The sequence below is a fragment of the Hemibagrus wyckioides genome, linkage group LG11, assembly GCF_019097595.1.
Source record: "Hemibagrus wyckioides isolate EC202008001 linkage group LG11, SWU_Hwy_1.0, whole genome shotgun sequence".
In the NCBI taxonomy this organism is placed as follows: domain Eukaryota; kingdom Metazoa; phylum Chordata; class Actinopteri; order Siluriformes; family Bagridae; genus Hemibagrus; species Hemibagrus wyckioides.
Window position 1 is genome coordinate 28,267,791 of NC_080720.1, and position 72,089 is coordinate 28,339,879.

General features: G+C 39.8%; 4 protein-coding genes across 4 annotated transcripts in view; 3 read left to right on the plus strand and 1 right to left on the minus strand.

The window, feature by feature from the left end:
- Window positions 1-564: 564 nt before the first annotated feature.
- LOC131361798 (inactive rhomboid protein 2-like) lies at window positions 565-28,788 on the plus strand. The gene is made up of 19 exons (XM_058403371.1): window positions 565-619; window positions 9,015-9,108; window positions 14,018-14,173; window positions 15,243-15,370; window positions 15,459-15,642; window positions 15,722-15,937; window positions 16,390-16,518; window positions 16,737-16,852; window positions 16,995-17,201; window positions 17,526-17,637; window positions 17,998-18,072; window positions 18,811-18,972; window positions 20,400-20,485; window positions 21,184-21,247; window positions 21,661-21,755; window positions 22,022-22,097; window positions 22,994-23,094; window positions 23,360-23,513; window positions 26,751-28,788. The coding sequence occupies exons 3-19, from the start codon at window positions 14,036-14,038 to the stop codon at window positions 27,168-27,170; spliced, it is 2,463 nt and encodes an 820-aa protein (XP_058259354.1). The 5' UTR covers window positions 565-619; window positions 9,015-9,108; window positions 14,018-14,035; the 3' UTR covers window positions 27,171-28,788.
- Window positions 28,789-30,540: 1,752 nt separating this feature from the next.
- Window positions 30,541-36,065, minus strand: aanat1 (arylalkylamine N-acetyltransferase 1). Its single transcript, XM_058403372.1, has 3 exons — window positions 34,781-36,065; window positions 33,487-33,641; window positions 30,541-32,091 (listed from the first exon to the last, which is right to left on the minus strand). The coding sequence occupies exons 1-3, from the start codon at window positions 34,926-34,928 to the stop codon at window positions 31,786-31,788; spliced, it is 609 nt and encodes a 202-aa protein (XP_058259355.1). The 5' UTR covers window positions 34,929-36,065; the 3' UTR covers window positions 30,541-31,785.
- A 2,675-nt stretch (window positions 36,066-38,740) lies between these two features.
- On the plus strand, window positions 38,741-46,427 carry LOC131361257 (ADP/ATP translocase 3-like). Its single transcript, XM_058402247.1, has 4 exons — window positions 38,741-39,006; window positions 41,874-42,360; window positions 42,592-42,732; window positions 44,868-46,427. The coding sequence occupies exons 1-4, from the start codon at window positions 38,896-38,898 to the stop codon at window positions 45,023-45,025; spliced, it is 897 nt and encodes a 298-aa protein (XP_058258230.1). The 5' UTR covers window positions 38,741-38,895; the 3' UTR covers window positions 45,026-46,427.
- A 2,807-nt stretch (window positions 46,428-49,234) lies between these two features.
- ube2o (ubiquitin-conjugating enzyme E2O) overlaps window positions 49,235-72,089 on the plus strand; it is a 38,998-nt gene continuing 16,143 nt past the window's right edge. The window contains exons 1-7 of the mRNA XM_058404102.1: window positions 49,235-49,865; window positions 64,845-64,904; window positions 65,152-65,262; window positions 66,557-66,654; window positions 66,918-66,981; window positions 68,081-68,224; window positions 68,582-68,691. Of these exons, the coding sequence (XP_058260085.1) occupies window positions 49,380-49,865; window positions 64,845-64,904; window positions 65,152-65,262; window positions 66,557-66,654; window positions 66,918-66,981; window positions 68,081-68,224; window positions 68,582-68,691 (1,073 nt within the window). The 5' untranslated portion in view covers window positions 49,235-49,379. The remainder of the gene's footprint in view (window positions 49,866-64,844; window positions 64,905-65,151; window positions 65,263-66,556; window positions 66,655-66,917; window positions 66,982-68,080; window positions 68,225-68,581; window positions 68,692-72,089) is intronic.

A 72,089-nucleotide genomic window follows, 5' to 3' on the forward strand; every position in this document is an offset into this window, starting at 1 on the left:
ATTTTTCCTGCTTCTAACACATCAACTTTGAGGACAAAATGTTCACTTGATGTATCCCACCCACTAACAGGTGCCCTGATGAAGAGATCATCACTTCACCTGTAAGTGGTCATAATGTTATGGCAGATCGGTGTATTTCATGTGTCTTTTAAGTATTTTCATTTATTTAGTTTGTTTATTAAAATATTCCTTTATAACTTGTTAGCTACGTGCGCTAACATTCAGTAGTCACCAGTGAGGCTCTGTGTGGAGTCGAAGAAGTCATTTTAGACGTTTGTGACATTTATGGCCTTCCATACTTGTTGGTCGCTCCCTTTTGGGTATATTACAGCCGAAACCCAGTTCGGGGGGGAATTCACACGCCTCCTCCTGGTTTACCGCGCTTACTTGGTGGTTTTTGAAACTGGGGCAGTTCTTGAAGGTAGTCCGACATGTTGAATCCCTCCCTGTTTGTTTTTCTTTAGGCGAACTTCCAGTTAAGGGAAGTGTGTGGTAGCGTGGACAGCATGTCCCAGGTTTAACGCCGCGAACCGAAAGCGCTTCATTCTCTACCAAGGTTTATGGATTAAACTTCACACTTGGAGGGGTTTATTTTGGAGGATTTCGACAATTACAGAAGGTGAGAAAAGTGTAAATAGTTCGCTTTCAGGTGAATGAAATTGTGAATGTTACGAGAGAAGTGGCGAGGAAACAAATAACAGGTCTCTTATTAGCCGCTGTAACGTTACGATTAGCTCCGGATGATGCGGTATGTAAATAACGCTAATGAGTCAATGCAGATAATAGTTTTCTCTTCACACTCTTTAAATGATTTATTTTTCTTCTTCTTCTTCTTCTTCTTTTTTTTTTTTTTTTTTTTAGAATGTAAGGTGATTTTGTGAAAGTGTGTTGGGAAATTTCGAGTTGTCTGAACTCGCTTTGTGTTACATGGAACACTTCGGTTCGTTAGCAATTGCCATAAGCGTCACGAGTCACATCGAGTCGATTCTTTTGGACCCGTTTAATCTTAGTGATCCTGGCGAGAGTCGAGTCTTTTGATTCGATACAGGGTCTGGGAGTGTATCAGCTGTAGTTTTTCCCCCTCTTATTCATAGTTTCATGTGGTCACTTGGTCTATATCGATGTTACAGTTCATAGAACCTGTTTGTGTTGCTAAGTAAAAACTTTAATAGGTGATTATTGTCTTGGATAATTCGCTATAAGTTTAATTGGCAATTGTATATGTGTTCAATTTACTGGAAAACATTCTGAAATGGGGGGGGGGGTTGTTTTGCTTTGGGGTTAACCTGACTATCAGTTTAGATGATTTTGACTTCCCTTTTTTGTCAAGGAAGGAAGTATTTGTTTGTATCCTTGTGTTCATCACTGCAGAGTTTCTATAATCGTCCATCTTTAGTCCCTCTGTTTGTTTTTGTTTTTTGCCTGTTTATGAAGAGCTCTTTAACTGAGGTCACTGTGTTAGACTTTAAGCATTTGGGTGTCACTGTGGCAGCTGAACTGCAAACGGTTGTGTGTATGTGTGTGTATATATATGTGTGTATATATATATATATATATATATATATATATATATATATAATGTATGTATATGTATGTATACGGATGGGGTTTTTTTCCAGCCCACTGAAGATGCTCAAGTATCGTGAGCAATTCACAGCACCAGGGAAGGTTTTCTGAGCTGCATGTAAACCACAGCTGCACCATATACCACAGAGACACCTGCATCACTCGCTGTGTGTGGGTTCATTTTGGCAGTAAAGTGTTTCCATTGCTAATTTATTATACAGCTATTTAAACAGAATCCTGAGCTGGTTTTATGAGTGAGTTTGGTGTAGAGGAACTTGACTGGCCTGCACCTCAAGTCCTGACCTCAACCTGATAGAACACCTTTGGGATGAATTAGAGCGGAGACTGTGAACCAGACCAAAACTGGGACGTCCGCATTTACATGCACATAAATGTAATATGGAGTTGTCCTGCCCTTTGCAGCTATAACAGCGTCAACTCTTCTGGGAAGGCTTTCCACAAGGTTTAGGAGTGTGTTTATGGGAATTTTTGACCATTCCTCGAGAAGCGCATTTGTGAGGTCAGGCACTGATGTTGGACGAGAAGGTCTGGCTTGCAGTCTGCACTCTATTTCATCTCAAAGGTGTTCTATCAGGTTGAGGTCAGGCCGGTCAAGTTCACACCCAACTCACTTATCCATGTCTTTATGGACCTTGCTTTGTGCACTGGTGCACAGTCATGTTGGAACAGGAAGGGGTCATCCCCAAACTGTTCCCACAAAGTTGAGAGCATGAAATTGTCCAAAATGTCTTGGTATGCTGAAGCATTAAGATTTCCTTTCACAGGAACTAAGGGGCCAAGCCCAACCCCTGGATTCAGTGATACTTTTGGCAATAAAGTTTGTGTCTTTGTATTTGGACGTGATGTCATTGAAATTTTTTTGAAAGTAGTACTAGTATGCTCAATTAGTTATGAAAATAGTCTGGAAAATGCTTCCACATGTTTAAGAGGGAAACCCAAATCTTATGGAAATGTTTTTTTTTGTTTGTCTTTTTACTTGAGGAACTTAACTTAAGTTAGCGCAACAAAAAAAGCAGAAGAGTTTTCTGGAAACATTTAATGCACTTCAAAAAGTTTGTTGTAATTATTACCATCCAAGCTTTGTTTTCTGTTCCCTCTAATACTTTAACATTACTGTGTAAATCAGAAGGACCATTTTAGATATTTTTTTTTTGTTTTACAGTCTTTGAATTAAACTATAGCAATATCATTGCATATGACGTTGATTTAAACTGAAATAATCGAATGAAATCCGGTAAAAAAATAATACAGATTCACTTATACTAGGTGTGAAATGGGAATCCACCCTGGACGGGATGCCTGTACATCTCGGGACTCCATATACACACATTCACACCTAGGGGTAATTTAGCATAGTCTGGTAACCTTTTGGCAGGTGAGAGGAAACCAGAGAATGTTCTGGAACTACAGAAAGATTTTTCCATCCACCATGTGTTTTTTAAACCGTGCATTATTGACGCATAGCCAGCAAACTGGCAGCTCAGTGTATACGATCTACAGTAGACTCTCATTTCCCATGTATCCATGCCTGAAACAAAGGGTTAAGTAACGGCTTGCTTTCTATAAGCGTTCGTACTGTAAAGAGTCTCTGGTTTCTCCTCAGGCAGGTCCGGACTCGCACAGACTCCCAGCAAAAACGCCGTCACTAAGAGAAATGCGGTAACCAGAGAAGCTTTATTTTTTTCCCCTGAAGAGATCTGTATAGGGATGATGGGATCTGATGCAAGAGTTGTTTAATTCTTATGAGTAACTCTGTATGAGTGTGTCATATTTGCAATGAAATTGGCTTTTGTTTTTTAGACACAGGGGCACATCTAAACAATGGATCTTTTATTTCTATAACAAATAAAAATATATTAGAGTCTCTAAATTGCCCGTAGTGTTTGATTGTGTGAGTGTGTGTGTGCCCTGCGATGGGTTGGCACTCCGTCCAGGGTGTATCCTGCCTCGATGTCCGATGACGCCTGAAATAGGCACAGGCTTCCCGTGACCCGAGGATAGATCGGATAAGCGGTACAAACAATGAAAAATATATATATTGAAATCTAACACAGAGTGAAACTGTGGGTACATAGAAATTGGGACTTCTCAGTAACTCAGAGTGCATTCACAAACATCATATTAATGAAATTGAAACCATTTTGCAGAACCGAATGTCTCTTGGGCTTTGGATGAGATTGACCTTTGACCTGTAATCTGACCTCATAGGGTGTGACATACTGGCATTTGAAAATTCTCGTATATTTCGATCGTTCTCGCTGGTGGGCGGGGCCACTGTTCAGCATTGAGAAACAGCAGTAGCTATATATATATATATATATATATATATATATATATATATATATATATATATATATATATATATATATATATTAGTACAAACTTCATAGAAAGATTGCATATCTTTCATCAGAGGGACCAGTAAATTTTCCTCCTTTCTTTCCATGGTCTATTGTCCTTCATAATGTCTCTGTACACAATCAATGATGAGTCATATATGACCGTACAAGATGACACCATGGTTATGTTCTTTTGTTTGACGTGTCTCAGAAGAGGGATGGCAGAGCGATGTCATGTTTGAGCTTGCATTGAGGTTATAAAGTAAAAACCATGTTCATTTTTTTCAGAAACAAGCTAGCTAGCTGACCCCGATTGTGTAATTGTTGTGTATTTACCTGCTGATCTAGAATTAACAAGAGAATATTTCTGTATGGTGATTTACTGTATAGAAGGGAAGAAGTGCTATTAGGTTACTTCTGATGCTGTGTTTTAAAGTCTCTCGCTGAACTCGTAATGGAGAAGACTACCTCGTGTCCTTGAGTAGGAATTTCAAGCCCAGGGAGGTGTTGGGGGAGGTGTTACAGAGGAAGTGGCCATCTCTAAACTGTTCCCACAAAGTTGAGAGCATGAAATTGTCTTGGTATTCTGAAGCATTAAGAGTTCCTTTCTCTGGAACTAAGCGATCAAGCCCAACTCCTGAAAAACAACACCTGAATACAGATGATTTAGAGGGGTGTCCCAGAACTTTTGGCAATGTAGTCGTCGTCGTCTTTCGGCTTTTCCCTTCAGGGGTCACCACAGCGAATCATCTCTCTCCACCTATCCCTATCTTCTGCATCCTCAACACTTGCACCCACTAGCTTCATATCCTCATTTATTCCATCCATATACCTCCTCTTTGGTCTTCCTCTTTGCCTCCTGCCTGGCAGCTCCGTGTCCAACATTCTCCTACCAATATACTCACTCTCCCTCCTCTGGACATGTCCAAACCATCTTAATCTGGCCTCCCTAACTTTGTCCCCCAAACGTCCAACATGAGCTGTCCCTCTGATGTACTCGTTCCTAATCCTGTCCAACCGTGTCACTCCCAAAGAGAACCTCAACATCTTCAGCTCTGCTACCTCCAGCTCTGACTCCTGTCTCTTCCTCCGTGACGCGGTCTCTAAACCATACAGCATGGCCGGTCTCACCACTGTCTTGTACACCTTCCCCTTGATTCTCGCCGATATTTTTCTATCACATTTGTCAATGTAGTGTATCTTGTGTTTTTGGCTCACTCCTCTACTGTTTGATTCATTTTAGCTAGATCTCTACATTCACCTGAAAACATGACGCAAGATCAGGAAGTTAGAAAAGCGTCAGATGTGCGGGAGATTTATTTGTTTAAGAAAAACAAATGATAGAATAATATCCAGTTACATTTTATTTTAGATCTACAAAATTTGCATCCAGCAGCCTGGAAATGAGTACAAGTGAATCAGAGAGAGAGAGCGCTAGCTAATTCACTATGCTCTAACAGTATAGTGACCCTGCCGGACATGAGGGTATAAGTGCTTCATGAAACACAAACAGGTCTTGAAGAGCAACAATACGATGCTGCTCATTTTTTTATGGTCTGTTTAGAACAATCACTCAGCGGCAATCACAAGGTTTAAAATGTCCGGAGCTTATAATTACTGTAATTTAGATGGAAATTTTAGAATCAACTTCCACAGTGTGACGGAAAGAAAACATTGTGAAAGGCTGCTTTAATTCTTCTTGTTATTTTCGCTCCAGAAAAGGTGCTGACTGGAAAATAATTTATGTTGATCATGATATACTGTAACCATAAGACTCTTACTGCTCCTAGCTAGCACACTATATTGCCAAAAGTTTTGGGACGCCTGCCTTTACATGCACTTGGATTTAGTTGGTCCGCCCTTTGCAGCTTCAACTCTTCCAGGAAGGCTTTCCACAAGGTTTAGTAATGTGTTTATGGGACTTTTTTGTCCATTCCTCTAGAAGCACATTTGTGAGGTCAGGCACTGATGTTGGACGAGAAGGTCTGGCTCGCAGTCTCCGCTCTAATTCATCCCAAAGGTGTCCTGTCAGGTTGAGGTCAGGACTCCACATCAATCTCGCTTTATGGACCTTGCTTTGTGCAGTGGTGTGCCATCATGTAGGAAAGGAAGGGGTCATCCCCAAACTTTTCCCACAAAGTTGGGAGCATGAAATTAGTCCAAAATGTCTTGGTATGCTGAAGCATTAAGAGTTGCTTTCACTGGAACTAAGGGGCCGAGCCCAACCCCTGAAAGACAACACCTGAATTCAGTGATTTTTGAGGGTTGTCCCAAAACTTTTGGCAATATCTTCAAGCGAATCTGCGTGTCTGTCCGATGCACAGTGTACAGGTGTATCATGGGCTGGAGCAACATGCGTCATCACGCTTCGGACAGACAGGCAGATCCACTCGCAGATACAAGCTAGGACCAGTAACCAGTCTGTGATCTCACTGAGGCAACGATACATTTTCATATCAGACATAAATCTCATATTTGGTCACTATTGTTTGTCTCCCCCCCCCCCCAGTTCCCTGAGCTGTGGCCTGATCTGTCAGGAGATAAAAGGAAAAAAAACAAAACACATGACCTCATTCAGTGTGAGAGAGTTTCAAAGCTCATCCGTGAGTAAACAGCACTGGAAGTTGCTTTCTGCCCTCTTTTAATACAATCTGAGAGAATCTGTGCCTAGTGTGAACCCATACAAAGAGTTCAGTTCATCCTGATGTCCACTCGGTGTTAGTTTGTATGGTACAGTAGGGAAATGGTTCAAGCTCTGCGTGTATGTGTGTGGCTTTGTCTTCCCTTGTTAATGTCCAGTTATAGTGGGGGGGGGGTTTGAAAACTCAAGCTCCTGATCTGTCATGATGTCATGCGTCAGTGTCAGATGGACACACACACACACACACACTTCTGTATTTGATGCACAGTAACACTTGTTGTTGTCTCTGATCGACAAAGAAATGCAGTTTATTTCCCTTCTTTTTTGTATCACATAATTTTTCTTTTATAAGCCTGGGAGATAATATAATGATAACCTGATGAATACAAAAGCAGGAATGGAAAAACGGGTTTGCTCTGAAATGTTTGGTATGATGATAATGTTTGTATTTCACCATTGATCGGTTTAAACTTGTTAGTTATTTCATGTTTCTTGCTGCCTCATGTCTGGTCATGTGATCACGCCGGCCTCGGCTGGTTAGGTGTCCATTCGCAAACTGCAGTCGTCACTGCACAGAATTCAAGGGTTTGTTTAGGGAAGTGGAAAAAAAATCAGTCCATCGTGTCACGCAGGTCTTTAGACAAATAAGCAACTTGTTTTGTTTTTCCAAGTAATTACACAGTGGTTATATGATTCAGGATATTTCTTCATGTAAAAAGCAGACTCTTTTCTATCCAGACTCCTTTAACCTTGGAGTACCTTGCTACGCCAAAAGAAAGGCTTTTCTCTGTCCAGCAAAGAAATGTTTGGAAAATGCTGATATTAAATGATGTTCCCTGGAAGCCCCGCCCCCTTCCTTCCCCTACTCTGACATTTGTAGTGTTTTTGCTGGAGCTCTCGTCTCGACTCAATTCACCTGCTTGAAAGATGTGGTGCTGTCAGTTCCTTATAAGATAAAGAGATTTTTCTTTCACATGAATAAGGTCAAAGACGTTTTTGTGCTTCACCACGTTGTCACTGTTCTTTAGCTGCTCCCTGTTCCGGGTCGCCACTGTGGATCATCCATTCTGCATGTTTGATTATGGCTTTACGCCGGATGACCTTCCTGACGTTTTATCTAGGCTTGGGATCTGAGTTAACTCCTCAATGGCTGGGTTGGTATCCTGGAACCCAGGCGGAGGTGTTGAGAGAGCGGGATCCTGGATCACCAAAGACCATTTTAGACTTGAACATTAGGCATGAATAAAGTTAAGTATTTAATAGGGCAGTCACTGATAATTTGTGAGAAATTGGTTAAACAGAAAGGAAGAAAGACAGCCTACAAAGACAGACAGACAGACAAGGACATACAGACAGACAGCCTACAGAGACAGACGGACACGGACAGACAGCCTACAAAGACAGACGGACATGGACAGACAGCCTACAAAGACAGACGGACACGGACAGACAGCCTACAAAGACGGACGGACACAGATGGACGGACAGACTACACAGACGGACGGACAGACTACACAGACGGACACGGACGGACGGACTACACAGACGGACACGGACGGACAGCGCACAAAAACGGACACAGACGGACAGCCTACAAAGACAGACAGAGAGACACAGACAGACAGCCTCGCCATGAATATAGCCATAGAAGCTGGCATGGCGTTAAAAAAGAAAGAAAGACAGACAGACAGACAGACAGACAGACAGACAGACAGACAGACAGCCTACAAAGACAGAAAGACACAGACAGACACAGACAGACAGACAGCCTACAAAGACAGAAAGACACAGACAGACACAGACAGACAGACAGCCTACAAAGACAGAAAGACACAGACAGATAGACAGCCTACAAAGACAGAAAGACACAGACAAACAAAGACAGACAGAGAAAGAAAGCATGTAAAAATGTCTTGTGGTGTGAACAGATGAGTAGCAGCCTGGTGGTTATCAGAAAATCCAGTACAGACAGGGTGACTTCTGAAAACGATAATGAAAGTGTTTTATTTCGGTTTATTTCAAAACATATATGCACTATTTTACTTTTTTTTTTTTTCTTTCTTAGCTACACATTATTCATCTTCAGGCTTACCCGGTCTGAGTATTGTTCTCAGGCAGGAAATTACACAAGGTTCATATCATTTTGAAGCCTTTTATGACTAAAGCTTACTGACCAGTCATTATGCCAGTGTTTCGTAACAATCTTTTCAATATTGGTTGAGCTTAAACACTCGTTAAGTGTTATTCAGTGCTCATGCCCAGCTTCTGAAATGCTCATGTAGACATGTTTCAGGCAGGTCTGAAGATAAAATGTTCTCCGGTGTTAGCTAGTCCTGTAAATGAGCACTGTCTCTCGTCACGACTATGTATGAAATTCCATTAGACTAATTCTTCTTCTGGTGTGTGTGTGTGTGTGTGTGTGTGTGTTTTCTCTATTTCTGTATCAGCGCTTGTAGCCGATTGGCAGCGTTAAGGAGTCACGAGCCACAGGAAGGGATGAAGAACTAACAGACGCGACAGCAGTCCCTCGGTGAAGACAAAGTAAGTGTGAAACAAATCTCACAGCTCTGAACGTGTTGCTGTGTAAAAAAGAGAGAACAAGAGAAATGATGGGCTGTGTGTGTGTGTGTGTGTGTGTGTGTGTGTTACCCAATCAGGAAATTCTGCACTTTTTTTCAGTTTGCATTCACGTTAAGCCCAAGTACGAAGCATTATACTACACAACTCGGGCAAAGTGATGCATGTGAATTTCTGCTCCAAAGACAATGACCTGAAAAGAAACTTTTGTTTTGTCTTTGAAAGTGTTTTTTTTATTTTATTTTATTTTAAGTGTTGCCATGGATACTGCTGTCTGCCTTTGTATGGCAGAATAAATGAGAAAATGCAAAATAAATGTTTTTAATCACAGGTTTATCAGAGAATGTGCAGAACTAGAAGGTGCCAGTAGTTGGTTCTGCAGTACATAAGGCAGATAGATATACTTTATTGATCCCATGAGGGAAATTCTTGGACATGTGACTATCGGTGTGACTGCACAATACAGCACGTAAAATCCCTTTTGCATACGCTTCGTTTGAAAAGGCTTTTCACACAGAATTTCCAAAGAAAACCCCTCCTTGACTTCCTGCTTGGGAAATTGTGAAGATCTCTTTCAGCATATGACATCATGTCAACACGGCTCTTCACACCATTAAAGTTGAAATACAATTTGACTTCAGTGTTCTTGAAGGGTTTATAGTAGTGTTTTGCTTTTGATCAATCATAGACACTTTAGTTGGTTAAATCTAGAACACTGACATGCACTATACTGTGAAATGTTTTGGGACACCCCTCCAAATCATCGAATTCAGGGGTTGGGCTTGGTCTCTTAGTTCCTGTGAAAGGAACTCTTAATGCTTCAGCATACCAAGACATTTTGGACAACTTTGTGGGAACAGTTTGGGGATGGCTCCTTCCTGTTCCACCATGACTGCACACCAGTACACAAATTAAGGTCCATAAAGACATGGATGAGTGAGTTTGGTGTGGAGGAACTTGACTGGCCTGCACAGAGTCCTGACCTCAACACCTTTGGGAGACTGCAAGTCAGGCCAAAACTGGACGTCTGCCTTTACATGCACCTAAATTTAATGTGGAGTTGGCCCGTCCTTTGCAGCTATAACAGCTTTGACTCTTCTGGAAAGAATTTCCACAATTTTTGACCATTCCTCTAAAAGTGCATTTGTGAGGTCAGGCACTGATGTTGGACGAGAAGGCCTGGCTCACAGTCTCCACTCTAGTTCATCCCAAAGGTGTTCTGTCAGGTTGAGGTCAGGCCAGTCAGGTTCCTTTACACCAATCTCGCTCATCCATGTCTTTATGGACCTTGCTTTGTGCACTGGTGTGCAGTCATGTTGGAACAGGAAGGGGTCATCCCCAAACTGTTCCCACAAAGTTGGGAGCATGAAATTGTCCAAAATATCTTGGTATGCTGAAACATTAAGAGTTCCTTTCACTGGAACTAACACCTGAATTCGATGATTCAGAGGGGTGTCCCAAAACTTTTGGAAATATAGTGTAGTTCACTGTTTTATGTAAATGTATGATGTGCATCAGTGTTTTTAACTAAACACAAACGTTCATGAAGGTGCCCATGTTTTTTTTTTTTTTTTTTTATAGCTTAGGTGTGCCAAGACCAAAACTGTCGCAGTTTCCAGTTCATCCATCCAACTTTTGAGATTAACGAATCCGCCATTAGTGGTGTTTTTTTGTAGCATTTCGTCATCTCCATCTAACGTTTATTTTAATCATTCAAATGGTGTTTCCTCAGGTTACAGCCCTTCTTTAAGAAAAATACTTTTCACCTGATTACTTAAAGTAATGCTTTTCTGATTTAGGTTTGATCACATGCTATGAATTAGGGATGCGGAGCAATAGCATAATACATCTAAAACATCTGATTCATTCCTATTTCAGGGAAATATTTGTTCAGTATCGATAAAATTGGTAAGATTTCATTCTTATGTAGTTAATATGAAGTGAGACTGAATTCTAAACCCTAATCCTATAATACACTGCAGTGTCTTGAGTGTTTAGGATTAAAAGGATACTGGATTAATTTTCATAGATTTGTGATTTAAGATCTCTAAGCACATCATGGAGTGGTATGGGGAACAATAGGCATCTCATTTAAAGGTTTTTAAACTGCTGTATGAGAAGTGAATCCTCAAAGCCAAACTGTACTGAGCATCCAACACCCTCACGCCAACGCATCCCCATATGTCCAAACCCTCGCCATGCTAGTGCTTTCTCTCTGATTCACACATACCGACTGTTCTTTTGTCCAGATATCCCGAACTGTATTCCTGCAGCACTTCAGCTGTCTTTTGTTTTTCCCACTAGTCATAATATACACCGTATTTGGTTCACTCTCTGCAGCTGGGTTGATTCAGGGGCAAATCAACACCACCTTAACTGGATACAGTGAACTGTGCACCTCCTAATGAATAACCTCATGCTCCTCACTTTTAGCCTTTTCTTTATATGGCCATAAATATCAAAGGTTCTTCCTCATTTCTAGATATATCCATGTGATAATTCTGGGACGGTATAGGATTGGATGGGATGGAATAAGATTGGATTGGAGTAAATGATGGGTTTTAATTTTTAAGATTTTGGGGGTGGATTGGATAGCATTGGATGGGATTAAGCAGGACTGTGGGAATGGGATAGAACTCGCCTTTATTTGTCTCACATGCATTACAGCACAGTGAACTTCTTTGCATATCCCATCCTTGGAGGCTGGGGTCAGTGCGCAGGGTCAGCCATGATACAGTGCCCCTGGAGCAGAGAGGGTTAAGGGCCTTGCTCAAGGGCCCAACAGTGACAACTTGGCAACCACCGCCGCCCCATCCCATGGGATGGGATCGAGACGGATTTCTGCTTCGAATGCCATTAGTCATCATTAGAATTTCATCGATTAAATCTTCATTGTTTTCTGGTGTTCTTGCTTAGAGCCAAGCTCTGTGGAGCATCTCTAGAGTTAACAGCTTGCTGCATTTGGAGCCAGCAGGAGACAGACAGCCTTTATGAGGAACCCGTTGTTTGTGGGAACTCCTGCTGTACTGCTTTGACACTTATTTCTTAATTTGTTCCTAATAAACTGTGATGCTTTTGAAGAAGAAAAAACGTGCCATTATCAGTTACACGACTCGCTGTAGAACTGAAGTGTGTTTATTCAGCATTTTTCTTATGTCTCATATATTGAGGATTTGGTTGATGATGACAGCATCTGGTGTAATGCCATTAATGAAAGCACATACACTGATGCCAGCTTTTTTTTAAAAAAAGTATTTTATCCAACTGTTGATTTGAGCTTTACAGATCTTAACAGCATGACTTAAGGTAAACAGTGCAAATGTTTGGCTGGAACTACATCATCCAGATCTCACAACTGCTCTTCTCTGTGCTGTTTGCTGCTTGCCTGTGAAAAACCATGCAAATGATTTCCCACCTAGAGCTTCCGCGTTTGATTACAGATTCAACTGTAGCACTGTAAAGACAGTGACCTTTCAGATAGCCGTCGCATACTTGCATACTCTGCAGTCAACCACCATACACTCGCACATTCTATCACACTTTCTCACACACTCTCGCTCTCCCACACACTCTCCCAGACTGCCATGCCCTCTCACACACTCTTGCACACTGGCTTTGTCTTCCTTCCCCACATCATCATTCTCTCTGTCTCAGTGAGAAACATTCACTCTCACACTCGTGCAAAACCACACATACTCTCATACGCATCATACAATGTCATATTCTGTCAGTTGTCCTCTCTGTGACATTATCATACTCTCTCACCCTCAATATTATACATTCATGCTCCCACACAGTCTGTCATGCTTTCTCACGCTCGGTCATGCTCTCATGGACTCTGATTTTTGATAACGCGCTTTGATATGAGATATCAAGTTTGAATTACAGCCTTAATGGCCTCATAGAAAAGATCAGCTTCATTCTAAGAGGATGTTCCCACATGCACACTACATGCACCGTAACCAGACATGACTGGCGCGTTAATGCAGCTAACACAATGAAGCGATGTATCTGTATACATCATCTACTCTGATGCAACTTTTGGTGTGGAAAATACAGTGCAGACAGTCTCTCATTACTGACCCTGGCCATGCTGTAATACTGTCCATGCTGTAATGGCGAACAGTTTGACATTGAGCGCCCTCGTGTCAGGTTACAGCAAAGCTGCCAGTGTTGATGTGTCTCTGAGGGGCGGCGCTGAGGGCTTGCTATCGATCTCTTGGCTTTTGGTTTTCACGAGCGCCGCCGATACAGCGTACACGATATGGAGACGGGAAGAGATAGCTCTTACAGTGATGTAATGCTTGGAGAATCAGCTTTGAAGGCGCCTTATGAGTTGTAAGGGAAGTGGTTATTGAATCATCTCTCAGAAGGAAATGTGGTTTGGGTAAGTGCTTCTGGCGGTTTTTGCAATTAGACAAACGCCTGCTAAAGCTTTTATACAGCGTGCTGCTTTAATTAATCTAATTGATAGTTGTTTTTTTTTAACATACAGTATATAATAAAACTGAATATGGTTGGCAGGTTCGTTAGCAAGGACGATAAACTCGTATGTATGAAATTTTGTTCACACATGACTTGCAGGAAGTTTCTGTTTTATAAAACTTTTCCTTCTTTTTCTCATGCAAATTTCACACAGGTACTTAAACTGTGACTACTGTGGTATTGGCAGAATATAAAAGCTTTTAACTCACATTATCATCATTATGTCTCAGTCTGGTTCCTCTCAAAGTTTCTCCCACTTGTAACGTGCTTAATAGGAATCATTGTCTGGGTGTCTGTGAAGCTGCTCTGTGACGAAGCCAGTTGTCTTTGTTAATAGCCTTTTCGCACTGAATAATGCCCTTCTTTTTTTTATCTCTTGCTTTTAAAGGAGGAAAAAGAAACCAAGATGGCGTCACAGAAAGGGAAGCACCCAGACGGCAACAGTGGCCAATCGGACAGTAGATTGAAGAACAAGAAGCCACCCAGCCTGGTGATTGCAATCCCACCTAACGAGGATCAAGAAAGAACCATCTCAGAGGCAAAGGTATAAACTGGCAAAGCGCACACTTTGGAGTCGAACGCACTCTCTCTTTCGGATTTCGGTTTTCTGAAGAGTTTAAATTCTGCGGGTTTTATCAATGTGGTGATGAGTAAGCAGATGCACATGCAGTGAGAACTGGAACAGAAACTAGAAACCACAAGGCTCAGAAATGCATCAATGTGATTTTCAGGACAAAACACAAAAACGGTATAAATAGACAGACCAAAAAAGGGTGACCTTTTGCGGGGTAGCAAAAGAGAAACCAAAATCGAGGCATATGGCAAATCGAAACTAAAAGCAGCTCTTTTGTGTTTGCAGCTGTAGTTCATGAAGTGTAATTTCTGTGTGGTGTGTATAATCTGTGAACATTGCGACACCAGTGATCAGGCTTGTCCAAGATGTGACGCGTTAACGAAACAAATGTAATGTAAATAATCCTCGTGCATCCCAGATCACCTTCACCCGAGACGGCTGTTAACACCACAGATATGTACAGACACATGCTGACAGTCAGTCACAAAAACAAGCTGTAACATAGTCCAGCATGATGGATGCACCAGTGTTGAGTTTATTTTCCATCTGTGGTCAGCCACGCTGTCATGCACACCCTTTAATTCTAACGAAAGAAACAGCTGACATTTTGTTACATAATGCAGGCATCTAGATCACTATAAGGGTAAAATGACAGAAAAGGCAGATTTAGGAAACAACCCTTGTATACTATAATATGGTCTGTTATAGTGAGTTTTGTTTTACTCGACATTAGTCATGAGTTCCCCTCAGATATAACCACCGTCCTTAAGCCAGTGCTGTTCAAGAATGACCAGTGTCGATGAGGTCAATACTGTGTTTATTTAAAGGGGCAGTTTGTAATTTTAGAGCCCTCTGCTGCCCGAGTGATGACGCACTACTTCACACAGACTGTTGGCCATTAAACATTGTATTATTGATCTGATTTTAAACCATTAAAGGTTTGTGTATAGTTCCAGATTCTTGTGTTTTGCTCCCTTTGTTGTACGATCAAATTATCCGATATGAAAAGTTGTTGTCTGTGTGTGTATCTGCTGTCCAGCCATTAAGACCATCAGTAAAGAAAAGTGTCAGTGTGCAGCAGTCACATGAGGAATTGTCAGACAGCGGGGCGACCGAGAGGAGAGCGGCGTTCCACAGACAGACATCTCTCTCTCAGAGCATTCGCAGGTAACCACACACACCCCCACACACACACTTTGCACACACGTTCGCTCTCTCTCTCTCATGTGTGTGTTCGCATGTGTGTCGCCAAAAGGAACACGGCACAGTGGTTCGGCGTCGGTACGGACTGTGAAAGTCAGCAGCAGGTGTGGCAGAGGAAGAGTCTGCGCCACTGTAGCCTGCGTTATGGCCGTCTGAAACCTCAGTACAGAGACCAACCGGAGGGAGCGAGCATCGACCACAGCCTCGACTCGCCTGTCACTCACAAGATGCCAAAGGTACTAAAGTGTCATGTGCTTGGGAGTGTTTACACAGGTAAGCAAGCCTTTTTTAATCAAGTCTCCTTTTCTGTTTTAGATTGTGGACCCTCTGGCCCGTGGACGTCAATTCCGTTACGATGAAGTGGACCGGCCAAGGACACCACATGTTGCTCATGCTCCTCCCCCTCAGACCCCAGGTGTCTCCTCCCTGTGCTCCTTCACCAGTCAGCGTTCCACTCACTCCCGGTTTCCACGTAGGAAGAGAGAGTCTGTGGCCCGCATGAGCATCCGTGCAGCCTCCAACCTTCTCAGGGTGCGTGTGTGTATATAAACCTGCATATGTTCCAAGAATTTCAGTGCTGGTAAATTTACAGTGGTAATATATTGAACCAAGTTCCACTTGGACACGTGTTCTGAACAAGTCCACTGCTGTATTTTTGTGGACAAGAGAAAAAAACTGACTGACACAAATTAGCTTAAAACTCACAGCTGGCACTGCGGCACCCCCCTGTGGAAAGGGTGGCCATTAGGTCAAGGCCCATCCTACACAACAGCCTGATACCTACTTTAAAAATTGTGTAAAAAAATGGCGCCAGTAGTGTCCTATTTTTATCCTTGCTTTTGTGCAGGTATTCCTGTATTTTATACTATTATATTGCATGCAGTTTTTTTTGTGGATTTGTTGGCTGTATGCATAGATGAAATAAATGTGTGTGTGTGTGTCTGTGTGTGTGTCTGTGTTTGAATGGGGTTGTGTGTGTACAGGGTCGGCCTGGCCTGCATAGCACTCAGATGCCTCGGAGTTTCCCCCGGAGGAGTTTTGTTCGGCCCAGCTGGATGGAGGAGGACACGGTGGACACAGCAGACACCTCGGACTCGGTCTTCTTTAGCAAGGCAAGAGTCTGCCATCCATGTACTACTGTTTTATTTATTCTGTTAATGGAAATGAAATAATGGTAAAAATAAACAGCCAAAAAATGAAGGCCGAGTACATATCCAACCAGCTTCATAGTAGGAAAAAACAGGTTGGAATCAATACAACATACATTGAATCAATGTGTGTGTGTGTGTGTGTGTGTGTGTGTGTGTGTGTGTGTGTGTGTGTGTGGCAGATGGATGTGCATGAGGACTTTTACTCTATGGCAGATGACGTGTTTGAGTCCCCGCCCTTATCCGCTTCGTTGGCTGTGGATGGTTTGGTAGATGAAGCAGGACGCTACCCTAGCTTGTGAGTTCCCAAAGTCTTAAACTTTAAATTTAGACATGAATTTATCACTCTTTTTCTTGCTAATCTCTTCCTCTCTGTATATATCTATCTCTCTCTTTTTTTTTTTCTTTTTTTTTCCCCCCCACTGTACGTGTGTGCTTAGTAAGGATATCAGCCGTGCTCCAGCTGCGATTGTAAGCCCCGCCCTTCGGCGCGGAGGCCGAATTGCGTCCCGAGTAAAGCACTTTGCCTTTGATAAGCACAAGCGTCAGTACGGCCTGGGCGTAGTGGGGAACTGGCTGGACCGTCACTATCGGCGGAGCCTGAGCAGCCAAGTGCAAAAACAGCTGAATGACTTTCACAGCCACAGGTAGGTCAAAATTTCACTTTTAATCTTTTAGGACATCGTAGATCACATTTGAAGAAAAACTTAGCAGCGTAGTACATGAAACACTTTGGGTACATGAGACTTAAAGTAAACTTGCAGTGATTTTTAAACCAGTTTTCCTGCCAGAAACGAAAATGAAGTCTTGCCTTAAAAAAGTTTCACATCATGCTGTTGTATGAGGAACTACATTAGAGGATGTGATGTTATTGGAAAAGTTTTAGGGTGTTAACAGCATTACACCAAAACCACACCAGCATCTCTAATTATTTTCTTGTCACTACATGTTCCGTCTTGTTTTATTTTCAGACCGTATTTTACCTACTGGATCACCTTTGTGCACATCGTCATCACTCTGCTGGCCTGCTGTACGTACGGCTTCGCTCCGATTGGCTTCGCCCAGCACACCATCACTCAGCTAGTAAGACGCGCTTATTTATGGTCTTTAAAACATAGCTTTTGTATTATAGCCATGATTCACACACACACACTTTGTGCTGGTTGAACAAGTCAGAGTGTATCACTTTATATCACTTCAAGGCCACTCTGAATTATTTATTTATTATTATTGAATAATTCTGTTGCTTTAGTTTTTGGATCTTTGAATAGTTCTTGAACCAGACTAAACCATTTGCTGCTGTAATTAAAATGTTTCACGTGTCGGTGTCATGCGGATGGAGACATGCAAACTGCGAGTCTGTGCTGTTGTGCTGTTTTGTTTCTTACCCATCATCTTCCTTACCTCTGAGTCTCTGTTCTTTTTCTCCCACGTTTTTTTTAGGTGCTAAAGAACAAAGGGGTGTATGAGAGTGTGAAGTATGTTCAGCAGCAGAATTTCTGGATCGGCCCAGGATCCGTGAGTATCTCCAGTGTTTGGTCCTAGTTCCAAAACCCTCTCTAGCAAACCTTGCCTTAATTGCAAGGTATTATATGTCAGAAAACATAGGCTACCAGTAAAAATGCCATTCTGATAAGATGTTAGTTGAAATAAAATGCTTAGTAGAAATAAATGCTTAAGACATCTTGGGGGACAATATAATTGGCATTTGAAAAATAAACATAATTAGCTGTATTTTCTGAACTGTCTAGAAACCAACAAACCCAGAAACTATCCCCTAGCTATGCCTCCGACTCACTGCAAAATAAAAACCAATGCAAGTTACACTTTACAAGTGTTCCTTCATTAGCACAAAAATGGACAAATCGTATATATAATTTTTTTTTTATTGTGAAACAATCGTTTATATTTCTGATGTGATGTAAACATGGCCTTTTATTCTACTTGCCTCGAAGGACCTTTTCAGGTAGGGTTTTTTAATCCCTAAATACTTTAATAGCGTTTTTGTACTCTTTTTTTTTTTTTTCCCCTCTCCCTTCAAACCTTCATCAAAAATCAAAAAATCAGTATTGTCTGTTTTGTTCACTGGATTCACTTTGTCCTTGAGAGCTGGAGGCTTATATAGAATAACAGAGTAATGTATTTATTTTAAATCATTAGCATATCTAATGATTGAGCATTGAGCATATCAGTGTCAGCTTTTTAATGATAACTGTTGCTGCAATATTTGTGTGTGTGTGTGTGTGTGTGTTTCAGGTAGACCTGATCCACCTGGGAGCAAAGTTTTCACCCTGTATTCGACGAGACATAAAGATAGCCGAGCGCATGCAGCATGACAAATATGAGGAAAAAGAGTCTGGCTGCTGTGTGCAAAATGATAATTCCGGATGTGTACAGACGCACCGGAAAGACTGCTCGGTACGCACATCCTCACAGTGTGGTATTAAATATATTGTAGCTTAATGTGCACTTCAGCTGGGTGGCTGTGGACATTGAGGATTGATGCAAACTAATGTACATGTCTTGTGATCGGGTGGGGGCTTGTTCTGGAGTTTATAATAGAGGAGCCTGTTTCGAACATCCATCCATTTTCGAACCCTAGTTAGGAATAAAGCGGGTATAGCCTACCCCAGCGCACATTGTCTTATCCCAGCGCACATCGGGTGAAACACCCTCGACAGGTCACCAGTCCATCACAGGGCCACATATAGACAGGCAACCACACACACACACTCCTATGGGCAATTTAGAATTACCTATCAACCTAATGTACATGCTTTTGGCCTGGGGGAGACCCGGAAGCCACGCAAAAGCCCACGCAAGCACAGGTAGAACATGCAGAAAGGCCTGTGTGGAGTTCTGGGTTCGACCCCAGGACCTTCTTGCTAACCATTAAGCCACCGTGCTGCCGCTGTTTCAAACATAGATCTCAAAATCCTTTGTCTTAATTCTGTGCATTTATACTGTCCATGCTGGATATTTGCTGCCACCATGAGGATGCAATGAAACATCAATGATGGAATAAGATTTATTACAATGTTATGAATGAATTATGATAACGTGTGTATATGACCGTATGAGAAGAGCATGTGTTAGTACAGATAAAACAAGATTTGTGTCCTGAAACAAGTAATTATTCTGCCAAAATAGAAATTACGGATTCTTGACAAGTTCTTCAGTATTTACTCTGACTTGCAGATAAGGTTTAGGCCACAGTGTGAATTAGTGTAATCACGTCACAAGAAGTTTCTCTCTCTCTCTCCACTGTTTACACTGTGAGCATAATTATCCCAGATATTAAATAAAATCAGAAACTCATGTCTTAGCCGATTTAACAACTTTTAAAGTAAGGGAAGAATTGTGTTCATGATTTTTCTCCTACAAGCTTTTCCTTTAAAATTTTGTGTAATGATAGTTAAGAAGTTTGGTCATTGTCCTGATATCTCATCTGTAATGCTAGCTTTCAGTTTCCAAAGCCTTAATATGAAATAGAAATAGCCTTTATTTTGTCACATATACATTACTGCACAGTGAAATTCTTTCTTCGCATATCCCAGCCTTGGAGGTTGGGGTCAGAGTGCAGGGTCAGCCATGATACAGCACCCCTGGAGCAGAGAGGGTTAAGGGCCTTGCTCAAGGGCCCAACAGTGGCAACTTGGCGGGGCTAGGGCTTGAACCCCCGATCTTCTGGTCAACGACCCAGAGTCTTAACCACTTGAGCCACCGCCGCTTTGAATATTTCCACATTCCAATTGTATATAAAACACTTCCATTTCTTCACTTTGACTGAATAATTGAGTAACTAAATTCCTGAATAACCCCTTTTGTAATCTCCTTTATTGCAGGAAACATTGGCCACCTTCATTAAATGGAACAAGGAGGATGTTGATATCATTCGCACCTCAGGGGCGGTGTGCCATCAGGACCCCAGGTAGAGTGTGGAACAGGATTTGTGTGCAAACATATTAGGATTCATTCATTTTTATATATATGTATGTATGTATGTGTGTATGTATGTATGCCCAAAAGCTTACCTGACCATCACCTCCCATATGTGCTTTTTAATGTGCCTCTAATTCCACACTTAGTCCCACATTGCTTTAATTATACCTTGATTTTTTCACTATTGGAGCACAATTGTGAGAATTTGTTCTTTGTCACTAATGCAAGTGTATTAAAGGGGTGTTGGTGTGTTCCACTTCATCCAACATAAAGCTGTTCAGTGGGCTTGAGGTCAGAGATCTGTGCAGGCCGCTCAGATTTGTCCTCTCCAGTCTCAGCAAACCATGGACAGCAGCCTGAAATGGTCCAGCATGAGAATGCCCCTGTGCATATAAAACACTTTGCTCTATTCAAGGGAAAATGTAATGCCTCAGCATATTAAGACGTTCTATACAATTGTGTACTTTGTGGCAGCAGTTTAGGGAAGGCCCATATGTAGATGTGATGGTCAGCATTTGTCCATATAATGTGTCTGTGGCATAAAGCTAGAGGCTATATGTTCAGCATACTTTGTCAAGCTCTACTTTTATAAATTAACTGACTACTGATTTTATTTTATTTAAAGAATTTACTTCTTTTTATTTGATTTTCCTTCTTTCTTTGGTGTGAAATGTATTCTGGGAATAGGACATGTCAGGAGCCTGCCTCAGCAGAGCCACATGTTTGGCCTGACGACATCACGCAGTGGCCAGTAAGTCATCTTAACTATTTCTCTCAAATGTAATTTTTATCCTCTTTAAGGGGTCGCTCAGAGTTTAAGGTTCTGTGGTACTGACTGTATGATTGTGATCCCTGAACTGTAAGAGAGCCCTTGAGCAAAACCGATTTAGTTTCAGCATAATTCATATTAACATGATTTAAGATAAACATCTGCCACATTGGTCAGTTTATTCAAATTTTATCTGCTTATCTCTGTGCTTGATTCATATTCTATCTCGCTTGTCACGGTCATGAGGAAAAACCTCAACCTACACCCTCCCTAAAGACTTATAAGGCCATCTCCAAGCATATTTAAATTCACAGTTTTTCATTGTGAAGGATTGTTCACAATGTGGCTTGCTGCAGAAGTTTCATAAATCCTGACGTCCTGTTTATTTCTCACAGATCTGTACAGACAAAGGCACATGGAACCACACGGGTTACCGGCACATGGACTGCACCATCAGGGGTCGTCCATGCTGCATCGGGACCCAAGGAAGGTAACACTACCATATTTTCTCTCCATTGTATCTGTGTATTCACATGATGTGAAATGTTTTTTAGACTTTACTACATTAACACTATTTTAGACATAAGAATTGTGTGTAATTGCTGTACCACACTATTATGTGTTTAATTGTAGTATTCATATGCTATGTTACTTAATGTTAAACACACTTTTGGTTTTGCTCTTTCCATGTCTGTGTGTAACGTGATTTTATGACTGACTTATAACTTATAACTTATGCTTGTTGTATTCGTGCAGATGTGAGATCGCCACGCGGGAGTACTGTGAATTCATGCATGGCTACTTCCATGAGGAGGCCACGCTCTGCTCTCAGGTAACATACACTGGTAGTGATGATGTTCATGAGTGTTGATCAAACATAATATCAGGGTAGAATAGTAATGCATTAAAAAGCCTATACTTGGGATTAATAATTGGATTTCTCTCTCTCCTGAACTGTGGCTGAATGAATGCTTGGATGGTTCGATAGCTGGATGAATGCTTGGATGGATGGATGAATGCTTGGATAGATAGATGGATGGATGGATGAATGCTTGGATGGTTGGATAGCTGGATGAATGCTTGGATGGTTGAATAGCTGGATGAATGCTTGGATGGTTGGATAGCTGGATGAATGCTTGGATGGATGGATGGATGGATGAATGCTTGGATAGATAGATGGATGGATGGATGAATGGTTGGATAGCTGGATGAATGCTTGGATGGTTGAATAGCTGGATGAATGCTTGGATGGTTGGATAGCTGGATGAATGCTTGGATGGAATGATGAATGGATGGAGAGCTGGATGAATGCATAGATGGATAGCTGGATGGATAGCTGGATGAATGCTTGGTTGGATGAAATGTTTGAATGGATCCGATGGATGGTTGAATGTATGCTTGGATGGCTATATGCTTGGGTGTATGCTTATTTGTGCTTAGATGGATTCTTGAATGGACACTTGGGTGGGTGAGTGGATGGATGAAATAATTGCTACTCTGATGGATTGCTTATGCTTGGATGGATTCTGTAATAGACACTTATTGGACACTTATTTATGGATCTCTGATGGGTGAATGGATTCCTGGATGTTCATATAGATGCTCGAATATATTGATGGATGAATGCTTTTATGGACACTCAGAAAGACGGAAGGTTGTTTGAATGCATACGTGCAGGGAATGATTGATGATTGATCGGACAGTTGTGATGTGTGTGTGTCATTGCAGGTTCATTGTCTAGATGAGGTGTGTGGCCTGCTGCCGTTTCTGAACCCAGAGGTTCCGGACCAGTTCTACCGGCTTTGGCTTTCTCTCTTCCTCCATGCAGGGTACGGAGACTGTTCATCCCAGAACTAGAATTTCAAGATGAAGAGTAATTAAATAAGAATAAATGAATTGGCTTACAAAATAATCTGATTTAGGTCATATTTGAACAAATCATTAATTTAATCAGTTAATGGTTTAATGGGTTAATTGTGCAGGTACAATCAGGTTTAAAAGTCTTAATTCACTACCAAGAACTGTTTATATTCCTACTAAATTCGTATGATCCTGTGTCCACACTGTCTCATTTCATTCCTCGTCCCCTGTCAGTCTCCTGCACTGCCTGGTGTCCGTAGTCTTCCAGATGACCATACTCAGAGACCTGGAGAAACTTGCAGGCTGGTTACGCATCTCCATCATCTACATCTTCAGCGGGATCACAGGAAACCTAGCCAGTGCTCTCTTCCTGCCGTACAAAGCAGAGGTGATGACATCAGATTTACTTTTTACACATTTTATGATTAAAGCAATCATAAATCATGCATTGAACAACCATGTGCACACACTATGGAGTAGAATTTGGTGGTCATATACATACATAGACACAAAGAAGGATTTCATTAAAATGATGGTTTTATCTAGATTCCACTTATTTCTAAAGTTTGGTGTCCCGAGTTTGCCTTATTTTTTTGTTTTAGATTTTAGTAGTAAGAGAGTGGTGGGGAAAAATAAATCGGACAAAAGCTTAATGCACTTAGCTTGGGTTAATCTGCCAAATTGACGAGTTTTCACCCCTTTTTACAAATAAAATAGACTCTGAAATACATAATCAGTTATGTCTATCAAACATGTTGTGCTGTATTAATGCCATTTCTAATAGCTATAGCTGTGTGTGTGTGTGCTTTTAATTTATAAAAATTAAAGATTAAAAATATTGCTCAAATTAAACACGCTGTTAATTTTTTAAAATATTTTAAAGAACATTTTAAGTAGAATTACTTAGGGTAAGTCCTCATGAGTATGAGCATTGTGTGCTAGTTAATCCTGTTTATCTGCTGGCCGGTGTGCTGATGGAAAAAAGCACGGATTAGTAACGTCTAGATGATGGGTGTTAAAAAGGTGTGTCATGCTGAACCAGCAAAGTCTAAAGTAAGCTAGAGCAGGAAGTGAGGTCAATATACCACTTACTACCCCCCCTCAGTCACTTCTCTAGTAGAAGGAGCCTTATTTCCAGTCAGCACTAAGAATTTTATGATCACAAGCACGTTTGGTGTTTTGACATTCTCAGATCCAGACTGCACATGATTAAACCTTTCCTACCGTGTCATTTCTCAGCATCGGAACGTTCACATGGTTTGCAGTTGAGACGGATTACCCGGTTAGCACGGCCAGATTTAGCCCGATTTGACCCACTGAGATCCTCTTACTCTCGCCTCTCAGGTTTTCTTTCACATTTCTGCGGTTGTTAAGAATTGTGCGTCTTGGTGTATTTGTGGAACATGTTCCTAATCTCCATATGTTTGCTTTAAAACATCATTAAGATATTTTACAATATCAATATGTTTACGTTTTTTGTTTAACCTTTATGGAAGGAGTCTCCAGTTTCAGTATTTCCTAACAGTAAATTTTGCGCTAACATGTAACGTAATAGATCATAGGAACTAACTTCTTCTCCCAGACATTCCACAGCATTAACTGGACGTGTTTATAAGTGAAATTAAAATGGTAATTGCTGTGGTATAAAACGATTAAAACTCAAAGATTAATTTTGGGGTGGTAACTCTACTTCATCTCCACGTCAGGCCACGTCACCTCCGTCACTGCTTATTATCCTCTACAATACATCCTACTTAAGCTTTATATACGTCTATACATATAAACTAAGTAAAACTCTCAATCAGCTACTTATTTATTTAACAATTAAGTCTAAGCAGATGGACTTTTTAAAGCAAGTCTGTGTAGGTTTAGAAACCTGTCTCTGGCATGAGAGGGTAATTAGTCTAACTAACTATTTATTTAATTAGTGTAGTGAAATTAAATTAATTGCTGTTTTGCTATTTAAAAAAATGTGTGTGTATATATATATATATATATATATATATATATATATATATATATATATATATATATATATATATATATATATATATATACATATATATATATATATATAATCTATTTATAATTATTATTTTAAAAGGAAAAATGTCTCTGGTGTCCCTCCCGGTTTGTGATGGCTTCAACTTATTCATCTGCATTTTCGTCATTGTCTTACTTTACTTACTTTACATTGTCTAACCTTACTTACTTGCACTGTGTGTGTGTGAGTGTAGACAAAAGCACTTTTCCGGTGTCTTCACCTTGCATGTCCTTGTAGATTAAGCGTCTGTCCAGCCATGACGTCAGTCTAATCAGGTCAGAATGAACAGTTATGGTCTGTACTACTGAGTCAACAGCTTTACACAATCTCAAAGTGATTCCAGGAAAGAGTAGCAATAGTTTTTATTTCATTCTTTCAAGGTGTTGCATGCGCTTAGCCTTCAAGCGTTTCCTCTGCCCTTTTATTATTCCATGCATTTTCCGTTATGTGGGAGTAAAATTGAGACCTGTGCTGTGATCAGCTGAGTGTCAATAGAGTGGGATTACGATCAATGTCTGTTATATTTCTTAAAAATTTGACACTTATTTTATTCAGCCATGGAACCGCCACCTGGTGAACAGACTTGTCTGATTCTCATAGCTAATAAACTCTCTTTCTCTCTCTCTCTCTCTCTCTCTCTCTCTCTCTATCATCAACCTGATGATTAGCCTGTTAACAGAGAGTGTGATGTGTTACAAACAAAACTCTTGATAACTCAAGAAAGAAATAAGAAAAGCTAAAATAAAAAGGGGGGAAAAATAATAATGGATAAGAAGAAAAAATGAAAGAAGTATTGTAGCAAAGGACAGGATGATTAAAAGCCCGTGTCGATAGTTTGTAGTTAGTGCGGCTGGATCGAGCGAGTAGCAGTTGAATTCGCATTAAGCAGATGGTTTTATTTCCATTTGTGCACATGATTGGTGCACATGTTAATAATTACATTATATTCTTTCCAATCCTGCCATTTCTGGCAATGTTTCCATTTTAGGATGTAATTGCTGCCCTGTGTGTGCATTTTAGCTAAATAAAAAAAAACAAAAGAGAGCAAATTGATGGTCATCTTCCTGACCCTTCACCCCTGTACACCACCAACAAAAGATATGCTTGCTTTCCATTTATGTAGATGTCAGAAATCAGCCTCTGCACCTGTTTCTCATATAACTCTGCTGTTTTTTTTTTTTTAACCACCCCCCCTCCCCTTTGACCACCCTCGTTCCCCTTAATCATAGCAAATTACTAACGTTAGCAACGAAAGCAGGACTTCAGGGTTAATAGCTTAAGCTGACGCACAACAGTGATTCGGTATACCAACATCTGTTGCTAATGTATTAAGGTGAATTGGAGGTGAGGTAAAGCGAGGAAGACTGAAGTAGGTGAGGAAGGAGAGAAAGATGGAAGCTAGTTAGGAAACAGGCCAAAGGAAGCAGGTGAGGACGTGGAGGAAGATTGAAGGAGGCAAGGAAGCAGAAGGTGCAGATTAGAGAGGATAATTGAAGGGATTTGAGAAAGACAAGAAGATGAAGGGGTTACACAAAGTGGCAGGAAATCATTCTCTTTCTTTGTTCATTCTCTGTGATGCAGGTGGGTCCAGCAGGTTCTCAGTTCGGCCTGCTAGCGTGCCTGTTTGTGGAGCTCTTTCAGGGCTGGCAGATGTTGGAGAAGCCATGGAATGCTTTCCTGAAGCTGCTAGGACTCGTCCTCTTCCTCTTCCTCTGTGGCCTGCTGCCTTGGATCGACAACATCGCCCACATCTTCGGCTTCCTCAGCGGCTTGCTGCTGTCTTTCGCCTTTCTGCCTTACGTCACCTTCGGCACCTTCGACAAGTACCGCAAGCGCGTGCTCATCATCCTGTCACTGCTCGTGTACGTGGGCCTGTTCTCCTCGCTCATCGTCTGGTTCTACATCTACCCCATCAACTGGAATTGGCTCGAGTATCTCACCTGCATCCCCTTCACCAGCAAGTTTTGCGAGCGCTACGATAACGACCCATTAGGCCACTAAGACTAGAGCGGTTTTGCTCATTCGCTAGCCAGAGGACAGATGGTTTGCTGCCGCTGTGGTGTATGCAAATCCTTGCCACTACAATGTTGACCGTGTGGTGCTCTGGCAATCCTGTGACCATGCTACTGCAGTAATGCAAGGTGATGCGTCTCTAGAAGCCAAATACTGCAAAAGAAGGTCCCGGGGGATTACGGAAGCCAACTTACTATACAAATTATTCATGCGCCACTGGTGGTACTGCTGAAGTTTTGGGGCATTATCAAGTCAGAGAAACGGTGATGTGTGGAGAACTTGTATTGCGGGAGGTTTTGTTATGATCTTTGTACGACTGATGCACACATTTCTTATTGACACTAAATACTACATCAGGGTATGCCCTGGTCAACCTTGCTTTAAACTATTATTGTTTTATTTGAGTGCCATGTTATTACACTATAGAACACTGTAGCGGGTAAAGAATTATGCCTGTGTCTATTTTACCTAACCTATGTTGACTCAAATAAGGCTGGTGTCGCATTAATTATATGAGGTGTGAATACATCCTGGATTGGCTACCAGTCCATACACTCATTCGGAGTTATGGACATGATCACGTGGAGAACATGTGAAACTAAACCCAAGCTCAGGGTCCATGTGGGGAACCTGGAGGTGTGAGGCAACAGCACTACCCCCTGCACTGCCATTCTGTTGGTGTTGCTTTCTAAACCAAATACACTTTTCTTGCCACTGGGATAGTGCTCGCACGTCTTTTGTTCTAGTGTACCTTACCCTAAGACCTAATTAAAGGTACAAGACTGGTCCTTTGAGGTCCAGTTATGTTTCGGAAATTGTTTTAAAGGTTCGGTGCATTTACGTCATTATGTAAAAGGTACAGAAGATGAACCCTTGAGGGTACAACCTCAGTGAAAAGGAAAGGTGCAGTTTTTCTTTTTATGCCTTCCTTCCTTGTTTGTCATCCAGAGATGATTCTTACATCTTCGTATACAGGAACACAAAGCCTAATTTTTTTGGCTAAGGTCTGTTCATCCATCTGTTTATCTATCTGAGATACTTGTTGATATGATAGGTCAAGAACGAGGAGTTTGAAGGTGTGTGATCTTTCGGGGATATTTCCTCAGGTTTTGATAATATTGGCTTTACATTTCACATAATAATTTACAATATAATTTGCCTTGTATTATCAGAACCACTTGTACCACAGCACTGTTGAATTCTCCATTCTGATTGGTCAGAAGGTGTTGATTTCTTTCACAGCACGACTCCCAGTAGTTTCAGCTGCGATGTTTAAATCAACATGCTTGTTCTAATGTTATTGTTTCCATAATAACTACTTACACAGGGACTTTGATGGACACTCCTCATAAATGTATTTAACAAAGGAGACTATTATTTAACGCTTTTGGAAGGAGTCTCCAGTGTTGGCGCGTTGTACCAGTTAAAGCCGTTCCTTTACGTTTTCTCGCATGTTTTCAGGATTTGCTGTTTTTTAGTTAACTTTCATAGAGAGACGAAAGAGAGGTAGGCGAGGGAACAACTGCTGTTATAACTTCGTGGTTACAAAAATTTTTGTTCCACAACCTTAAATACGGCTATAACGGTACCACTTTTTGATTTGTTATAAATAAATCACTGTTAGGATAAGCGAATTGCTGTGGTATAAGTAGAATAAAACACTTCAGGGTGTGGTATTGGAAAATGATCACCTTCAGTGTGGTACCACCACATGATTGATTATTTTATTAGAATTTCACTAAACTTAAAACAATTCATTTCTCATAATGAGGAACAGTGATGTTATGATATGAGGCATTCTTATCTCTTAATGTTCTTTATGAAATTTAGCCATCTTAGAGTTTTACAGTTTTACATTCTCACCCATGTCTACTGATGAGACGTTGCGTCCTCGCTATGTGTCTGTCTCGTAGAAGAGAAAATATAGCCTGGAAGTGATGATCTGTTCAATCACCAGCGCAATGCAGCAAAGCTGGACATATGAGGACACAAGACTCAGTGCCATTTCTCTGCCATGCACAACGCTGTACATGAGATGTTCTAGCTCGTGTCATACAGGTTACTGATTTGAGAGGACCAAATAATGGTACATCCCGCTCGTGGCCTGTGATGCAGCACTTGCTTTTCCTGGATGGACTCGAACGTTTACATAACTGCGTTTCAAATAACCGAATGTATTGTTTTATCACTTTTGTATGTTTTAAAATCAAACTGCTATTACATTTCTGGTTGAAATCATTTTTCTACTTTAATAATAATAAAAAATGGTACTGTGCCTTATAAATGTATAAATAAAAAGGGACTGGATGATCTTTACCAATTGTTTTTTGATAATCTAAATGTAATGTTGTGCATTAAATGTTCTGGACCAAACTTTATTTTATCGTTTGGTTTGAGTTACTTTTTCCGTTATATTTATATGAACAACCAAACAGGAAGTTTTCTTAAAATAAATATTATAATGTCATTATAATAATTTCCTGGTTTGCATATTTGATAGACGAGTATAAATTCTATTGTAGCACGTTGGGGCATTTAACTTGAGGAATGTAGAGCTGGAAATAAAATCTTATTATTTGGTCAGTTTTATTATATCAAATGGTTTAAAACCTTCACTATGTAAATAAAGGCCGTGAAACACTTTTAGTCAGGAAAAGGGTGTGTAAGTGTAGAGTGTTGGAAATTCTCATCATCCACACACCTCACTATATTGCCAAAAGTTTTGGGACGTCTGCCTTTACATGCACTTGAATGGAGTTGGCCTGCCCTTTGCAGCTATAACAGCTTCAACTCTTCTGGGAAGGCTTTCCACAAGGTTTAGGAGTGTGTTTATGGAAATTTTTGTCCATTCCTCTAGAAGCGCATTTGTGAGGTCAGGCACTGATGTTGGACGAGAAGGTCTGGCTCGCAGTCGCCGCTCTAATTCATCCCAAAGGTGTTCTATGGGGTTGAGGTCAGGATAGTCAAGTTCCTCCACACCAAACTCGCTCATCCATGTCTTTATGGACCTTGCTTTGTGCACTGGTGTGCAGTCATGTTGGAGCGGGAAGGGGTCATGAAATGACTTGGTATGCTGAAGCATTATGAGATGCTTTCACTGGAACTAAGGGGCCAAGGCAAACCCCTGAATTCAATGATTTGTAGGGTTGTCCCAAAACGTTTGGCAATATAGTGTACATATTCTCTGGTTTTCTTACCGAGGGTGAAAGTGTACTAGAGGTGCTTAGGTTTAATAATAGAAAGGTATCGGTAACTTGTAATGTGTTCATTTGGTCACTATTCCACAAAATTAAAACTAGTGCAGCAAAAATAATGAAAAATCTTTTCTTTATTAATTTTTCTATTTACAAAACATGTACAAAATCAAAGATGTCTTGATTCAAGACTCCACAGAGGCAAAGGTGGTGGATGTGTACTGCAACAGTTATATCCAAAATAATTAAGGGGGGGGGGGGATAAATATCGGACGCATTTAACTTGACCTTTTGAATAATGGATTCAAAACCCGTTCCTTGTACGGGTTTTTGGAACCAAAACCTGCCTGTAACGCTGTCTAATGCAGATCAAGCCGCCTCCACCTTAGCAACAGTTAATCGCTGTGGCTAAATATGCCTTTGCTGTGTTCAGTCCTCATGTGTCCTTCCAAGCAAAGAATTTCTCTGGTTAACTTTTAAATGCAAGTGACTTTTGTTCCATAAAATCGTTTCAGATGTGTGGAAAAAATTCTAAGCAGATTCCTCAGGGTCTATATTATCTTTCAGACCACTCCATCCTTCATAGAAAGCTAGCTGAACAGGATCGTTCTCTGTGTCCGATTAGAAGAGAGTACAGTAGCAGGATGTCAGGTCAATGCTGCTTTAATGCTTTTACAAAACAAACATCTAGAGCAACCACAAAGACACTCAACGACAAGGCTGAAATATCGCCACATACGACTTAAAACTTCACATATACACCATATAGACAGGGTGATATGACCATACACTACTGATATGGTGGTATATTTCTGAGAGTCTCTAACACTGACTGCATTGTTATTTGTTATGCTCTGTTTTGAGGGGGGGGGGGGTTTCAGCTATCAAGCTTATTCTGGCTGTTTGTTTGTTAAACTATACACCACAATGTAATATTTCTACCATATCATCCACCCCTAAAACCATGTCATTCCACATGGTGTGTTCCTCTACCTACCACCGTTGCCTCCTTTCTGATACTGAACAGGTTACGTTAAAAAAAAAAACATAATAGAAAAATAAAGCAAAAGTGCTCCAGTGAGATACACAACATTTGTCAATGACAAGAACATGAATAACGCCTTGTGGATCATATGGATATGGAATAAAGACAAAAACTGTATCAACATGAATCCAGGTGTTACACAGGTGAAACATGCCGATGGATGGTTTATTTCTTTTCATTCCCTCCTTTAATTATTATTTTTTTTAAATCAAATTCCCATTTACAAATGTGGACAAACACCTAGACACCACAGACGGAAGCTATACTCGAAGCAGAAGCTGTGACAAAACCTCCCCGCCAGAATAAGCCTCTCACTCCACCCTGCTTTGGCATCTGGGGTAACGAAAGGAGTAACTGCGTCAACTCAGCAGCCACTATTGCGGCGCATGAAGGCGTGACCGCGCACTGCGTACTGCATCTCAATGAACGTCAGCGGCCCCACCGTGATCTCACACGGGCCCTGGACCTTGAAGCCGGACTTCTGGTAGAACGGCACGAGAAAATCCTCGCACATGAGCACGGCACGGCGAACGTACGGCAGACAGCGCAGGTACTGCAAGTAGCGCCACATCAGGATGGAACCGCGGCCCTGCTGCCGGAACGTACGGTGCACCGCCAGCACGTGGATGTGCACCGTGGTACCGTGAGGTTTGTGAAGGGTCAAAGCTTCCTGTACGGAACGGGAGACAAAAGAGGATAGGGTTACGTCCTGATAGGGTCTCAGCATGAGTGATATACGTTATTACCATACAAGATGAAGTCAGGACAATGGGACTTGTCTATGATGCATAAGAAATAAAACCTACTGACTGGAACAAAGCACTGATACCGGAGATTATATGCATCATGCCTCTTCAAATTAGTAGTTACTACAGAAATGAATACACTTCTGTGGCCATCCGGATGGTCAGTTCTACATGAAACCTTTTGTGAATGCGAGACCATGAACTTGAAGGTTCTTCCAGAGGAAACGTTTTTTCTTAGAAAGAGCGCAGCATTACTGGACAGTGTTTGCACACCCAAGGTAAAGCTGGACTTATTCAGAAGGCAAGATAAATACAGATTTCCTAATTGGGACAAGCTTGAAGGAGAATGGATTTATTTCATTTGTAATTTCAGTTTATTATGCATTTTATGTAGAACCTGGGTGGAATGCTGTAGTGATATTGTGAAAATGGGTTCAAGACTTGGAGGGATATACAGGACCAAACATGTGATGTGATTTTTTCAGCTTTACTGACAGGGCCAAGTTTCTGAGCTGTTGGAATTTACAGTTTAAGCTGTACTGGCCACACTCTTTCGCATCAGTCCAAAATCTCTGGATCTAGACTCCTATTATTTAGTTAGTAACTCATGGGTCATTATGTTGCTGTCTGAGGCATCTGACTCAGACATTATTCTATAGTTTACTTATACTTTGTTTTACTTTCCTGTATCTATGATTTGTTCATTCATTCTTTGTGTACTTTTTCAACTTCTACTACATTCCTACTCAGTTTCTCATTTCTGTGTGAGCTGTATGAGGCCGTTCAAGTCTTCTTTCACCCTTCGTCTGTCACGATTTAGCTTTATATCACATTTAAAAACAGTGTGCAGGTTGTTTTGTCATGCTTTTGTTTTAGTCCTATTTCTAATGGTTTGTATACTTTGGTTTCTCTTATCCATTTCCTTCTGATTTGTATTATTTTATTTTGGATGCTTGAATGAATGTAGTCAATTTCAGGGGATAAACCAGTTAACCGTATAATGGGCTAGTATCAGATATGGACGGAATTGTAAAATAAATAAATAAATAATAATTTTAAAATGTTAATAATTATACCTGTTTATTTTTTAATTTTTTATTGAATATTAAATATTAAATATTGTTGGCATTTAATAATAATTTACATTTCTTAAATTGAATTTCATTTGTATTAACCCATTGCTTTAAGGTGAACCATAAACACCCTTGTCATCTACAATAGGCGCTCTATAATCTGCTTTTTTAATGACAGCATTAATGTTTTAATGTACAACAGTTTTAATGTGTCTTCTCTTTGCTGTGGTGCGTGAGTCCACTCACATTGGTCAGACGCTCCTGGTCCCACAGCGAGCCAATGATGAAGGCGACGAGCCTGCCTTCCACAAACCAGCCAAGGGACAGCTCGGGGCAGAGGGTGAGGAAGTGACGCACCTCATCCAGGTGCAGTGGACACTCGCCAGACACGGAGATAAACGCTAAGGAGGGCACACAGCTTAATCAGTGCTGTAGCCAGGAAAAAGGATGCTAAATACTTAAGACTCATATAAACCTTTCTTTTTTTAACCTTGATTTAGCTGGGGAAATCAATGTATTTATGTGAAACCTCATTAAGAGATATAAATGGAGGGCTGGACCATGCAAGACAAACATGTGCCTTTGATGAGTAAAAAAAACACAAAACACACTTTTAATGTTCATTTAAATTCTAGAAACTTATATATATATATTTTTAAATAAATAGGTAAAAAAATAGAAAGAGTCTCAATTTCGTTTTCTAAAAGTTTTAGAAATTAAATATATATAGAATACAATAAAATATATATAGCACTTTGTTTAGCTCTAAAATTTCAAAGTGCTTAGATTCACAGCATAAATGCTATTTTTAATACAAATATATATACATATAAATAACAAATTTAATATTTAGAGTTTTTGTAGAGCAAAAATGTGCCTGCCTTTTTAAAAAAAAAAAAAAAATTAAAAGTAGTTAATTATTGTATTATTTAACACTAGGTTAAAGTTGAATTTCTATTAAACGTACATAATTCTTTAGCGCATACTGAATGCATTATCTTATCTCATACTTATCAGAGTATTTAAAATGTAATTTTTTGTTGTTGTTTTTGCTCTCAGGTAGATTAAAATATACATTAGTTAAAGGGTGCAAAAAGTTCTAAAAAGTTCTACAGCACACTAGAGAAGAATTTAAAAGGTATTAATATATATATTTTTTTTAAATTATAAAATATATTACAGTATGGAAATTATTAATTGTAATAGGTTTTAATTAAAAAAAAAGTATACTTTAGGTGTATTTATTTATTTATTTATTTATTTATTTATTTATTTTTAATTTTTGGAAAAACAGGGTCTACTTCAAGTATAAAGGGAATATTTTTCCCCCAAAAAATATTTTGTAGTTTATTTGGTAAGTGTGTACAGTCTGAATCACTAAACCGATTTGAGCTGAATTTTTTTTATTTTAAAAAATTAAATCCTAAAAGTAAACACCAGTATAATAACATGTATACATAGTAAATGAAGTGTATAAATGAGATAGATGATTTAAAAGGTTTAATCAGTGAAGCACGTGTTAGTTTGGTGTGTAACTCACCTTCTCTCTCGATCTCGAACACACTGATCGCGTCCTCGGTGTTGAGGGAGCGGAACTCACTGGCCGGAAGTGTGTGACGCCGCTGTCTCGCGGGAGACACGGACGCGTGGAGGGGTTTGAAGAACGGCAGCGTGCTCACCGTGGACATGGTTTCACGTTACTCTCCAGCAAGCCTACCTACCCTTATAAGCTTTTTTTTTTGACCGTGCTATTAAGTGTTGTGTCCAGCAAGAGCGCGTGACCGTCCCGAGCGCCGCGCGTGTGGAAAGTGACCAGCGGTGCGGCGCGTGCGAGCGCATTTATAGCATCAGCCGCTTAAACGGCGTTAGTCACCGCTAATAGATGGCTTATGCTTGATGGCGATTTTAATTCCCACTGGGCTGCTTTTGTTTCAGCTGTGCGCGTTGGACATGCAATTAAACCCGAATAGCATTCATTCATTCATATCATCATTCATAATAAAGTGGTATTTTTTGTTACCGTTATGCTTTTCTGAATGGGAGAGCGCGTGAACACTGGGACGTGACGTCCCCTGGCAAGGCTAATTGCATAAGGCTGGCCATTTTCAGCTCCTCTAAGCTTTCTTGCTATTAATAAAACTGATCTCTTAACACATGGTACGTTTCATAAATCCTCCAAGTGTTCGCTATGGTGGAAAATATTCATATTATTCTAAACATATTTAGTCATTTGAGATACATGTGTGTTGGTGTAGGCTTTCATTTTCATCCCTTTCATCCATTCATTAGTCTGCAGATGTTCCAGGGTGTGGTGCTTAGAGCTAGCATGTGAGAGATTTAGGAGATGGATGAGGATTAGTGTGCACTTAGTGTCCACAAAGGACCTATTGATGCCAAGCTCTCTATAGGCGTACATATACACCAACCAACCATAACATTTCAACCAATGAGAGTTGTAGTGAATAGCTTGGATTGTCTTGTTAAAGTGGCACCTGCCATAGGGTGGGATATTTTGGTAGCAGCTGAACATTCAGTTCATGAATTTGATGTGTGAGAAGCAGGAAAATGGGCAAATGCAAGGACCTGGGTGATTTTGACCAAAGGGCCAAATTTGTGATGGCTAGATGACCGGGTCAGAGCTGTTCCAAAAAAGCATGTCTTGAGGGGTGTTCACAATATGCAGTGATTAGTACCTACCAAAACTGCACCAAGGAAGGACAACCAGTGAACTGACAACAGGATCATGGGCACCCACAGCTTACTGATGCATGTGTCAATGATGATTTTTTCTTTTCACATCATGTGGATGGCTGCATAGTGCATTGAAGAAGACAAGCCTGTGGAGGCAGTTTGATTCTCTGGGCAATGTTCTGCTGGGAAACCTTGGGCCTTGGGTCTTAGAATATATATATATATATATATATATATATATATATATATATATATATATATATATATAAAAGCAAAGTTGCAGACCATGTACATTCCTTCATGACAAGTACTCTACATTGCCAAAATTTTGGGACACCCCTCCATACCATTGAATTCATTTTCAGGGGTTACGGCTTGGCCCCTTAGTTCCAATGAAAGGAACTCTTAATGCTTTAGCTTCATACCAAGACATTTTGGACAATTTCATGCTCCCAACTTTGTGGGAACAGTTTGGGGATGACCCCTTTCTGTTCCAACATGACTGCACACCAGTGCACAAAGCAAGGTCCATAAAGACATGGATGAGTGAGTTTGGTGTGGAGGAACTTGACTGTCCTGCACAGAGTCCTTACCTCAACCCGACAGAACACCTTTGGAATGAATTAGAGCAGAGACTGTGAGACAGGCCTTCCAGTCAAGCATCAGTGCCTGACCTCACAAATGGACTTCTAGAGGAATGGTCAAAAATTCCCATAAACACACTCCTAAACCTTGTGGAAAGCCTTTCCAGAAGATTTTTAAGCTGTTATAGTCGCAAAGGGTGGGCCAATTCCATATTATATTCATGTGCATGTAACGGTCAAAATGTAGATGTAGATGACATGTAGATGTCAAAAAATTTTTGGCAACATATAGTGTATATTTCCTTTTAGCAGTGGCCTCTTTCACCAGGACAATGCTCCTAGCCACACCGCAAAAATTGTTCAGAAATGGTTTGAGGAACATGACAAAGAGTTCAGTGTTGACTCGGCCTCCAAATTCTCCTGATATCAATTTGATGTGTAGTTGTGCGGGATAAACAAGTCCAATCCATGGAGGCCTCACCTTGTAACTTACTTAAAGCTCTTAAAGAATCTACTGCTAATGTCTTAGTGCTAAATATCACCGCTTCAGAGGTCTTGTGGAGGACATTGACTTAACTAGTCAGAGGTGTTTTGGTGGCTGGTCAGTGTTCTTATGTATATGTATTATAAATATATAGGTTATTAGTCATTACGGTTTTATAACCTTATGAAAACAGTCAAAGCATATGTCACTTCTTCATGTTTTATGCAGACTTCACCCTTGCCCAAATCCGAAAAGTAATGGCAATATCTAGTATTTCCTTGATATTGGTATTGTTACCTATAAATTTGTATCTTGCTTATATATCAGCTTTAAACTGTACAACAATATATTGTATTTATGTAAATGAAGAAGCATTCAGGTTCCCCCAAAGGACAGATTATTCAGAATTTATTCTATAGTCATTAGAAAACTAGACCTTTCAAGGTGTTTTATCATCTGTATGTTGTTCAGTACTAACCCCACACCAACAGGTGGCAGTACAGCATCAAGCTCTACCTCGGTTTCCTTTAGGAACAAAATGGAAACATAAATGAATAAACATATAAACGTGTTAACACCGTAAAATGTACAATTACGGGAAAAAAATGTATGGCACACTTTCTGTCCTAGAAATAAGATTTAAGGTGGATATGTATACAACTGATCCATTTAACTAAAAAAACAAAAACAAATTGAACTTCGAATCTGTTTCTCACCTCTACTATACACTGATCAGGCATAACATTATGACCACCTTCATAATATTGTGTTGGTCCCCCCCCTTGTTGCTGCCAAAACAACCCTTACCCGTCGAGGCATGGATTCCACTAGATCCCTGAAGGTGTGCTGTCATATCTGGCACCGAGATGTTAGCAGCAGATCCTTTAAAGGATACTTACAGGGTACTTTTGATAGATACTGACCACTGCAGACCGGGAACACCACCCAAGAGCTGCAGTTTTGGAGATGCTCTGATCCAGTCTTCTAGCCATCACAATTTGGCCCTTGTCAAACTTCCTGCTTCTAACACATCAACTGTGAGGACAAAATGTTCACTTGCTGCCTAATATATCCCACCCACTAACAGGTACCATGATGAGGAGATCATCAGGTGTTACTCACTTCACCTCTCTGTGCTCATAATGTTATGCCTGACTGGTCTATGCACATGGGTTTTTCCCTTTTTAGGCAAGACCAGGTAAAAGATATTTGAAGTCAAATAAAAATAAAAAGATTCTATTTGCTTGTAGCAAACAAAACAAATAAGAAACAAATATCAGAGAAGCAAAAAATGTCCATAAAACCTCAGGTAGCTCTGTCTCGTCTTTCGTTTATTAACCAAATTAGATCAGATTACATATTTACTGTCTAAAAACAGTAAATGACAGTCAAATACAGTTGTGTTAAAAATCCTTACGCTTGCCCATTTCTCCTGCTTCTAACACATCAACACTGAGGACAAAATGTTCACCTGCTGCTTAATATATCCCACCCACTAACAGGTACCATGATGAGGTTTTTTTGATTTATTAAAAGTAAAATAAAATTATGATTTTATTTCATTTTATTGCTATTACACACCCTTACTTATCAATTAACGTCACTAAATAATAATAATAATAATAATAATAATAATAATAATTGTTATTATTAGTAGTAGTAGTAGTAGTAGTATAAATGATTAAATACGCCTTTAAGTGAACACTTCAATTGCGCCCTTCCTGGTTCCTTGGAGGATGAAACTAAGGAAACAAGAGGCATCCCTCATTATATTCATGTCTTCGCACAGTCATGTCCAATGCGCTTTCTGGGAGGCGCCCAACATCACATCACCGTCTCCAGGTGATCCCTCTGATGTGTGATCTCCAGACTGCTGCTGTAGTTGGAGGCTAGAACATGAGCGAGTCCGCAGTCACCTTCGCCAAGGACTTCCTGGCTGTTTGCATCGCGGCTGCGGTGTCAGAAACCGTCGTGGCTCCACTCGAGAGAGTCAAGCTGCTCCTTCAGGTGAGTAAGCAAAGTGAAACTGCTCCACCCCTGAACAACAAATCCAGTAGATCCCAGTTCAGTAGTGTGCCATGCGCGTGAGATCATGCGTTCACGCGCACTGCACAACAATCAGTTTTGTTTATTGTGTACACGGAATCCGATTTATTTTAATGACCGAATTCAGTAGTGTGCCATGCGCGTGAAATCATGCGTTCACGCGCACTGCAAAACAACAGCAACAACAATCTGTCTTGTTTATTGTGTACACGGAATTTATTTATCCGATTTATTTTAATGACCGAATTCAGTAGTGTGCCTTGCGCGTGAAATCATGTGTTCACGCGCACTGCAAAACAACAACAGCTTTGTTTATTGTGTACACGGATTTTATTTATCCGATTTATTTAAACGACCGAATCGATTTTTTCGGCGCATCCGAAGCAGTTCTGTGTGAACAGAAAGGAGCGCGGTTTTGCTCCTGCTTTTTTGGGGGGGTTGTTCCGTTTCCCATAGTATGACTGCTTATTCCCGTGCACTTGAGAGAATAATGTAATGTCTAAGGTATGCATCTGAAAATATTTTTGGCAAAGGTATATGTTTCTGGATATGTGCAAATCGCGTTAGTAGAGGGTCAGTGAAATGCAGTGGAAATAGGATTATGACAAGAAAGTGGAGTATTCCAAAGTGTATTAACATATTTCAGTTACAAACAATAAAAAGGCCATTTTGTAGGCAGTTCCTGTTATCACTCAATGTCAATCTCAATCAACTTCTCTCATTTACCCTCTTTCGAAGATTATAATATAAGAAACCAGAAAGCAGAATGCTGCCTGTTCCCTGGTGGAAAATGTACTGACCGTTACAAACAGCTGACACTGGAGATTCCATCTATAAGTGTTGATTAAATATCACCTTACAGAGACCAAATTAATTATTAAATATTTTGGTTATCACACCCTCCCCGCACCTCCAGGGTCGAGGGTTCGATTCGTACATCTTCCCTGTGTGCACAGAGTATTCATATTCTCCCTACATTCTCTGGGTTCTCCGTTTTCCTCCCCCAGGCCTCAGACATGGTTTGTAGGCTAGTTGTCATCTCGAAATTGTTCATAGTGTGAATGTGTGTGATTGTGCCCTACGATACACTATCCAGGGTGTCCCCCACCTTGTCCAGGGTGTCCTGTAGGATAGGCTCCAGGTTCCCTTCAACTCTGCGTAGGATCAATGGCTTATAAATGGATGGATGGATGGATATCTTACATTGACTGACTTCTTACAATTGGAAAATTGTTAGTGTTAATCTAAACCTACGATTTGCAATATAGCCAGCATTATTGTCAGAGCCGCTGTTAAGGAAACACCTTCTGACCAGATGCGAGAACACAGTGCTATAAAATTCCTTAACATATAGAATACTCATTTAGACAATGCACACAATTATCCTTTTATGTTAAATGGATAAATGGAGGTGATCAGACAAGACAGGTTGAATATATATATATATATATATATATATATATATATATATATATATATATATATATATATATATATATATATATATATAGAGAGAGAGAGAGAGAGAGAGAGAGAGCTATAAGGATCATGTAAACAACATAACAGAAGTTTTTGTCCTCCAAGCATTTCATTTCATTTCATTGTCTATACTGCTTATCCGATCTATACTCGGGTTACAGGGAGCCTGTGCCTATCTCAGGCGTCATCGGGCATCAACGCAGGATAAACCCATCGCAGGGCATACACACACACACTCACTCAATCACACACTATGGGCAATTTAGAGACTCCAATCAGCCTAGAAGCATGTCTTTGGACTGTGGGAGGAAACTGGAGCACCTGGAGGAAACCTCCCCCAAGCATCTTCTTCATAAATACATTTCCATGCAGGTCTTGCTCTAAACTTCAGATATTTACTTATACTTAAAATAAATTAAATTAAATTAAATTATGTCAAATATGAGCAATGCTCCATATTTAGATACCAAACCACTACAAGAATCAAGTTATCCGTTGTCCATGAAGCATTTTGCTGATATTGCAAATAATTTGAATGGATTATAAAAATGAAAAATAAAAAGAATGGTATAATGACACTGGGTATGTCAGTGGCTTCATATGTACTGGGGATAAGTGGAGATACAATTTTGCTGACAACATAAAAACTTATTGACATTTAAACATTGTGACTAAGCAGATTTTAACCTTGGGGGCAGAAACCTTTAGCCTAGTCCAAGCCAGTTTTTTTTTCCTCATTATGATAACATGATACTGTACAAAAACAGTTTCCTGTATAACACATAAGCACATGTCCAGAAGATATACAGTTCTGGGGTGGTGTATAATTTGTACAACATGTCTAACATATAGCTTATCAATCATTTGTGTCAATGTTTTATTAAGTAATAAAGATGTTTGCACTTCCTGAAATAGATACTCCTCATACCAACAGGTTACTTGATCAGGTTACTGAGTCTCATCAAATAATTTAAGACAGGAAAGTTACAGGAAGGCTAGTGCTACTGAAACAGTATCTCTCTCTCTCTCTCTCTCTCTCTCATACACACACGCAGCACATGCTCTGGTCTAGTAGATTACAGAGCTACTTTATAGACCTCTCATAATTCCAAAGCTGAACTGTGAACTGTGGAACTGCTGATCCGAGAGTTTTCAGGAATGTCTGTAAAGACTGATCTACATTTTTTCACCATTCATTGTGAGTAACTGCTTTATTCAGGTCAGAAATATACAGTAGATCTGGAAGAAACCCTGGGCTTGAGGCAGGAATACAATGTTAATGTGTCATTCTATCATTTTCAGCTCCTTTTATTAAGGTCTAACTTCAGACTTGTCAAATCTCCCTATAGGTACAACATGCCAGCAAGCACATTGTGGCAGAAAAGCGCTACAATGGCTTCATCGACTGCATCGTTCGCATCCCCAAAGAGCAAGGTGTCCTCTCGTACTGGAGAGGCAACCTGGCCAACGTGATCCGATACATTCCCACGCAGGCCCTTAACTTCACCTTCAAGGACAGGTACAAGAAATTATTCCTGGACGGTGTGGACCATAGCACACAGTTCTGGCGCTATTTCGCTGGTAACCTGGCATCAGGGGGTGCCGCTGGGGCCACGTCTCTCTGTTTTGTCTACCCACTAGACTTTGCTCGCACTCGGCTAGCAGCAGACATCGGCAGGGCGAAAGCGCAGAGGGAATTCACTGGACTGGGTGACTGTTTTGGGAAAATACTCAAAGCTGATGGACCAAGAGGTCTTTATAATGGCTTCAGTGTGTCTGTGCAGGGAATCATCATCTACAGGGCTGCCTACTTTGGCATGTATGACACCGTCAAGAGTAAGAACACTCTTCAAAACCAGATTTACATGTGTGCATTGCCTTGAATGGCATTTAGTAGCTCCCTTGTGTACTTACAGTCCAAAACTTCTCTTCAGGCTTAAAAATTTCTCCTCATTTGAGACAAAAATGCGTTTAAATCTGACTCAACTGCATGTGCATAACTGAATAGCATTTGAGTCTGTAGTTTAACTCTAAATATCACCCTGAATGCCTTGATCTTTTGTACAGGTATGTTGCCAGATCCAGAGAATATCCACTTTGTTATGAGCTGGATGATCGCACAGAGTGTGACTACACTTGCTGGAATCATCTCCTACCCATTTGATACGGTGCGTCGCCGCATGATGATGCAGTCGGGACTTAAAGGGGGTAAGTGAGTAGTCTTCAGTAGTTGGTTCAGAAACCAGCAATAAAACACGACAAACATACTCTTTAGGGGTTAAATACCTACAGATGGAAGCAACGGTAGTTCGCCTTTGCAGCCAAAATGAAGTCGATCAAGATATATTTGATGGCCAGGATTTACTTCAGTTTTTTCTCCGTAGCTACACAGAAAGATTAATGTGGCTGCAGAGTAAAACAGTTTATAGCTGCCAGTATAAGTCTAAATCATCACACTTGTCTCAACCCCATGTCCAGTTGTTCAGTATTTTTTACATATGTGGTTTCTGACACTGTATGACATGCTGTTATATACACTCAAAAGTTTGGGCTCACTCAGAAATGTTATTGTTTTCCAAGACACACACGAAATTAGTCTGAATAGAAAATATAGAAAAGAGAACAGGACATGCTGAGTTAGAAATAATGATTTCTGATGAATGATGAATGTTTTCTTCAAACTTTGCCTTCATCAAAAAAAAAAAAAAAAAAACACCTTTTGCAGCAGTTACAGCCTGGACATTCTAGCGGTCAATTTTTCAAGATAATCTGATAAGATTTCACCCCATGCTTCCTGGAGCATCTCCCACAAGATGGCTTGGCTTGATGGAGTCTTCCTCCGTAGCTGAAATATGCAAGCGATCCCAAACTTTTGAGTGGTAGTGTATAAAAAACAGAATGTCAGAGAACTAAAACACGCTGAAGTAATTGAACAAAATTCACAGCAGCCTTCTTGATGCGAGAAAACTCTTCCAGCTTAAGTGCGACTTTACGACTCAGGAACTGGGTCTAGGTGAATGTTTGAAGGTGGGATTGTAGAAAGGACACAGATGAAGCATTAAACACCAAGCTAGGAAATTTGTTTCAGCTGTTTCTTATCACTCATCTAACCTTCATTGTTCTTAGATTTCAGTTTTGCTCCTTATATGCAAGTTGCTTTTGAAAAAACCTGTAAAGACCATGCACAGTAAAAGAGTTTCTGAAGTGTTTTCCGTTGTCCAGCTCATGCAGCATGTAAATCATAAGTAAAATCGTAAACCCGTGGATCCTGATGCCTTTTTTTTTTTTACACACTGTGTATTTTTTCGTCCAATAAAATCACACAATCCTGCTTACTATTCATCGTGAACTTTGTTTAAGCATAATCCACACCACCTTTTTATTGGTGCAGCCAGGAGGATAATGATGAGAATTATGTAATCAGAGCTGGCTCAACTTGTTCATTGGAGTTGATATTGATATGCAAAGATGCTGCTTACAAGTCACATACAGCGTGCATTTAGGTAAATTGTGTGTTCCAAAAACGTGGTCAAAAAACAGGAAAGGGTCAGGTGATGGGCAAACAGCGTAAACTAAGGGACAGGAAGACCTAAAACATGTGACACATGTGTTTCCAGTGTGTTTAAACTCTTTATACAACATTATGATCAGTGAGTGGTGAAGTGAGTAACACTGATGATCTCCTCATGATGGCACCTGTTAGTGGGTGGGATATATTATACAGCAAGTGAACATTTTGTCCTCAAAGTTGATGTTAGAAGCAGGAAAAATGGGTAAGTGTAAGGATTTGACAGGAGTTTGATGAAGGGCCAAATTGTGATGATTAGACGCCTGGATCAGAGCGTCTCCAAAACTGCAGCTCTTGTGGGGTGTTCCTAGTCTGCAGTGGTCAGTATCTATCAAAAGTGGTCCAAGGAAGGAACAGTGGTGAACCGGAGACAGGGTCATGGGCGGACAAGGCTCACTGATGCACGTGAGGAGCGAAGGCTGGCCCGTGTGATCCGATCCAACAGACGAGCTACTGTTGCTCAAATTGCTGAAGAAGTTAATGCTGGTTCTGATAGAAAGGTGTCAGAATACACAGTGCCGGACGGGTCAGGGCTGTTCTGGCAGCTAAAGGGAGACCAACACAATATTAGGCAGGTGGTCATAATTTTATGCCTGATCGGTGCATATTGTAAGGGTTGTAAAGGTGATTGAGGTCAGGTGTGAAATCAGTGTAACCTTGAGGTTTGTATTGTAGTCCTCAGCAGCCATGTTTGTAGGCCATGCTGAATTCCAGGATGTTGTAGTTAGACCCTATCACCTACATGACAGTATTTATTTATTTTTTTTTACCACAGCCGACGTCATCTACACTGGCACAGTGGACTGCTGGAAGAAGATTGCTCGTGATGAAGGCATCCAGGCTTTCTACAAGGGAACTTGGTCAAATATTCTCCGAAGCATGGGAGGTGCCCTGGTGCTGGTGTTTTATGACGAGATAAAGAAAATCATTTGAATGTCAACCTTTGTTACTTAGGTGTAATAGACTCACTGAATGTTGGAGGGAGAAAGTGCTATCAAGTCAATAGAAGTGGAAGTCAACTTTATTAATATTAATTCTTTACACATTGCACTAGGAAATGAAGTAGTGAGCCGTTCAATGCTACCTCACACACAGAAAGGGGTATACTGTACTATACACCAGCTCAATGTGAAATAACTCAAATGTAGTTGAGCAGACATTTTTTGCATCCATTTTTTTTGTTTGTTTTATTTTCCCACTGGCGCTATAAGGATTTTGTAGCTAGTAAGGTAAAGAAAGTTTGTCTCAACCAAACAGCATGATTTCAAGCCCCTAACCTTCATAGCAAAAGCGTCATGGAAATTTTGCTTCCATCCTTCCAGTTAGCTTCAAATGATATGGTACCAAAAATGTCATGATTTAAAAGTACTACCAATTATCCAAGATGGCTGTTCCAAGACGTTACAGCATTTTGCTATACAGTGAAATCTGTAAATGGTTATAGGCAACAAAAATTCACGACCCTCCGTTCTAAAACTGGATCTGTGTCGGATATTTATGGAGGGAATACTGAACTAGTCAATTTTCCATAATGTGTTAGCTAAACTAGCTTTCGGTGCACAGCGAGGGATACAAACCCTGCTGAATAGTTTGCTAATCAGTTCTAAATTGTACTATATTTATTTCACCCGTTAAATTCTCTGCAGAAAATTGAAGTTGTCATTTAATTGATTTAAAAGTAGTTGTCATCTACATTTGTATATCTAACAGGTACAGGTTGTTTTTTTTTTTTGTTTTTGTTTTTTTTTGCTAGCTACTGTCTACAAACCAATGTGAAATGTTCATGTTAGACAACTTGCTAACATTTTATGACATCTATTAGCGCACTTTATGTCTGTGTAAATGTTATTTATTTTAACTAGCTAGCATAGCATATGTAATACATTAACACTAAGTTATACTCTCAATCCCAGGGATAAACTAGCATAATGTGGAACCTAACATTATTTAGACTCTTTACTATACGTAAAAAGAAAATGTGGTTTGTTCTGTCCTCTCACTGTCATTCAGCTCTTTCTTTTATTTCTGTGTACAGGCGTATAAGTGCCACACCTTCTTTATTTCCAGTTTGTTGGCATCGCTTGTTCAGTTTGCAAGTTAATGATAATAAATGAAATTAAATAATTGATGAATTTAATATATGTGGCCTGTCTTGTTTTACACCTATGTAACAACTTCTGACAGTTAAAGGGTGTTGGATTACTTGTGTTGCAACTTTACACCCAGTTTCTCCAACTGTAGACAAAGACAAGGTGGGAGACATATTGTCCCTGACTGATCTCAGGTGTTAGCCAAGTTTATGTTATGCTTATTTGTCAAAAAAAATAAACTAAATATTGTATTGTGTTGTATAGTGATTGTTTTAAATGACCTGCTTCATCTGTTTGGTTGAGTCTATTTATTCTCATTTGTTTAAAACTACTTAAAACCTATTTGTTTTCTGATCTACATCCCAAAAACTACACAGAAGACGGGAAACTAGCCCTAGAATTTTTTGTAGGCCGAGTATTTTTTAACTAGCTCTATTGAAAGTTAAAAAACAAAACAAAAAAAAACAAACATGAACCCTGGCAACTGACCGCTCCTCTTCCTTCAGTGAAAATGTTTATATTGAGTGAATGTGGGGCAGCGTGATTCTAGCCCCAGTAGGCCCCTATTAGACATCGTAGTGAGCATGCTGCCTCATTATTGTCTGACAGAGTTAATTAAATGACTGCAACATCAGTGAAATAGGATCATTTTAATCATTGTTCAGTAATAAGAGGTAATTATTGTTTCGAGAAAATATATAAAGTGTATGGATTTGTGTATGAGGGCTTTATAGATGCACTACCACTGTAATCAGGGGAAATTTAGCATAGCCAATTCAACTACTGGCATGTTTTTCGAAGGTGGGAGGAAACCAGAGTAAATATACACAAACACCAAGAGAGCATGTACAGACTGAGTAATCTGAGCCCAGGATTGTAAAAGCTACACTTTGCTAAGTATATTTTAATACACACATTTCACAGTTTTTGTTAGTTGTGTTAATTACAGAAATCTATAAGACTATAAGACATAAAGCTTTAAGACCTTTCCCCCCATATCGCCTTTCTTCTAAAACTATTCTACTTAACTGGCTTAACTGGTGGAAATAAAACGCCAGTTGCCAGGATTGCCAGACAGGGAAATGTTCCCTTTCATCTTGTGGGGTTTTTGTAATGCTGTATAAATGGCTAAATAGTCTTGAACTGGTGGATAAAATGTAACGTAGATAAAATATCAACAGTCGCTTTATTGTGAATTGTTTCATTACTACTACTACTACTACTAATAATAATAATAAGGTTCACCTTCTTGCTTCTGTTTGTTCATGTAATTAAAAAGGAAAAATAGCTTTAATTAGTTAACTAGTATCTTGAATAAGAATGATTAGACTAAGAGGATAATTTGATATGTGAACAGTAGCCTGTTGACCTTAAAGATGATCACTCCTGGTTCACCTTCATAAATAATATCCATCTATCCATTGTCTATACTCGCTTTATTCCTAATTAGGGTCACAGGGGTCTGCTGGAGCCTATCCCAGCACACACAGGGCGAATGGCAGAGGTCATAAATAATATCTTAATAATATTGCTAATAATATCTTAGCAAGTATAATACCTTTAATGTAGGCAAGTTCAACTAATATTTCTGTTCATTGAATTTTATTAGTTATGAAGGATTATTATTGTCCTTCTTTCAGACTAGATTTTAGATTATATGCATTATGTATTTGGAGAATGTTGAAGATTTTCTACCCCTGTTATTGTTAATATTGCTGTAAGAAAAGCATTATAGAATGATGCTGAGGTCAACATTTTAAAATGGTCAGTTTAGTCTACTCTGTTTCCAAATCCTGTTGTTGAAATGTATGAATACCTTGAATAATTCATTCAACTTCAGAATAATTCTTATTCAGTAATTCAAACCTAAACCTAAACCTAATCTAAGGTAATGAAATATTAATTCTGGATATTGTGTCATAAAAAATAATGATGATTTGTACTTGTGTGTGTTGAAGGGTGGGCCGTTCACAAACATCCCTGTTTACATTATCTATTATCTATTGTACTTGTGTGTGTGTTGGGGGGTGGGAAGTTCACAAACATCCCTGTTTACATTATCTATTAGGTCTGTCGTAATGTTTTATGTCAACAGTGTGAAAAGAGGAGAATCTGGCAACCCTATGTTCAAGCGAGACAAGTGGCCATTACATTTCCCCCTGGTGTACCGTTACTGACGCCCAGTGGCTGTGTTGTATATTCACAGAATACAATTTCTTATATACTGTTCCTGTTGTAACTTTTCTGTATCTTATTGTACAGTACAAAACAACCAAACAAATACTTAACCCTGTTAAGTACCTGTTAGGTACATGAATCGTCATGGCCAACATGATTTAATTCCTTCTAAAAATGGTCCTCATGACTCTAACAGTCTTTAAATTCAATTAGATTTCTATCAATTTGGAAAGTTGCCCCCTCCAAGATGGCGGCACCATTGACGTATCCGTCTTAATCCAATGAGGACGAGGCCTTTTGTTAAAGGTCGGAAGTGGGAACTTCTGTCCGAGGGTGGAGACTGACCAATCACAGACACGCGATTGGTCCATGGGCGAATTGTAGAGAAAATCAAATACAAACATATTACTGCTAGACTGTGAAAGAAAAGAAATAGGAAACATGTGTTTTAAAACAGAACAGAACAATACAATATTACAAGACAATAACAACAAAAAAACAATTATGATAAACGAATCAGGATATGCGATAACATAAATCACTTATCAAACGTAAAGATAAAATAGCCTTAGTAAAAAAAAAACAATAAAATAAATAAAACCCCTCCAGTAGCAACAATAAGTTAATACTTAATAAAAATTAATAATAAATATAAATGTAATAAATAGCTGAATAACAAGCAAATTATTCAAAAGACCAAATTTCCAAATTCTAATTTAATGTAAGTCTACAGGTCTATTTTATTTATTTAGATTGTAACTGCATCTCTTGGTAATAAATCCCGTTATGAGTGTTAGGCGCGCGCATCCCGGTGGCGCTGTGCTTGTTTTGTATTAATGACGCGTGCCGGCGCGCGCGCTCCCAATGCTCAAGCCTTACGTATCGACGTAAACACGTGCCGGTCCCCCAGTTACGGGTTTCTTTTGGCATTTTCCCCCACAATCATCCATCCATCCTTCCTTTTCTCTTTCTCTCTCCCCCCTCTTTATTCTTGGTCAGAAGCAGCAGCACAGGCCGTGATGGCGGACCCCGTGGCGGCAGAAGCAGCATCATCTCCGTGCCCGACTCCGGGCCTTTCTCCAGCGGCGAGTCCAGGTTCAGAGCCTCCCTCCGTGGCTCTGTCTCCATCGGCGGGCGGCGCGCAGCGGCTCCTTTTCTCGCATGACTTGGTGTCCGGTCGGCACCGCGGTTCGCTGCGCTTCGGCCTCGTGCGAATGATCCACGGTGAGGAGGATTGGACCGAGGACGAGGATGAGGACCTTGATGGCGGCGGAGGCAGAGACGGTGGTGGTGGTGGTGGTGGCGGCGGCGGTGGAGGAGGAGGCGGCGGCGGCGGTAGTGGTGGTGGCGGTGGAGGGGGAGTCGCGGGAGGCGGCGGCCGTGTCCCCGGGAGCTCGGATACTGAGAACGGGGCACCAGAGTCACGGACATGGCCTCTCGGTAGGGGCTTCGTGCGCGTGCAGTGGTATCCCGAGGGCACGAAGCAGGATGTTCGGGAAACGAAGGTGAAAAAACAACATCCGATTATTTTTTGGTATTGTTTTCATTGTTCGCATCATCCATGCTTCGGTGTGGCTTGATACGTTATCATAACCATCATGATTATAATCCAGGCCACCTAGATTGGCATAACTTTCTAAATGATCATGTTCTGTTGGATTGTTTCTTGCTTTGTTCATCTTTATCCTGCTAATTACTGATTAACGCTTAATTCCCAGTCAGCGATTCATTTGCATTTTATTCGACCCACCCAGTGCTGACACTCCCCACCATATGATGTGACTCAAAGCACTGCTACATAGTAGCTCTGTACCTTTTAGTGTTGGTAAGGTAGCTAAACAAACAGGTAGAACATCACAATAACAAGTGCCTTTGCGTACAACACTGCAACCTATAAATATGTAAACAAACAAACATACAAACAAATGGCTAGCGCAATTAGGCTGTATACCTCATAGTCTAAATCAGCTGTAGCATGTGGGCGATAATGCCTAAATCAATTAGCAGTAGTTTTTCTGAAAACTAAAAGAACCTGCTAGAATGCTTTTGTGGTCAGACATGGGTTTCATTTTAGCTTTTTTTTTTATTCTAGACAACTGGCTTTAGGTGAAGAAAAGAGCCTCTTTATTCCTGTTGTGAAAGGACATGTTCAGTATGTCAGCTAGTTACCACCCATCCCCACTGAGGGCCTGAGTATTGATGGGAATCACTGTTAGATGGTTCTGCCTCCTTCTGGACATCCAGTTCAGTCTGAAATGATCTAGACAATGCAGAGTGCAGGTTGCATGTTTTGGCACTGTGGGCTGACAACGTTCCTGCAGTTTGGCTTTTGTGTGCCACACACAAAAGCATTGATTATTACAGCCAGGCCCAACTGCAAACCAACCTTTATTTTGGCCATTAGCATAAAGAGAGCTGAGGTGTTAAAAGAAAGCAGCATGACCGGAGCAGATAAATATCTAACCTTGGCAACAGGATGTATCCAATGTTAATTATTCCAATATAATTGACTTTTACATTGGCTGCGACATACAAACCAATCCTTAAATGTATTCAGTCCTTCTCCATGAGGTTTGCTCACTGCAGCATTGTCCACATGACGGTCCACATCCTGGGTGTTGCCATCTTTAGTCCATGGGGACTTTTTTCCTGGGAGCCAGTGGCCTGAATCTCAAATGCTTTGTGACTCACCATGCTGGAAATATGACATTCTAGCATTTTTGATTGGCTGAGGTTCCCATTAGCGTGGATTTCTATTTGAACTATTACGTAAAAGCCGAATTGCAGACAAAATAAAATGATTACTTAAAGACCTAGGAGGTTCATCTGCTCAGAAAAAGGGTTATCTGAGTACACCTGATCAGCTGAACTCCATCCCATCTTCTTTAGAAGCGTCACAGCACTTTTAATAAAAATCATTTTGTTAACGTTTTCTAGTGCAGACCGATCTCTAACCTTGAACAGCAAGAGGTTTACTTCAGTTTTGAAATAGTGGAAAAGATATTCAGATTGTCCATCACTAAATTCAGCTCTTTAGTATCCACAAGGCTAGTGTAGCCTTGAGTAGATACATGTTTCTGGGCATTGATTAGTATCCATACTAATCTGAAACCTGATTCATTATACAGTTTCAAGTATTGAATATTCTGCCTAATAATATATCATGCAGGAAGTACAAAATGTCTAAAATATTACATATGAGAGGACCGCATTGTGCATCTGCCAGTGCACCATAACCAGTTGCTAAATGTTTTATTTTGTATTGTAATCATCACTTAGATGAATTATGGCTTGCACACAGTCTAGAGTCTGTTGCAAATAATGCAACACACCAGGCATTTTTGTTAAAACAAAACAAAAGGCTGACTGGAGCAGCTTTTTTTGCTGATATAAAAGCTGATAATTAGGGATCCAAGCGCCAAAGGTGCTTATTATTCTCATATGTTAGTCTGATTCTGCAACACAACATGGCGTGGAACAAAGACCGTGAGTCTAAAATAAAACGCCAAGTAATGTCAAAATTCTCTGATTTTACTTCCCCGGATTCTTTAGCTAGGTTCGAATTTGATTAAAATGAAATTCTCATATATAATGTAACAGAGTTTCAGACTGTAAGTGGATTTAGGATCATAACCTAGTTGATAAATAAAAAAAAAATATGGCTGCCATGGACCAATCAGCTTTTATATATCTGGGTTGGAGCTGAGGTATTGTTAAGAAACCTAAACAGTGTGTTCATCTGCATTCTCGGTAAAACTGTACCCATGAACTGGCTACTAGGGGCACTGTTTTTAATAAAAGGACCACCTAGATAGCAGCTCTGTTTAATAGTATTATTAATAATAGGGCGGTGGTAACTCAAGTGATTAAGGCTTGACTGGAAGGTTCAAACCCTAGCACTGCCACCGTTGGGACCTTAAGCAAAACCCCCCAACCCACCCTGCTCCAGGGGACTTGCATCATAGCTGACCCTCTGCTCTGACCCCAACCCCCAAGGATGGGATATGTGAAGAATGTATATGTGACAAATAAAGACACCTTAACTTATTATTAATAGTTTTCCTCCTAAGAGTATTACATGTTGTAATTTCGGGCTGTGGTAGTAAAAACCGAAAAGAATGGAGTGATTTTGCATCTTGACAGCATTTAGTCTGTCTGACTATCAGTTAGGGCTGCAACTATCAGTTGTTGGTTTGCAAATATTATGACGAATAATGGCCTAAATATAAGGACAGGACAGGCTCAAGATTTAATGTTTTATTAAAAGAAAAGCAGCAGCAGCAGAATTCAGATCTTCATTGGGATATTAAATCTACCGTAGGAGCTACATACGTGCTTCATAATCAGATCATAAATTTGTTTACTGCAGATTGCATAAGTGAAATCATTACTCCTAGCCAACTATGAACAAGCCAAACCAAAATGCTTTAGATAGAAACAAAATAGTTAGATTTTTCCTGTTAACTGCATAACAAGGGTTAATGGGGGTGATTTGACACAAATATCATCAATAAATGTCTTTTAAATATGATCTGATTTCTAATATTTAAGAAATATAGTATTCCTAACAATAACATCTACAAAAATATATTAGCTAATACTGCTGAAAAGGGAAATATTACAGCTTAACAATATTTATGAAGATGTTAAGACGAGAATTATTTCTAAAATCAGAAAAGCAATTGCTTCCAATCAGTATTGTTTGTCAGAGTTCATGTTTTCAGGATTTTATTACAAAAATGTAGAAAATCCTTTGCAGATCTGTCTAAATATTTTGATGTTTCACCATAAAATCCATTAAAGATGTATTATTTGTACTTTTCAAGCTGTGAAATACAGAAACAGAGATTTAGTGATGATAAATGATGTGTTTGTTTTCAGATTCATTTTCGAACATGGTAGTTATCTAGCACTGAATTATACAGTTGCAATCAACTAAACCCCCCACCCCCAAGAAACTGGGCTTTCCCCTTTCACCACATACAGAATTGGCTTTAACAATATGGCTGCCATGTTGTGCCACGAAGCTAACTAGTACAGCGTCACTGTTTGTCTACATCTGTATTCAAATAACCTGATTACTTTTAAAGTTGTTATCATCGAAGCCTCATCAAAACACAGCTCTTGCACTTGCGAGTCGTCAGTCAGGCTCAAGGGCGGGTGGCGTCTATGCTAATGATGGCACTTCTGTACTTGAGTGGTGATTAGCTTCTGTTTTGTGAAGCTAAACATCATATTCAGTTCTAGAGAGGTAGTAGTTTCAACCGTTATTCATCTGCAGTTGAGCTGCCCTGTCTGGATGGAGGAACGGATGCTTATGCAGTATTATTTATTTCAATTGACCTCTGGTTTGTGTTCTGCAATAAACAGGGAAATTGTGAGAAATTAGTGATCAATATGTGTAACTAAAGTGAGATAAATGTCATGCATAGAGAGAGCGAGAGCGAGACAGACTGACACAGAGAGAGCGCGAGAGAGACTGACACACACACACACACACAGAGAAAGAGAGAGAGACTGACAGAGAGAGAGAAATAATTTTTTGTTGTTGTAATTATCACAAGTGGTCAAGAACAGGCAAGTCATCATTAAGCTTGGGTGTGTGTTTGATAGTACAGAGCTGTGTGTGTTTGATGCAACAGTGTGTGTGAGGGAACGTTGGTGCGCTTTGTTGGACACATAAACATGGTGAGTCAGGTTGTCCTGAACTACTGCGAAGGTCTCCTGTGTTTCTCCAGTCAGACACTAACTGGGAGCGAGTTAGCTCAGGGTCAGTGTTTGCTGTGTCTTTGCTGATTTGGAGGCCATCAGATGCAGTGTGCTGCCTCTGTCTTGTGTCCTACGATGTTTTCTCATTAAGTAGATTTAATCAGTGTTTGCTGCGGTTCTGTTGTAAATGAAGCTATTACGAAACAGGAACCAGGTTTCACAAAGCATAACACATACTGTGAAAACCGGCATATGTAATAATTATTCTGCTCTTTGGAAGGTCAACAAAGTTCCACCCAATGATAGTAAATATAAAGACTGTTGGATAGGTAAACTGTACTTACAATCAAGGCTATTAATATGTGGACACTGCCATAGTTAATGATATTTAAGCTGTCCACCACAGTATAATGGACTGTCAAATTGAACGCAGGTTAAAGTATTTCGAACTGAATTATGTTTTATTTTAAATTATGAATTATATTCACTTTACACTTGAATTATTATTTACAGCTTCTTTACAACCAAATCCAGTGAACGGTCCTTTTTAAGGTACCAACAGTATGTTATTTCCTCAGTATTTCATTTAGGTGTAAGTAGATAAAAGGTTCAGTGTTGATTTTCAAGTGTAGCATTTGGAATCTGTTGTTGATAACCCTTGATATGAAGTCCGAAAAACCTCCACTGCCAGGCATGCAAGCCATCATTAGGTTCAATCTTAACAAATCCATCAGAGATGGCAGAAATATTAGGTTTGACCAAATCAAATGTTCAGTACATTGTTAAAGGAAGGAATGCAGAGAGTCCATGCCGTTGAGGATGGCACAAGAATTCTTTCCCTGATAACACAGAGGAATGAGGACGACACAAAAATCAAGAAAGCCTTTCAGTAGAGCAAATGCAGAGGGTTTACTGCATGATGTAAAACATCAATAAGCCTCAAACACCAGATTACAGTTTCTCAAAAAACATAAAGGAACCACAAGAGACAAAGATCAACTTGTATCAGAAGAGGTGAGTATAAAGAAAGGAAGGATTTGCTCATGATCTGAAGAATACCACCACGTCTTATGGCATGTCTGCTAGTGAATCCGGTTCCCTTGATGTTGATGTGCTTACATTCAGCCAAATGCTTCAGAATTTATTGGACATTGCAGCACTGTCCAAATACACAATTTCCATGCCATTCCAGGCCAAGAAGCAACCGAAGACTCTTTAAAGGCAAAGAAGTGGAATGTTCTGCAATGGCCAAGTCAGTCATTTGACCTGAATCCAATTGAGCTTTCACTTCACTTCCAGATAAGTTCTGATAGTTTGTCCTATTAAAAATAAAACCTTCGCCAGATTTAGCTGTAAACAGTCTCAAATTAAAACTTAAAGTCTGCATCTAGAGCTCATATTCATCATTTAGTTTCAACACAATTATGCACTCAGACAGCTAAAATAATGTGAATGTCCAAATATTTATGGACCCAGACGGATCGTATTTTGGGTTATAGTCAGTTTGCCTGCTATTAGACGCATTCTTCATATCTAATGTAATGATGGCACGTAGTGAGTGAAGGGCTATGGTGTGGTTAAATTGGTACAATTATGTAACCTCGGCAACCAGTTAAGCCAGCATCGAAGGGTTTGTTCTGGAACTTGAGGTTTCGGTAGAACCCGGTTTAAGTCAAGCCCAGGACCAGATATCTCAAACACCAGGTTTAGTCCACAAAGGCAAGGGGGCTTCACTGAGTCAAATCCAGTATGTTAAACAGGCTGGAAAAACAAACTACAGCACTCCGGTCTGTGTTTTCTAAAGGAGCTAGGAGGCATGTAGCATAGTTGTTAGCGGCTCACCGTTAGCCAGTGTCAGCGAGTGGACCTATCAGGTGTTTGGTATATCAGATCTGAGTGTTTAAAGGGATTAACTAGTCTGGGCTCTGTGCTCTCTGTCTCAGGTTTCCCTTGTCATGTACTTTAATTCAGTTAGGCTGAGCAAAGATGAGCAGGTATGAAGCTGTACACCTACACAGCTGTGTCTATACTCTGTGTCTATACGTGTGTGTGTGTGTGTGTGTGTGTGTGAGAAAGAGTGAGAGAGATTAAATTTATCCGGTTGCATGTTTGGAAGAGATCCAGGAGCAGATTCTTAATGGGTGACTGACCCCGATGCAGAGAACACTGGGTCTGCGTGTGTCTGCGTGCGTGTGTCTGCGTGTGTCTGCGTGTGTCTGCACACCTGTCAACCTTTTGTGCATTGTGTGTAGAAACTCCACATTTCAGCATGTAATAAGTTAGTAATAAGTCCTAAAATTAAGTGTAAAATCATTTTAATGGTTATGATTCTCTCTCTGTCTCTCTCCCCCCACCCCCTGTCCTCTTGGTCTCTCTCCCTGTCCTCTCTGTCTTTCTCTCTCTCTCTCTCTCTCTGCCTCTTTCCCTCTCTCCCTGTCATCCCTGTCTTCCTGTCTCTCTCTCTCTCTCTCTCTCTCTCTCTCTCTCTCTCTCTCCCTCTCTCATTTTGTGTGTCTGTATGTGGTTGTGTCTGTGTGATCGCGTGTGTGTATATATATATATGTCTCTGTCTGAGCTTGTGAGGTGTGTGTGTGTGTGTCTCTGTGTCTCTAGCTTCAGGAGCTGCAAATTATTTGACACGTAGCCTGCTGTGTGTGTATATTTGTGTCCTTGTGCTGGAGTGTGTAGAGCTCTGTCTCCCGCTTGTTTCTTCACCTCGGTTCAGGTGTGGCTTCAGGAGGTACAGCTGCATCATGCTGCGTGATGTGAATAAACGACTGTATTGCACTTGAGTTGATCTCTTCAGTTTGAGCTGAATTATTATTTGGAGTTTTTGGATAGAATGCAATTTTCCCAGATCTGGAAAGAATGATCATTACATCCTAACAATTTACCCTGAGAAATAGTGTTATTTGTAGTATTGTCTAATGCAGTAATAAATACTTGTTTTGATTTTTAACGCAATAAGCTTTCTTTTACTGTAGAATCAAGGGGAAGGTGTACAAGACAGTGGTGAGACCGGCTATGCTGTATGGTTTAGAGACTGTCACTGAGGAAGAGACAGGAGTCAGAGCTGGAGGTAGCAGAGCTGAAGATGTTGAGGTTCTCTTTGGGAGTGACAAGGTTGGACAGGATTAGGAATGAGTACATCAGAGGGACAGCTCATGTTGGACGTTTGGGGGACAAAGTTAGGGAGGACAGATTAGGATGGTTTGGACATGTTCAGAGGTGGGAGAGTGAGTATATTGGTAGGAGAATGTTGGACATGGAGCTGCCAGGAGGGGGCAAAGAGGAAGGCCAAAGAGGAGGTGTATGGATGTAATAAATGAGGATATGAAGCTAGTGGGTGCAAGTGTTGAGGATGAAGAAGATAGGGATAGGTGGAGAGAGATGATTCGCTGTGGTGACCCCTGAAGGGAAAAGCCGAAAGAAGAAGAAGCAGCTTTCTTTTACTGTAATATTATATGTTTTATTTCACTGCTTTGGTCGTGATGTCCTTTATGATGTCTCTTATTTCCAAAAGATCCAAAATGAAGAAAGTGTACAAGCTTAATGTTGTAGCAATCTCAGACAAGCAGGAGAGTGACTAATCACGGTGCCGCTATTCAGTATATCCACTCGACTGCGAGGGCAATATTGCGTATATACAGTTCAAACAGTGCCACATTTTATGGTAAAGTCATTTTCAGAAATGAGACATACATTTTTCATTTCATTTTCACCTCCAGCTTTTGTGCTTTTAAATGGTTAATTAATACCATGATCAAAACCATAACACCTCTCTAGCTAATAGCGTAAAATGTTCGCCACAGACACACTGCCAACACAAAATAAACCCCACTCAATTCATCTGTCCAGTGCTCAAGCTGTGAAAGCGTATATTATTCATGCATCGTATGATGCACCTTGTGTACCATGGAAACAAGTGCCTGTGAGTGAAAAACACATCCTAGGTTATAATGAGGACATTCTCAGGGTTTATTTGGGATGCACTTGCTTTTTTTATTTTTCCATGCATAAATATTTAAAATTTCATGTAAAATGGTTGTTTTGTTTTTCATGGTTGTTTTCAATGTTTCCTTTCTAATATTCATGCTGCATGTTTGTACCAAGCTCTACCCACAAAATGCTGAGGAGACGTTGAAGGAATTTTAGTTGGTCTATGGTGTGTTTGTGTGTGTGTGTGTGGGCGTGTCTGCAGTTTAAGGCGTGCCTCTTCCTCTGCTGCAGTCCACTGCTGCAGTCCCACCCTCTGCCCCTCGTCTTACTCGGGGATGTAGGTAGCATTCTGCTTATTAGCACAGTGAGTAAAAACAAACACAGCGGCTGAACAGATCCATATTGATTTGCTGTAATCAATCCCTGCCTCCTAATTTTGAGCTCAGCCAAGCAAAGGTTGTTGTCATAAGCAATCTTCACCTCCTTCCTCTAAGCAAAGCTTCCACTGGTATCCTCTACATGACGGTGATGATAAATGTTTGTTTGGGTTTTATATTCCTGTGCATCTTATTGTTGGGCGGCAGCAGGTGTGGTGTTGCGAAGTTACAAAGAGCTTGAGTAATCAAACACAGCAGAACGGCTGTGTGTGTGTGTGCGTGAGGATATGATGAAGCGATGTTGCTGGAGATGCTTAAATTCTCCTGACGCTGCTGTAAAATATGATTGTTTAAGCGTGTATGATAAGCAAGGAATATAACTCGACAGGGTGTGATGTTACGGGAAAATCATAAGTGACTGTTTGGAATGGTTTAGCCTGACTTATTGTTACCACCCTGACGATGAAACAAGTTACTTCCTGTTATCACTTGCATTATAGTAGCTATAAACAGTCATTCCCACACCAGCCTTTCTTAAAAATCCCCCCTTAAAATTGCAAATGGCTGCTCCTCTGTCCTGAAGGTAGCTTTAAGGACCGCAAATACTATAGAATGTGACACTGGAGACTCCTTCCATAAATGTTCACAGAAAATGTTTCCATATCTTTGCATATATTTTTTTTTTTTTTGTAAATCTATTTGTTTTGTGGAGCATCCCATGTAAATCTCTATGTAGAAATGATGTATAAGACCGAGGGCATTAATATAAACCTGTGATTTTCTGTATGGTGATGTTCGTTAAACCTTGATGATGCTCACGCCTCATTGTGGTTAAGTAATTAGCGTTTATTTCGTTGCGTGACTGAATTGTGTGACTCATCATTTTTATTGGATCAGGATCGCTTGATTTATTTATTTTTTCCAGTCTTCTATCCATTGAACAAGTCATGATTAAGAAATCAGGAAAGCCTAGCAAAGCATAATGTTCATATACAAGATGCTTATGCATTACAGGTCTAACGTATCTGTATATTTTAATGCTCTGGATATATATATCTGGTTATGGATTTTGGTTGGTTTATGTATTTTACTCAGATGTGAAAATGCAGTGTCATTGTGAAGAGTGAATTCAGGCTCTGACGGTTTCTCAACCTCAGCTACCTCGCTCACGGTCGTCATTAGTCTCAACTAATGGTGTGCATGGGAAAGTTTTTGTAAATTAGCAGCAAAAACGAAAAATAGTGCAGCTATTTGTATTTATGTTCATGTGCAGTCTGGATAATGTGCTTCCATTTGCTTACACCTCTAATATACTTGCATATGACGTGCATAAAATTACTGATGGATGCAGCTTATTTTGTTTTTGTAAGAAATAATGTCAGTAATCACTTTTTTATTTAAAGAAATATATATTGTAAACATAATTTCTGTGGGAAATGTGCCAGCTACTATGATCCCACTAATTTTAAACAGCAGGTTCAGGGTTTTGGTTTGGGAAGAGAGCTGATCCTGACTCAATACATGTTCTATGTGGTTGTTTGTTAAATTTGTTTGCAGCTTGGACCAGCAAAGGATACCTGAGAGGCGAGGCGGGGCATGAGTTTTAGCAAGAATAGCCTCTTTTGTGCTCAAGATTTTTAGACTAGCAACAGAGAGAAAAGGGAGGCAGGTGGAGGGTGTTATGGTGCTGCATATCTAATACATACAACTGAGTCACTCAGGAGTCAGCGTCAGAGCCGCATCCATCCTATTGTTTAAAACGCAGGCTGTGAGGAGAGCGACGCCTCACCCCGATCAGCTCGGCTGCATAAATGACATCATCTCCAGCCAATCGCCTCGTCCCATCTCTATCTGTTGAGCCAAAGATACAGTACAGTATGACTGTGAGATTTAGGATGTTGCCCAGTCTCCTGGTGGCTATTTATAGTCACCCAGTTTCCACGTCAGCAGAAAAGTCTCCAGATATTGATTCACAATCAGGCTGTGTGCATTTAATTGGCTTTCTCAGGCTGTGTAAAGGTGCTAAATCAGTTTTTGGCTCATGCTATCTTTGGATTTGTGTTGGCATATCTGTTAAATACCATCATATCGATCAGTTCAAAATTGTTGCGTTCTTGCTGCGACACTTTTGGGAAGCTCAGATCAGCACTGCTGCCTGCATTACCTAATGCACAGGTAACGGCAAAACGAGCACCCCTGTGAATTTTTAATATGTTTCCTTGAACAATACAGACATTTTTGGGCTCTGCATGTTCTCCTGAAACCAACTACAGACAGACTAAATGCAACATGTCTGTACACTCATATACACTCTCTTGTTCTGTTTACCTAAAGTACTGCAGTCATTTAATGATGATTTTAAAATCAGCGATGAGGTTTAACACATGATTTGTAGAAATTCCTGGATTTATTTCAATGCCAAAAACACCTCATTAGAACCCCTAACCCCGCCCCCAAAAAAAGATCACCACTGTGTTCATGCCACAGCTGATTTACATTTAGAAGCACCTACGAAACTCTATAAAAGCTTAGAGAGCTGAATGTCAAAATCAGGACAGTGGAAGAGCATCTCCCAAACAGTGTGTGCTAAATTTTCCAGTAATGCAGCTCAGCCACTACAGAGCATCAGAGCCCCCCTGAGTGGACATATCACAGGGTGGTCCAGGGTCTTCTCCAATTACCTACTATTTACTTTGGACTTGCAAAAGTTAACCAAATTGACAAATAAAACTTTTTCATGCTTGGATGAGAAGGAGCAAACTTGGCTTTATTGCAGTAAGACGTCTCTCAGCAACAAAAACAACAAAATGACACGCAAAAGACATGAAGCGCCAGGCTCGGGGCGGTCAAGTGCAACGTCCTGCAGAAATATCCCATCTATTTATCCTCCCATTACCTGGCAACTCCTACTGTTTATCTTGCGTACCTTCTTAGAATTGACACCCTTTAAAAACAATCCCCTTATTTTATAAATCAGTCTATCTTTTTACTTTAACTGAAGAATATTTTATTTTAAGTTACTAACCTTTATTTACTATTTTTCTTTAAGTGATGCTCTACTTATTCATTATTACATTGTGAGGATTTGGTTACCTGACATGTAGTTTTTCCATAAAATAAGGGAAGAAGATCTACATACAGTTTTTCCCCCATCAACCTTTTTGAAACCATGACCTGATATTTGAATAATGATGCTATAGTCTATACTCTCTCTCTTTTTGTTCCTCTCTGTCTGTTTAACCATAAATTTCCTCTATCAAATACTTAAACAATATCATTTATCCTTTATTATCATCAGATTCAAGGCCATAGTTTTAACACAACTGTGTTTAACTGCCATTTATTCTTTTTATACAATGAATATGTAATCTGATCAAATTTGGTTAATAAACGAGGCATGAGACAGAGCTACCTGACGTTTTATGGACATTTCTGCTTCTCTGATATTTTTTTATTCTTATTTAAATCTTTTCATTTTTATTTGACTTTGAATATTTTACCTGGTCTCACCTAAAATGGGAAAAACCCATGTGCATACACTGATCAGGCATAACATTACGATCAGTGAGAGGTGAAGTAGGTAACACTGATCTCCTCATCATGGCACCTGTTAGTGGGTGGGATATATTAGGCAGCAAGTGAACATTTTGTCCTCAAAGTTGAAAGTGGAAAAATGGGCAAGTGTAAGGATTTGAGCGAGTTTGACAAGGGCCAAATTGTGATGGCTAGACGACTGGATCAGAGCATCTCCAAAACTGCAGCTCTTGTGGGGTGTTCCCGGTCTGCAGTGGTCAGTATCTATCAAAAGTGGTCCAAGGAAGGAACAGTGGTGAACCGGCAACAGGGTCATGGGCGGCCAAGGCTCACTGATGCATGTGGGGAGTGAAGGACCGTGTGACTCGATCCAACAGATGAGCTACTGTTGCTCAAATTGCTGAAGAAGTTAATGCTGGCTCTGATAGAAAGGTGACAGAATACACAGTGCAGGACGGGTCAGGGCTGTTCTGGCAGCAAACCGGTGACCAACACAATATTAGGCAGGTGGTCATTGTTATATAAGCACCTTATATCCTTAGTTTTTGCCCATTCAGCGCCGAACCTGCTTTGCAACTGAAGTCTTGCAGATTATTCTTGCTTCTTCTAAACGGGTAAATCTTATTTTGTTAGCGCTACTTGCTGTAGCTCACGCGTTATCCGCTTGCTTTAGCTCACACGTTACTTTGCTGTGTCAGTACGATGTTTTTACATTTGCCTCTGTTGTTATTGTTAATTCTTCTCCTAGTCTCGTATCTGCTGGCTAGGGCTCTAGCTGCTGAACCCAAGGCTGCTGCTAAGTTCCCATGTCTCACTCATATCCTGTTCTCAGCTTTCTAGCTTTCTGCATAATAGCCTACATATTCTTTACATATTCACCACTTATTTACCTACCCTACTCTTCCAGCATGGTTATTTATTTTTAGACTATTCTAATACTTCTTCTGGATAATATGGGTAATATAGCCTTAATGCTATAACTTGTAATCTGATGCATTTATGCTGTTATTAAATTGCTTAAGCACAGATTAAAATAAGTAAAGATAAAAAATTAAAATAAGTTCATTTTCAGAGAAATCTCAGCACTGCACACACACACACTTAACTTTTATTGCCATTTCTTTTGTTTAATCTGATTGCTTAGTTGCATTTGCTGTAAATTAAGGATTTCTTTAGGATTTTAGGATTAAAATTCATTAAAATAAATAAGCCATTTAAATCCATATATAATCCATATTTACAACTGAATGCATTACATACTCATCACCAATTATTCTATTTTAAGTAAATCAAATGAGGGTCACATTTAGTGAGTCTGCTATTATGTGAATTTGCACAACTAAGGAGCTCTCTTATGACTGGAATTTCATCACGTCTTGTATAAATCCTCCTGTGAATGATGTACAAATACATCATAGATTAAATGAGGCCCAATATGTTCGAACATGCAAATATGAAGACTCCAGGATTAAACAGGCTCCAACATATATGCCAAAATCTGTGATAACCAATTTTCTGCAGTCTTAATATGATGGAATTATGAAACAACAAACTTGCACACTTAAATTTGGAGGTTCCTCGTCTATTTTCTTGTCTACAGATTTGTTTTTAACATCTGTACAAAATTTACATGAGATTCTCATGGCTCTTCAACTCTTTCACTCTCCTTTTCCAAAAGTCATCCCTGTAGGTCTCGGGTGTCCCGGTGTCTCATGGCAAGGCCCCTTGAGTATAACATGACCAAATTGTGTTTGTTTTTGGTAGCTGATGAAATATAAACAGACATTGGAAGATGAGTAAGGTTTTTGGATCCTGCCATACAATGTTGACCTGAAAGCAAAAGTATGTCAAGGATGTCAAACTGTCCCTGATTCTATATTTAACTCCTCTGTGATTTCATCTAAGGTTGCTCTTCTCCTTCATGGTTGGAGTGATGCTTTTCCCGCTAATTAAAGATGACCGTAGTCAGCAAGTTTACTGAAACAGACCTCTGATTATGTAATCAAGTTAAGGGTATGCTTTTGTAGGAAAATGATCAATAATAAGGGGTGGTGTGACGTGGCCCAAAGAGAAACAGAGTGACGTTTACCCTCCTGAAGTTGATCGTTTTCCTTTAACAGCACATCCCAAAGAGTTTTATTCCTCGTGTATCACAGCAATTTGCAAACCTTTATATTTTATAGTAACTAAACTATATGTCATACTTTGTAGTTTGTAGTTACACACAATGTAGTTAAACAAGCTCCTATTATTGCTTACCTTATAGCAGTCATTCCTTCATTAGCCTCTCGGTTTTCCTCTCTCTCTCTCTCTCTCTCTCTCTCTCTCTCTCTCTCTTAAACCTAATAAGACCAAGACACAGCTCGTCATGTTACACAGAAAGTGTAAAGACTTTCCTATGTTGGAAAGCATAAAGTTACAGCTTCACCTAATTTTCGTAAAGCACTGACATGCCTCCATTTAAATGAACAGGTTTTAAAGCAGATGGTACTACTGGGCCAGGATGAAATTAAAGTGTAATGCAATGAAAAGTGGGTGTGTCTTTATTAAAGTAGCACTGAGTTTCACCTAATACATGAATATGATTGGCTAGAAGTACAATTCCTCTGAATTTTGGAAGAACCTGTGCTGATAGAAGGAACTCTGTATTTATAGCCAATTAATTATAGTCGATTATTTTTTGTCAGTTATTATGCAGAGCTGATATCTAAATTGGTGTGTGTGTAAGTTTGAGTGTGGCATCGCTTCCTGTATATAACAGCACAGAGAAGTTTATGGTGATCCAGTTCTCCACCTCTGGTTACTGTTGGGAACGTCACTAAAAAAATGCTCGCCTTTGCTAAAGGGGACAAGAGACTGCTTGCTGCAATTACCACTAACTCTGTTTTCTCTCTCTCTCTCTCTCTCTCTCTCTCTATTTCACAGCTGAAACTTGAAGATCGATCCATTGTGCCTCGAGACTTTGTGCGCCGAATGAATTCAAATGTGAGTCACCCACTTATCACCTCGGTTTGTTAATTACACAGTGCCCAGTTCCCCCCCTGGCCTGTATCGGGTCTCGCTTCACGCTTTATAAATCAAGCTGTTCTCGGTTGTCAGACGTTAATAGACCTGATTTAATCCGCTGAGCGTCACAGATAAAATTGCTCGGGACTAATTTGCGGCCAGCTATTAGAGATTAAAGCATGTTATGGTACCGGTGTGACGAGGCTGTGTCGTTTGGGTCCTGCAGGATAAGCAGTGTGGTATAGTGACCAACATTAACACAGAGTGCGCTGTGAAGCTGGTGGGGACCAACTGCTGTTTATATCCCGTAAATAGTCGGGACCTGCAACACATCTGGGTAAGTTTTCTATATATTCAAATCTGATTTGCAAAAAATGATATACTCACTACCTACTTTATTAGAAATATAGAATGGTGTGAAAAAGTAAAAAACATTCAGTGGGCAGCTGTTATGTGGGTCTTCATGAAGAAAGAGGTTCAGAGGAAAACTTTGCCTGGTCTTTTTTCCAGTCCTAAACTGGTCTGTGCCAACTTTAGCTTCAGATCTTTGTTCTGAACCTGAACCTGGTACCTTGATCTGGTCTCCTGCTGCTTTAGCCCTCAGCCTCAATATGTTGTGCATTTTGAGATGCTTTTCTGCTCATAATGAGTGTAAAGAGTGGTTATTTGAGTTACCGTAATCATCTTGTCAGTCTGGCTAGAACTGCTCTGTCCATTCTCCTCTGATCTCTCTTACATACACTACCAGTCAAAAGTTTGGACACACCTTTTAATTCCGTGTTTTTTGTTTAGGGATTTATTTTCTACATTCTAGAACAATACTGGAGATTTCAAAACTCTGAAATAACACACATGGACTTAAGTAATCTATATGTAATGACAACAAAAAACAGTCAGTTGTTATTTTAAGACACGAAGGTCAGGTGTTCTGGAATAGTTCTCGCAAGAACAGTATTGTCAAGTGCATTTGCAAAACCCATCAAGCACCATGATGAAACTGGCTCACATGAAGACCATCCCAGTAAAGCAAGACCAAAACTGACCTCTGCTGCAGAGGAGAAGTTCATTTAGAGTTACCAGCCTCAGAAATCACCAATTAACAGCACCTCAGATTAGAGCCGTTATGAAGGCTTTACAGAGCATCAGTAGCAGACAATATCTCAATATCAACTGTTCAAACCAGATTATTGTGTATTTCGGCCGCCTTCAGCGTTGTTTTACAATGTAGAAAGAAATAAACATCAGGAAAGACCATGGAATTAGAAGATGTGTCCAAACTTTTGACTGGTAGTGTAATGTTTTATCATAGAAACTGTTCAATAGATCAACTAGTCTAATTAGAATGAGTTTAATTATATTCACCAAATCACAGTATTTACTTTTAGTGTTTAACAAAAGCTGACAAATTCTCCTCAATTATTCCAGTAGCATTCACTAAATGATTTTCCATTAACATTTTTAATGCATAACTGTTAAAATAATGTTCAGCTTGTAGAAATGATTTGCTGTCAGTGATTTTACTTCAGGTATTAGTTGCTTGGTTGAATGATTTCTTTTCAAATCTGTAAGCCAGGAAATAAGATAATCTTTGCTCATGGCTGTTCTTTCTCTCTTCTCCGATCCCCCTGTAGTCTTTTATGTATGGCGACTACATTGTGTATGACTTCTGGCTGGGGAAAGTGTATGACCTCAGCAATCGTATCATCCTGAAGCTGTCTAACGGCGCACGGTATACTCATTTATCCTTTCCTGTCCTTGTTTATTTGTTTTTGTCTTAATGCTCAGTGACTGATTTATCTTGACCATGCCTTGAATGCAGATGTCTTTCCCATCACTCTCTTCATCGTGTCTGCTGTGTGTGTAAAGCTTTAATCTTAATGTTCTTCTGTTGGAGTTACTGATTTTAATTAATGTAACAGACCTCATTAGATCTGGCATTAGAGAGAGATGTGGCATTTTCTGTGTGATGGTTTTTTAAAATGCTTTGTACAGATGTTCAATGAGTGAAGAAGATGGTGCCAAACTCTATGATGTTTACCCCCATGTCAGCGATTCGGTAAGAGCTCCTCTGGCTGATTTTCACAGATGATATCCTAGTGATTTTTAAAGCTTTTTGTGCTATTTTATTTTTTCCTACCTTGGTTATTGATAGGGATGAATCAATAGCATTTTTTCCTTTGACTAAGTAAGAATACAAGTACATGTGTTATGGTATGAATCAATACCGAAATTAGCATCTTATTTAGTTAGTACTTCTCAATCAGGGCCTCACAGAACAATTAATGTTAATTAATTAAACAATTAAAACAGAATGTATTGCCTTTATTAATGCCATTAGAAATTATGTGCGGCTAAACACTCAGGCTTATGTCATATGTGGCATTAAACCTGCTGGTATCAGAACATTTTTTTTTAATGAGTTTGAGTAAACCGACCAATGCCCAATAACAATATCGTTATTGATGCATCACCGAGCACCACAACACAATCGAACCCAATTCGGATTCATTGAAATAGAAAAACTTCGACTAAAAACCTGTGAAAGTCTCTAACCCTTTTTTGTATGAATGTCTCTGTATGCACTGTGTGCAGAATGTGCACTGTAGCATGTCTCTGGTCTGTTTTAAGTACTTTACATGTGTGCGTTAAATTAAAGCCACAACAGAGGACCTGCTACAAAATCTGCAATGGTTCATGTAGATGGTTTGAGTGGAGCCTCTAAATAGTGGCCATTGCTTGACCATCCCTGCTAAAGCACACTATTCTATTATTCCCTTAGCAGCTTCAATCATTTTGTGCTGATTGAAAACGAATGTTCGTTTGCATGCAGGTCCTTTAGACCAATTCTAGCCCATGTGTCAAGATTATGTGCTCTGTGTTTGTTTGTTTATTTATTTGGGTTATCCATTTTTTTTTTCCAAAATTTTTTCCATTTGTATGTACAGTATAGCTTGGGTCACATCAGCAGGTCAATGAAAACTCAGTGAACGTAGTTGTTCTATACTTTCTTTTTTTTTTTAAATTGAGGATTTGCCCTCATTCAACCTTAACTGTAGACTTATCACCTGATTTGTACTCCATAGTACAAATTTGAATTAAGATAATTGTTTGTTTATCTCATTAATCCATAGCATCATCCTTTACTGTGTGTTCAGGGGCTGTTTTTTGACGAGGCATACGGCTTTTACCCGGGTCAGGTCCTCATTGGGCCGGCTAAGGTCTTCTCCAACGTGCAGTGGCTGTATGGCGTGAAGCCCGTCCTCAGCAAGAAGAGTAAATTCAGAGTGGTGGTAGAAGAGGTAGGTCATGTCTGAACATCTGCCCAGCTTTACATGGTACCTATGTGGATGGTAATCATGTTACTTTAGGGGAAAAAGGGGCTTACAAAAGCAGGTACTAGGGATAACATAACAGCCTAATACGATAAATACTGACTGTAAAATGTTTGTACCCAAATTTTATTTTATTTTGTTACAGGCATGTTTAGTTAAAGTATCTCTTCCTAATGTGATCAAAGCAAAATTAAAAAAAATTGTGCGCTGTTTATATTTGTTTCCTTAAGGTACGTTTTAGACTCTGTAAACACAGAGCTCTGGAAATGAGCATCAGTTTAAATCAGCTAGCATTCATCCATTATTTCTGTTTGTCTTCACTAGGTGCAGGTTGTGGAGCTTAAAGTCACATGGATCACTAAGAGCTACTCTCCACAAGGCTCGGACAGTGTCTTCCCACCTCCATCCACCATCACACAGGAGAACCTCTGCAGGTATGTCCACCTTTACACAGTAACAGGTCCAGCAGCAATGGAAATAAAATCACTGTGATATTATTATTTCATTTTTGTAATTATAAATGGTGAAATATTACCTTTCATTTTTAATAAGCAGTGTTGGTGTAACAATAACAGGTTTGCTCTCTTGCTTATCTGGATATTCTAAACAAATTGCTGGAAATTTTTTGGAGGAGTTAGGCATAAACAGCGTCTTTTATACACCTATTTCTAATTCTCATGATTTAGTTAATCATAAACAGTGTGACTGAAAAAAGTCTGTCTGTTTAACTTCTATCTATCTATCTATCTATCTATCTATCTATCTATCTATCTATCTATCTATCTATCTATCTATCTATCTATCTATCTATCTATCTATCTATCTATCTATCTATCTATCTATCTATCTATCTATCTACCTGTAAGAAATGTAATTGCCTTTCAATACATTATTTAGATAAAACCGAAAACTTTCAGATTTTGTCCATCTCTCACCCTCTTTTGTTTCCTTCTGTTGCCCTATTTTTGTCCTCTATCTACCTTTCTGTATATTCACCTTTCTATCCGTGTGCCTGTCTCTGTCTCTATCCCCCTCTCTGTCAACCGTTCTATTTGTCTGCCTCAATAACTGTCTGTCTGTCTTTTTTTTTTTTCTGTCTGACTGTCTACCAGTCTCCATCACCCTCCCTAGCTCCCTCGCTATATATTTGTCTCTATCTATCTATCTATCTATCTATCTATCTATCTATCTATCTATCTATCTATCTATCTCTCTCTCTCTCTCTCTCTCTCTCTCTCTCTATCTCTCTATCTCTCTATCTATCTGCGATGTAACTGATTATGGCATTAAACAGAACAATTATTTTTAATTTCACATCTAAGCTTATGGTGAGGTTTATATAACTCTGTTGATCATTAAATATTAAGGTTTTTCATTCCAGAAGTTTCTTGGTGTAAATGAGCAGTTTGTAATTTAACAATTGCAGAAAAAACGCAATAATGTGGCAACCCTCCCTCTATCCGACAACTGACCCCCACTCATGGGTTGCAGTTTGAATAATGTTGGCATTGCAGCATAAAACACTACATGGTGAATTCAGAATATTTATAGTATGAAGGGGTTTACATTTATATTCTATAATAATTACTGGTCTAGAATCTTGTTCTGCACATGTTAAATATATTGACAATTATAAGGTGAATTAACCAGATTAGATGGTATGTATTTAAGATGCAGTGATGTACTTATCCTCAGTAGTAGTCTGTGTTACACAGGGCTCTCTTGGATTCATCCAGTTTTGCTTTTGAACGAACATCTTGCACTGCAGTGCTGTCAAGTGGTGTTGCTCACAATAAAGCTCTGATATTCTGCTGGAAATTTCTCCCTGCAGCAGTGCAGTAATACACGATCATCTCTATTGCATGGCCTACCGCTATTCAGGATTTCCCACTGCAGTAACCTGTGTTGAATACACCATCAACTCCATAATTATTCCCAAAATAGTAAATGAATAGTACGTATAATTAATACAGGTGTGGTCATCCTCATAAGAACTTTTTATTAGTAATGAGAATACTGTATTAACTTTTCGTTGCCTTTGACGATTTTGAGGCAGCACACATGTAAATATTCCTTTTATGATGCATCATATGTGGGGGGGGGGACCTTAAGCACTATCACTATAACTAGAATTCAACGTTTTCGACATAGTGAAATGAAATCTTTTCTGAAACTCCAAACAGAGGCTGTTCAGATGAGATCAAACTTATAAACAAAAAATGAAAGATGATGCTGATGATCATGCAAGACATGATCTTGCAGAAGTTTGTAGCTGACATAAGCACATTTCAATTTCTTTACCAAATATAATCTATACCAGAACACCAACATCTGATACAGCATGTTAGTATGTCATGTCAACCTAGTGTACAATGTTGTGCCAATGAACAGAATGAAAGACAACGCAAACTGGATCAGAGCAATAATGTACTGTTTAAATATCCAGTGGAGGCACTACAGCATCTTCCTACAATACAAGTAACGCAATAAAACATCTTCACGGTGTTTAAACCGTACCATTAATAGATAGCACGAGGGCAGTCATTTAAAATAATTGCAAGGTGCATGGCACAGTGAAGTGAGCATGCAGGGAAACTGTTGGACTTGAGTTCTATGAGAAATGAGTATTGATGGAGACATCCAGGGTCTACATATTGCTTGTGAGTCGAAGCACAATTCACAGCCAAGATATAACATTAACATAAAACTTAGAGGTTTATTACTGGCAGGAACTCATGCTTGAAGTAAGGGAAGAATGCCTAGCTGAGTGAAACCAACAGCTTTTACCCAGTATGTCTTCTCCAGTTTATCTTCCCACATGATTAGCCACTTTTGGTTATTAAGAATAGTTTGATTCTGCTACCAGGACAATAATAAAACGTGCTCCACTTACAGCTGTTCAGAAGTACTTTTCTGTAATCCTACTCGAACCAAGGTAGCTAGCTAATGTGCTTCATTCAAAATGAACTAGACAAACATTATAAAGAATAAGCCTACCCTACTAGCTTGAGTGTAAGACGATGCATGTTTGTGATTTAATGGCCACTGGGTAAACTGGGAAACATGAAAAATAACATGTTTCATGACCTCCCTAACTGCTTAATGTTACTTGTTTATCATTAGTGTTGGTATTCAACATGTACTCATGTTCAGACTTAAAAACAGGAAAAGATTTGACAACAGTTTACATGGGCTTTAACATTTCTCTGTACTCCATGGTGGCATATATCACAGTCTCGCTGTGTCATCATTTCCCAGCCTTTATCATGTCGCAGTACAGCTAAGTGACCTTTAAAACAAGCAAGACTCTACTACTTTTGTCTTTCTGTGTCATGCAGTTAACTATTAAACGGCAGTTCGTTGCACTGTTGCCGAGTTCATTTGCATTTCATTCAGACAATTTGACATTGTCTCCTCGGTCTCGGCCGGAATGACCCAGATGCCACGTTAAAACTTTTAATTGATTTAAAATTTAACATAACTCTGCTCAGGCTATGTAAACATGGATAATTTTGAACAATGAGCATTATTTAGGAATAGTGCATGCACACTGTTAAATTTATGAATCAAAAGATAGAAATTCAGAACTGTTTAGGAGGCTTGTCATGTAGGCAGTATACTTTGCGCATGTTTTTGCTGATGAAATTAAGTCCACCTCTAAAAGATGCCCGAAGGATAAAGCTCTCTTACCTTTTTTTTTTTTTTTTTTTTTAAGGATAATTAGGTAACTCCTTAATCACAGTAAAAATTATTGCAGCCAGAACTGTTTAGCGTTATCAGTTATTTTGAAATTACTGTCAAAATATTTATCAGCAACTCAGTCTTTGATTTT

Bases quoted from the DNA above. Each gene is read 5' to 3' on its own strand.
- LOC131361798 (XM_058403371.1), top strand. From the start codon at position 14,036: ATGGCGTCACAGAAAGGGAAGCACCCAGACGGCAACAGTGGCCAATCG. The intron at 15,643-15,721 runs GTACTAAAGTGT...TTTCTGTTTTAG, and splicing joins TCACTCACAAGATGCCAAAG to ATTGTGGACCCTCTGGCCCG. The intron at 23,095-23,359 runs GTACGGAGACTG...GTCCCCTGTCAG, and splicing joins TCTCTCTTCCTCCATGCAGG to TCTCCTGCACTGCCTGGTGT.
- aanat1 (XM_058403372.1), bottom strand. From the start codon at position 34,928: ATGTCCACGGTGAGCACGCTGCCGTTCTTCAAACCCCTCCACGCGTCC. The intron at 33,642-34,780 runs GTGAGTTACACA...TGCCCTCCTTAG, and splicing joins GTTCGAGATCGAGAGAGAAG to CGTTTATCTCCGTGTCTGGC. The intron at 32,092-33,486 runs GTGAGTGGACTC...CGTTCCGTACAG, and splicing joins ACCAGGAGCGTCTGACCAAT to GAAGCTTTGACCCTTCACAA.
- LOC131361257 (XM_058402247.1), top strand. From the start codon at position 38,896: ATGAGCGAGTCCGCAGTCACCTTCGCCAAGGACTTCCTGGCTGTTTGC. The intron at 42,361-42,591 runs GTAAGAACACTC...TCTTTTGTACAG, and splicing joins CATGTATGACACCGTCAAGA to GTATGTTGCCAGATCCAGAG. The intron at 42,733-44,867 runs GTAAGTGAGTAG...TTTTTACCACAG, and splicing joins GCAGTCGGGACTTAAAGGGG to CCGACGTCATCTACACTGGC.